This window comes from Aquila chrysaetos, chromosome 17 (assembly GCF_900496995.4).
Source record: "Aquila chrysaetos chrysaetos chromosome 17, bAquChr1.4, whole genome shotgun sequence".
In the NCBI taxonomy this organism is placed as follows: Eukaryota; Metazoa; Chordata; class Aves; order Accipitriformes; family Accipitridae; genus Aquila; species Aquila chrysaetos.
Genome location: NC_044020.1, coordinates 20,101,481 through 20,165,888, shown reverse-complemented (window position 1 = coordinate 20,165,888; position 64,408 = coordinate 20,101,481). Strand labels below are relative to the sequence as shown.

The window sequence follows — 64,408 nt, the reverse complement described above, 5'->3', positions numbered from 1 at the left end:
ATGGATGTGGGTGTCACCACTGGAGAGGAACAGGCTCAAGCCCAACAGCCTCGGGTTTTTCTGCTGGTGCCTGAGGCACGTTAGGTCTCGCTGCCTCCTTGGGTCTGACGTGAGGAGTCGGCGACTCGCTGCGAGGCTTTGACCGTCCTGAGCATCACGTATTTCAGCAGCAGCGAGGTGACATCCCATCCTTGTGCCCCTCAGCGGAGCAGCAGGGCAGTCCCGCCAGGGCCGTCAGCTGGCCGTGCCGGCGAGCACAGAGCGCGTGTGATACGCACACTCGTGTGCGTGCCCACGTAGGGCATCTCTGTCTCCACCAGGAACTGGCCTTTCAAGACAGAGCTGCTGGTGGTGCTTGGGAGCCTCTCGCTGCCCATCATATGTTCCTGGTGCCAGCCGAAGACTTTAATTTTGGAAATCCAGCCCCCAAATGATACAAATGCAGAGGTTAAAGGCTTGATGTGACTTCTCTTACTAGGGTGCAGGCTTTTGTGTGTGTGAGTTTTTTGGTGCTTTTTTTTTTTTTTTTCTTCATGTTTTCAGTGTAGCTCCTTCGAGTAGCATATTGAGAGAGAGAGACCAGGGGTTTTCCCCTCTCTTCTAGGTGAAAGGATTGAGGAAGACAAACAGCCCAAAACCACTGTCTCAACTGAGACAGCTTGGGCTGAGGAAATCTGTGGTCCTGTGAAAAAAGGAAGCGCCCTACAAACCTGTGGCAGGAGAACTACGACATACAAGTGTTTTGGGTTTTTTTTCCAGCTGTGTTCATTACAGAAAGTCAATATTTATGAGGAAAAGAATGAGGCCTCTTCTTAGTGAGAAAAAGCCTGCTAATTAATTAATAAGAAAAATCCTATTAAACAGAGCATGTTGTTACTCCTGTGCACTTCTTATACCAACCTGCTGAGGCTTTGAGTAGAATTAACTTTATTTTCTATTCTCTGGTATGACTTTAAGGTTAAATAGAAAGGAGCTTGTTTGCTACTAGGTTTCTTAGATTGTTCTGCAAAAAGAATGTCCTAAGAGAAAATGGGGTTTCATACAGTAAACTTTCAAACTAAGATTACAGTCACATTTAAAAACAAAAAGCCCCCAAACCAGAATTAAGCTCCTAAGGCCAAATGGAAGCAGTTTTGCACACAGAACTGAGAACCTAATGCCGAGGCTTCTCTCTTTTAAAATGTTTTCCCCAAAGGTACATTTTAGTTCAAAAGGCCTTTCAGGGAGCAAACATCCCCCTCGGCATCAGCCACGCAGACGTCAGCGGGCTCACGCCGGTGTGGCCTACGAGGGAATTTAGCTCCTCTGTTTCCACCGTCGCTGCCGCTGTGACAAAAGCATCTGCAGGCGAGGATGTTTTCTTTGGAAAGAGCATGCTTGTTTTCTGGGAAGGGCTGCCAAGTTTATTTTTAAGTGGAGAAAACTGAGATTTAGGGCTGCTAACCTCTCTGCTGTCCCAGGATGCCCACAGGAGCGACTGGCAGCATGACTCCTGTTTGCAGGTGGCCGTAGTGGATGTGCCGTATTTGCACAAAATCATCCCAAACGACTCAAAAGAAACTCAAGCTCTAGGGATTTTAAATGTGGAGTAGTGTATTGGTATCATTGGTTCACACTTGCCCACTCTATTTATATGCTGTACTTTTTTAGTCCGAAGCAGGAAGCTGCAAGGCACAAGACAAATAGCCTTTATAACTTTGCTATTTCAACGTCTTTCTCTTGCTGCAAACAGCCAACAGTTACCCTTTTTTTTTTTGTACAGTAGGTTTCTTACTCCGTGACACCCATCGCTCTCCATGTTTCCACCTTCGTCCACTACTGCTCAGGTAAGGTGAGACCTGGGAATGTCCAGAGCGACAGGCCGTTGCCTGAGAAGCCAAACCAATAAGCTAAATCTGTAGGAGCATGGTCAAACTGGCAGTGTCTTCTCCTTCTGACTTCAATAACTCTGTTTAAATGTCATAGATCATTTTGTCAACTAACACATTCAATATCTGACTTGGTACAAGCAGGAGTTTTTGAACAGCTCTTCTTGTGGTAAATTATTGTGCAATCTTCGACCCCTTGGCTGGAGTTTGAAGCCATCTATAGCCTGTTAAACAAACTGCAGAAATGGCAAAGTTGATATGAAGAGATGAACGGCTTCTGTTCCAAATTTTAACCTAATCCGCTGGAAGAGAACCGAACCCCAGTGGTGGGAGCCAGCTGAGATCTCAGCCTGGCTCGGGCAGCGGGGCCCTGGGGTGGCTTGCGGTGGACGAGGGCACCGTCGCAGCCGTGCCGTTGCCGCAGGGAGCGGGGAGCAGGGCCGCTGCTGCGGCCGGCGGCGCGGAGCAGCCACGTGGCCTTTGCCGGAGCAACGCTCACCCCCCTGCACAAGGCTGTGGGGTCAACCGAGGCATTGCTTTATGTGGGCCCTCTCGCACCCCCGTTCAAAACCCTGCAGTTTCATCCAGATGGCAAGAGTGGTGTGGGGATCCAGTTACAGCCCAAAGGCTCCAAATCCCTTTATGAAATATTCCCTTCTGGCCCCCAAAGTCTGCAACGTGCCACGTAAACCGTGGACTCTGGCACATCGTCATCGTTTTGTGTAATGGCCTTCAACTGTGATATGTTAACCTGAATTTCACAATCCTCTCCTAGGAGCATTTGCTTTCTTACCAAAGATATAAGGGTATATTCACTTGCTCTTTCTTTGCTGCCCTGCCAGCATTACACCCAGGAACTGTGTTAACTCGGGCACTGCGGCAGAGACCCACAGTTCTGTTCAGCAGAGCACAGGGCAACTTTGAAACAGGGTTCAAAAAAACCCATTTTCAGTCTTGAGTTGGTGTTGGATGATGGCAGTTGGCTCAGAGTTTGTATTTTTTTTTTTTTTTTAAGTCAACTTTTGCTGGCTTTGAGGTTGGTTCAGGCCCATTTGTAGCCCACCAGGGAGCTGTAACGATGGCTTTATCTGGCAGGAAAGTTTTCACCCTAATTTGATAAAGACAGCAGAATTCTTGGTGCCTTCAAAAAACCCTCCCAACCCTTCATCTTTCTGTTTTAAGCGTTGAGGGTGTGTGTGTTATACACACACAACTCAGTCTGAGGGTATTTGGGAACACTGGCACGCAGAAATAAGGACGGGTTGGCTGCAGACCTAAACAAGCAGAGCAGCTGGTGTTGTGAGCGCTGCCGTCCCGTGGGAAATGCAGATTTTTCTGCCTGTGGCAGGACTTTTCTGCTGAAGGAGAAGAGGAGTCAAGAGAGGAGAGTTTGGTCCCTGGAGCCATTGTGCTCTTCCCATGCAAGCGTAAACATCTGCCCAGGTCCCTGGTTGCTCAGCTGGGATGTGGGAAGATGCTAGCGGGGGTATCGTGCACCTAGCCAGAGACTCTGAGAGTTGTAAATGCGATGCGTTAGAGGTACAATTTTTCATGCAGAAAAAGAAACAGAAGGAAGGAAAGTTCAAGGGGAGGTCTCAAGGGTACAGGAGAATGTTGTCAGAAATGGTGATTTTACTGGTGGGATTTACTAAAAGTTTACTTTTGAGTTACTGTGAAGAGTTAGTGTTATCAGAAGTTGACTGTCCATGTCTTTGTCAGTCTTGGGTGTCTTTTCAGAAGTGAGGACTTAGCCAGAAGCTACCGGTCCAGTGAAAAGCCTGTTGCTCAGGGTCCTTGGTCTATGAAATCTGTTTTTTTGAAAGTTTGTCCACAGCACCTCACTTGGGATGAGTGCTCTTTTACATGGTTAGCACAAATCTAAATAAATACAGAAATATAAACTGAGCTGGAAATTTACTGAGTACAAGCTGTCTTGCAAAATTGCCTGTGTTTCCTGGCTCTGGACGGGATGGAAATACCACAAAACTAGCTTCTCTCATAGTAACGTGATACTTCTGTTTCCGGGCGCAGCTGAAAGCGGGAGGTGGAAGCGTGTACAAGAGAGGAAAGAGAAAAGCAAAAGCAAATGATAATCAAGCTTATTTTTAACATGGCAAAATGGAACTATTAATTAGAAAGATCAAAGTGGCCATTGTGATCATCTACTCAAACGTCTGGTATAGTGCAGGCCATAGAGTTTTATCCAGCTCCTTCTCTGTAAGTTGTGGCATGGAGCTGGAAAAGGTAGCTAACCTGGCTTGGAAGTCTTCATGTGAGTAAGACATGGTGTGTATCTGCTAGCTGTTTCTCGTCTGGCTCAAACTTCAGCCCAAGCGCTACGTCCCGGTCAAACGAACCTGGTTCCCCACGGGCCATGCTGGTTCCCATCTCTCCAGGAGAGGGGAATCCAGTCTAAAGCAATCTCCGGATGCGAAGCTTATTCTGCAGCACAGACATCGTAATAGCAGGTCACATCTCTAAGCACCTGGCCTTGCACGGCGGCTGGGATGTTTGGCGACCGAGCCTGAGAAGGCAGACCCATGCCCACCTCTCCACCAGACCCATCGCCTCCAAGGTGAGAAGGACATGCCTAAAGTTGTCTCATGGGCTGAATGTGGCTCAGCTGCACTGACACTGAATCTAGGCAGGTATTGTGGTGCCAGATCACCTCTTTTTTTCTGGAAATGCCTTTCATTTTGCCTAGTTTTATTGGTGAGAGCTCCCTTTCCAATGGCCTTCCCTCAGCCAGAGGTTCACAGCCAGTTTCCCCAGTCAAGTGATGAATTATCTTATGGGGTCCCTGTAATTTTTCCCACCTGGCCAAATTTTTGGAGACAGAAGTTATGTCAGCTAAGGTGGCAGGGAAGGGAGCAAAGTGCTGTCACTAGTGGTAGGTATCCACAGCAATAACACCCGTGGCGTGAGCAGCCACATCCTTAGGAGAAGACGGTTGCGAAGTCAGAACACCACACGGCTCCTCTCCCCTGATGCGACCTCCAGCACAGCACTTCACCTTCCTCAGGGTGAAACAGAGACATCAATCCAAACTGCCTTTGTCACTGCTCACCAACAACCTTCAGCAACCCCTTAAAAGAGAGGAGCAAAGGTCTGCGTCCTCAGGATTGCCCAAGTCCTGAGCCTGCCTCCTGCCTTCGCCAGCAAATGTCATTTTAACAGCATCTTCTGAGAACTGATTGAGACCACACATGTCCTTTCAGCCAGGCCAGCAAATAACCTTCAGCTAAGTCTGCCCAGGGCTGTTTTGGATCTGGTGATCTGCATTTAGAAATGGTCTTGATATTTTTAAATGTTGCCTGGAGCCATCTGGTCCCCTCTTCATTTTATGTTTTAATTGTCATTTATTACTTATTATACAAGCTATTCAAAAGCCAGACAGATGCTGGAGGGAAGAGAGGGAGTCCTGATCTGAAGCGCACTGCAAGTCTTTCCCCGGCTTTCAAAGGGCTTGGGGCTGGCACCCCCACCAAGGGAGCCTGGACGGTTGCCGCTCTGCGGGGACGCGGCTCCGGGACACCCGGGCCGTGCATGGCGCATTGCCGCTGGGGCCGGGGGCTCGCTCTTGGCCGGAGCCAGGCAAGCCCCTGACTTCTGCAGAGGAGCCGGCTCCTCGTGGCCGGTCTCACAGCCCGAGGCACAAGGAGGTCAACTGATTTGCTCAGGTCACCAGTGCGTGAGCAAATGACTCATCCCAGATTTTCCTGGCTCCTAAACCTTTGCTCAAACCGCAAGGCCGCTTAATGACTTAGCAGGGCTCTGAGGAAGTAAGCTATAAATTGCAAATATGCTATGGCTAAATGACCGGCTAAGGTGTTTTCCACGTGCTGTTTATCAATCTAGAAGAGTTACCCGGTGGCTGGGAATTACTGACGGGTTGGGGAAAGTGATTTGTTTGACGAAGCAATGGCTTCAGAAAAACACTCACTTGCTTTGCCCCCCACTCCTTAGCAAAAATCTTTCCACCTCCAGCTTTTCTGCCTGACTCCATGCAGAGCCCTGCACTGCGACCCTGAAGGTAAGTCGCCTCTTGTTAGAAATAGGACTAGTTTGTACTGCCTCAGCTCAAACCATCCCGGGCCGTAAAGGCATCGCCCAAGTCCCGCTCGCCCGCCGGCAGCGCCGGTGGGGCAGGACGGCCCGCAGGGGGCACGGCGCCCCGATGCCGGAGGGCACCCCGGTGCACCTCAAGGCTGAGTGACATCCCGCAGGAGGACAGACGTCCCGCATCAGGCTCAGACACACCTGCACACCCCTCGTATTAACCAGCTCGGTCCTGGGGGATGGCTTAAACCCCAGCAAAGGTTCCCATCATTTGGGAATGATGGCTAAGCAAGCTAACCTGTGCTGGGAAATGTGCCACTGCTGTTTGGTGATATCTCAGACATCTTACTATGGTGGCACCCTAACCCTGGCAACTCTCTGAAACCCAGAAGTATTTACTTGTAGGAGATGCCTCTTGATTTTCTCCTGCCAGTTGTGCTGGACTCGGAAAGCAGCCATGGGACCAGTAAGTGCGGAGAGGTAAGAGGGCTGCAAATCCCCCAAGCCAGGCTGCTTTGGCTCCTCAGCATCCTCATAGTATGGGGAGTTATTACCACATTATTTTAATAATAATTATTATATTTCAAATATATGAAATAAAACAGGGCACTGAACATCAAGCTGTCTGAATAAGGATTTTTTTTTTTTTAAGGAAATCCGTGGACATCAATGGGCAGACTCAGAGAGTCAGATGCCGCACAGAGAAAACGAGAGGGGGGCCGGATCCAGACCCCCTCTCGGCCCTGCAACAAGCAGTCCAGCACAGCTGGCACTAATTGGCACTTTCCTTGGCAGCAGATGAAGTGCGGAGGAGACAATGGGGCCTGGGCTGGTTTCTCGTGCCTGGAGGTGATACCCAGCGCTGAGACCAAAGCCCATTGAGAGCACAGTAAGGAGAAACTGCAGCAGTCACTGCTGCTGCTGCTTCACTCAGAGAAGAAAAGACTTTTGGAGCGTAAGCCCACATCCACAGGACGTGTGCCCAGCACCAGGGGACATCACTGATACCCACTGGCACACACGAAGAGAAAGTAGAGCATGGAGCATGCTGTGCTGCTGGCCACCAAGCTCCAGCAGTGGTGTGGCGGTGGCATGGTGAAGCTTGTGGGCACATTGGCTGGTCATGGGCAGCTGCTCAAATCCATGACTCCCACTGAAACCCTTAGTATCGGGCTTTCTGCAGCGTCCCATGCTGGAATCTCAAAGCAGGAGGGTATAGGGCTTATGAAAAGCTGTCGCTTTGTGCAACCATGGCATTGCCTCATGCAGAGCTGGAAAGAAATATAAGCGTGAGGCTGTGACACCCGGAACACGAATGGGCAGCTAGAAAGGAAAGACGGGGCAAGAAACTACTTCATAACAGAATATAACTTGGCAAGGAGGGATAAAGGAAAGATACCTTTTTTTAAGAAAGAAAATTATCATGTAATTTCTCAATAGCATTATAACGGGGATTTTTGTGTGTCTGAGCAGTAATCCCATCAGTACCAGTTTTTTTGGTGAAAAGTGTATTCATTATCTTAGACTTCTCTATTGGCAGCTTAGAGGCACAGTTTTCTTTTGAACTTCACAAACAAATTCGAATGGGTAAAAAGCCCATCCCCACTTTCTAACAAGAAGCGCACCATGGTCCAAAGCGCCCTGAGCTTACGCTGCACTGAGGCTTTGAGCCGGTTGCGGTCACTGCACCATCCCAGCAGCGTACCATCTGAACGCCCGTGTTTAGGATTACCACCCAGCTTCTCCAAAACTTAAGATATTTTTTTAATTATTTCATTAAATACAAGCCAAATAAATGTGATGATACTCCTCTTCTTTGTTCCCTGGAGTGAGAACACACAGTTTAGGCTTTGGTCCCTTTTCTCTTCCTTCAGTACAAACAGGAGGAGCAGCTGAAGGACTTGGAAGCCGCGAGGATGAAGCGAAGCTCTCGGGCAGTAACTAGAGATGAGCCGAGGGAAAACAGCTGCGAGCTGGACACCAGCAGACGTGTCCGACCCTGTCCTGGGGGAGCGATGGGGAGGGGTGGTCCTTCACCCCGGGAGGCCCTCAGCCCTGCCGGTGCCGAGGATCGGCCTCCCACCGCCCCGCCAGCACCGACCAGCACGGCTCTGTGTTTCTGCTGCAGCTGGAGAAACCGTCCTCCCCGGGGGGGGAGAAGAGGTGCTCGGCAACCCATCAGGCTAGTAAGTTAATAGCATGCAAACGCACGTTTGTGCTGGAGTTTCCACCCGCAGCTACAGCTGCCCGGCAGCGCCCAGCCATGCTCCGGCACGGCAAAGGGCGGCCGGGTAAGGGCACGACCCAGAGATGTAGCGGGGAGCAGTGCCTGCTCCAGCCCCAGAAGCTCATGTCCAGCTTGCATTGATTTTCTCAGGGCTAACGCCCACTTGCATGCATCTTTGCACCTCCTTTTGCAGGGAGAAGACATGATTTTTTGGCAGTTGAATGACTGATGCTTGATGCGTGCCTTGAGGGGTGCAGCCCAGGACCAGCACGACCTGGCCTGGGCTGCGTTCACGGTTATAGTACAGCCATAAAAGCCCACGCTGAACTCTCCCTTCCACCTCTCTGTACCAGTCTTGGCATCCCTGGGGATTTTCCTGTAATAATCCTGTCTGTGCCATCGACTTATACAATAGTAATTGAGCTTCAAATTTAATTACAGTATGGGAACGAGCTGTCACTTGATTGAAGATACTTCCTTGACTATTTATTGAAATAAATAGTCTCACTGACTTTGCAATTTGAAATGAAGGGACTAGACATTGGGATCTCTTTTATGGCTGTGTTTATATCTTTCCTGTCAGGCGCAGCACTTCAATGAAATACCAAGCCTTGGCTTCCAAAATGCTCCCAGAGACTCTTCTTTCTTTAAATCTCCATTGGTGGTGGCTCATGGAGAGTTTCCCATCCATTGCCTCATACCCACAGCCATGAAATACAGACATGCTCAGGACCTATAAAGACGCAAGTGCGTTAGGCAGGTTTGTATCATATGGGACTGTCAAGACAAGGGATACAGGTTGGAAAAACACCCATGGTTGTTTTATCCCATGGTTGAATGGAGCCGAGACAGGTGGAGGAGCGTGTGCTCTTGGACATCACCTTTCTCAGGGGCTGTCCGGGCGCGCTGGCCCCCGTGAGCCCGAGGGGACGTGCAGCACCCCCGGCCCCGTGTGTCCCAGAGCTGGGAGTGGGACCTGCGTCCCAGAGGTGCTGGGGCTCCTGGCAGGCATCAGGGTCCGTGGGAACAAGGTGCCTCCGTGTCTTGGAGGGAAGGACCAACAAGAGCAACACGGCTCTGGTGAAGTGTTTCTGTGAAGCATGATTTTTATGTAGGCACTTTCCTTCAGCGATAATAAGGCAGTCAAATTACCCTCTGTTGTTGGTTATTTGGAAACAACACAGAGGCAATGCTTCCAGTTGTGAGAGTGTATGCAAATGTCAGTGCTGGCAGCAGCTCGCTGCCCCTTGCTGCCTGCCCACTGCTGTGGAAACATCAATGTTCACACTCGCTGGCTAAGGGAGAGAAAACAAACCCCTCAGCACCACTTTGGTCCGAATTCCCTTTTCTCACAACCGGTTTTATGTCCAAATGAAAGCAAGGATTCTACAGACTAACAGTTGCTCTGCACTTCGCAGACTCCCCCTGACCCCTCATTTCAAGCCCTTCCTAATTCCCACCCAGCTCAACCCGCTGCCAGGCTGCCCGCTCCCACCCAGGCCAGGGGACACTGGGCACCCTGGCAGGAAGGGTTTGCCCTGTCTACAGAGTCGTGCTCTGGGCAAGAAATGTCTCGAATTACCAAGGATTGGTAGGACGAGGCAGGGAGTTTAACTGTTGCTTTTACAGGGAAATTTTGGGTTTTCCAAACAGGCATCATGTCCACAAGCGCCATCCCAGGAAGCCCGACTGCCTGACACTGAGGCTGAAGACGCTCTGAGGGTCAGCTCATAGTTAAGGAAACTTGGCTGCTTCTCCAAAAAGTGCTGAACAGCATCATTTATACCAGAACCACTCGCCTGGAATTTCCCCGTGTGACTATATCATATCTAATAAGCGATTCATTCCCTTCAGTCTTTACAGTTACCCTCCGTAATGATCAATGTCTTGGGCATTTAGTTTTAGAATAATAGTTTTTAGAGAGTAATTCTCCCCTGCTGTGACTTGATGTCTACCTCTGCGACTTCCTACTCTGAAATCCAGCTTTTGCCAGGCCTGCCGCGAACCCAAAAAGTGTGTGAGCCAAAGGCCAATGATACCTAAAGGCACCCAGACCCACAGAAAGTTGAGCTCCGGGTTCAACTGCCAGGGGGTTGAGCTACCTGGTCCAGCCCACCTCATACTTTGGAGAAACTTGACCTTCTGTCAAAATTCATAACTGAGGCCCATTTTTACATTGCTCTGGTTGTTTCCAACCAGAAATTCTTGGTTTATGAGTAGAGACACCAATTTTAAAGCTGATGCTTATTTTATAATCCCAGTCTAGTAATTTTTTTGTACCCACTTTGTTATGGGTAAATCATACACCTTTCCTGACACCATCTCACGCCATCTTTCTTATAGGTATGTCAGATGTAGGTGCGTCAGAGAGAGAGAAAGCTTTTTCTTGCTGATACCCGAGCCTAAAGCGCAGTATGTTTCAGTTCTCTTTCTTATATTTCAGTGAATTTCATTGTCCAAATGGAAATGTGGGAGTCCTGGTACCTGACTGACCCATTAAAATGTGCAGAAAAATTACACGTATGTGTGATGTATGGCCTGGAAGTGCCGCAGTGACCATCAATCCTCACACCGCTCCTGTCTACCAAAGCAAGCGAGCATATGGGCAAAGCCATACCCATGGAGGGGTGACCATGTGGCGCAGCCATCTCCTCTTCCTATGAATTCAAACATGATCTGTGGCCCCAGCTTTTCTCCTGCTGTCCTCTTCTATATTTTCTTTTTGGCCTGGGTAAGTGTTTGAAGAACATCCTCTCATGTCCTTTCAAGGGGTCAAACATTTTTAAGCCTTATGCAGGTGAAGTTTTCCTGCCAGATAAATAAACCGAGGTAAAGAGACAAACCTCATGAACAAGAGCCAGGATGGTTTCTGTCCCATTAAGGGAATTTATGAGAACTCAATACAGTTTTAGAAAAAAAAGTGTTTACTTAGATGATGGACGTCTGTTGAATATTAATCTTGTCTGGGTATATCGCAGGCTTTCTTAAAGCCTAAATTATTCAGGAGTATTTGCATGCTGAGATACAGCAAATTTACAGGCAGTACAAATCAGACTTTTGCATCCTAATATTAAAGGAAACCAAGTGCCAAATTTGGCTTCTTAATACTTTATTGGCCATCTCCTGCTAAGTAAAACAATTAAGCTGCTCATTAAGATACAACATACATCATTCTGAACCAACAGCTACCTTAATCCTTATACACAGCATCGGCAGAATAACCATGAGATGCCACAAATTCATATTTTAGACTGGTTATTCTTTTTACCCATTTGCTGTATTACAGGACGGCAGTGACAGGGAGCGCCGCTGGTGATGAACGGCACGGATGCAGCAATCTCTGTCCTGGGGAGGTGATGGTCTGTGATGGATGGCATGATGTGGAGGGCAGGTTGGTGGTGACAGAGGCTGCCCTGAGGGTTGTCCCCCCCTTCGTCACCCTCTGTCCGGGGCTGGGATGTCGTCCCCCCGGGCTGTGCTGGCCCGGCTCTCTGCTGCGCCGGCCTTATTTATATAACAGCTGCTGTTTTTAGGTGCTGTCACTCACACGTACGCTGGAAAACATGGTACTTAAAGAGCTGCTACGCTAGTACAGCATATGCCGGAGGCAAAACTATATATATATTTGAAAAAAAAAAAAAATCCTTGTAAAAAAAGAATTAGAGCAGGATTATCACAGCGTGTCAGCCTCCCGTCCACAGCCCAGCTGGTGCAGCGCCTCACTGGGGCCACCTTTCAGAAACACTTCCTCGGTTAAAAGCCTTTGCTGCTGGAATTGATTTTATTTTAGTTTTCCAGTCAGGAACCTAAGAGACATTCTGAGGTGAACCAAATTCCTGCTTTTATTAGCAGCTATAGGCTGGGCAGGGCATGAGCTGGTGTCCGTGCTGTGGTGTGGAGGAAGGAGCCGGGACTGACTGGTCAGGCAAGAGCAGCCCCCGTCAGGCTGGTGCTGCGGGCATCGCGCCTTCCTCTGCCGTCTTCTGCCTTCTGCGGCGTCGCCGGTCTCCCTTCGTGTTTAGCTCGGGGAAAAAATACTCTTAGGTGTACACGTGCAAGTTTTAAATGTATGCGATGCAGACTGAAAACCAACGGTGCATTCTGAATGGAGATGTCTACAATGATTTCCATTGAAAGTCCTGTTCACGCAATTACAGACCGTGATACAAAAATGGAGCTGCTGCTGTGAAGAGTCCCCTTGGACAGGGCAGCGCCTATGACCTCCACGGATCTGAAGTCTTTCAGTAGCGCTGGCTCATCGTCAGCTCTCATCCGTTAGATTTCCATTGCTTTTTCTCAAAAGCAGATCTCTGCTGTATTTTAAGGTTTTTTTAAAGCCTATATATATGTATTCCTCCATCCCCCAGTTTATAGAGGTGAATGTGTGTGGAGACCTTGTGCTTGCCGGAGTCAGCAGAAACCTGCCTAATGGCTCCAATGGACTTTGTGTTTGGCTCTCAAAGCAAACTGTCCTACATGTCCAAAGAGGCACCTCATGTTCCCTGCCATTGCTTTTCCCTTGTGCCCGCCATCATGCACGTTTAATACAGGTCTGTGAGCAGGTGAGTGTGGAAGAAGGGGGAAGCCTGAGAGAGATTAGGCAAAACGCTTAGAACAGAATAGACTATTTCAGTTGGAAGGGACCTACAACGATGACCTAGTCCAACTGCCTGACCACTTCAGGGCTGACCAAAAGTTAAAGCATGTTGTTAAGGGCATTGTCCAAATGCCTCTTGAACACTGACAGGTTTGGGGCATCGATCACCTCTCTAGGAAGCCTGTTCCAGGGTTTGACCACCCTCTCGGTAAAAAAATGCTTCCTAATGTCCAGTCTAAACCTCCCCTGGCACAGCTTTGAAACATTCCTACGTGTCCTATCACTGGATACCAGAGAGAAGAGATCAGCACGATCTCTTGCAGGGGAGAAGATGACAGATGGATGCTTGGTAGTGTCCTGTGTACCTGGGTAATAGCCACATTTTCTCTCCTTCCAGCTTTGCCAGTTGCAGGCCTCTGTGTGCACAGATGTGGGAGGAGGAGAAGAGAAAGGGCACAGTGGATGGATAAGGTGTCAAGAATTTGCCATGTGTCCCGCTACCTGCCTGGACCAGAGGAGCTAGGAGGGAATCCAGGGCTGGTCCTACCTAACAAACCACTTCAGCTATTGCATGGAGCAACGGAGAAGCCACCAGTCCATCCCCGAACCTCTCCTGTGTGCTTCAGTCCCTCCTCAACTTGTCTGGCCAGGTCCTCAGCTGGTGTAAATCAGAGCCGCCTCTTTGAAACCAGTGCAATGACCTGACAGCAGCTGTGAATTTGACACGGCGTGCTGTCTTGCAGCTCACCCAGCTGTGTTTGATTTACATCTGGATCTACTTGGAAGTTCACGTCAAAGGCGTTGCCGCAGAAGGAAGGGGTAGAAGTGGTGCAGGAGGGACGGGTTGCAAAATGCCCTCTGCTGGAAGGAGCCAAGCCCCACAGAAGGCATATTGCTGGGAGATGAGTTGGGCACTGATTTTCTCCCCCTCCCCTTGCCCTCACGATGCCAAGCTTCCTGCGATTACTGATTATGATGATTATAATGTTTCTGGTGTGTATGTGTTTGTGCACACGTGTGCAGTGGTTTCTTGCTAAACCCGATTTGGTTGGACATTGCCAGATGGTACAAAAGCTTACCGGAATTTCATTTTCAAATAAACCACAGACTTGGATGAGCTAATGTTGTTCCACATAAAAAGCCACAAAATTCAACAAAGTGATGTTGTTTCAAGAAGAGAACATGTCAAGCGAGAGAACCATCCGGTCGGCTCTGAAAGAGCTACACACTCCCCCTCATGCTTTTAGAAGCTGTTTACGTACAAATGCCGGGCATACAGCACTGCAGCTCAGTTTAAACATTTCTCCGCAGCTGATGTCTGCGGAGCAGAGCCTTGGCAGAAACAGCGCAGGAACCACATCTGCTCGTAAGCCTTCCTGCGTTGTTTTAACCGCTCCTGAAAGGCTGACGGCCCCAGAGGAGCCGCAGCCTCTTTCTCCGTAAGGACAGGTACACCACCACCGCTGGGGGGACGTGGCTCCCAGTGGATGGCCTCACCGTTGTCACCAGGGCAGGGGAGGTGACCTCCTGCGATGCTCCAGAGCTCGGGTCCTCACAGCCCAGAAGCTTGGGGGCATCCTGGGAACCAAACCGGGACCACTTGCTCATTTTATATAGAGCCCTCCGCTGTCGCAGCTTTGTCGGAGGTGGTTGCTCTAGGTGGGGAGAGGATGAGCGGTTTGGACACCGGGGGGTAAAGCAAGGACTTCAGCATTGCAGCGGTTCCTGAGCTGCTAGATCCAGAAGGTCTTCTCTCCCTCCGGTACACGGAGGGTGGGAGCCGTCAAGCTGGCAGCAGCAGAGGCTGAGCGGGGCGAGGATGCAAGTCTGCGAGAAGAGAGCCCTGCCCGAAGACCCACCTCTCCCTGCACCACCACCCCGCGCTGTCTGGCAGAACCCAGGTACGTAACTTCTTTAGCCCCAAACAGCCTAACGCTGGCACAAAGAGCGCTGTGATTTAATAGCAAATTGGCAAACGCCGCCTCTCCCCAGCAAGCTCCACCGCCAGTCTGTGGCCAGCAAATTAGGTCTTGGCCCAGCTGAGGATGTGCGGAGCTGCTAGAGAAAGTGAGCCCGGTGCTCGGGGCCAGCAGCCGCAGCGCAGCCTCCCACGGGCTCTGGCAGAGCCGCAAGGGCTACGCCTGCAAAAGGGCTTCAGCGTTGCAGGGGTGAGACTCGTAGCGCTTAAGCTGTAGGACCCGAAAGCACGGCTCTAAGAGCGGCCAAGTCTCCAGCCAGGGAGAGGCAAGCGGGACCAGTGCCGCTGCCCGGAGGAGACTCACCCGTGGTGGTGGCATTTCGCCATGTCCCAGCACTGCAAGAAGTACCAACAGCCACATTTGCGACAGTAAGGGTTTGGTTTCCATTTTAAAATGCATCTTACTATTGACGTCCCGCTGCGGACGGTTGAGCAAGCACTGACTCGGGCCGATGGACGTTGCACCAGACCTCTCTGCCCTGGGCTGAGGGTCTCTTTCTCTGGCTGCTTTTCACACCTATTTTCAGCCGTTGCCATGCTGGCTATTTATTTCGGCCTAGAGCAGGCCCAAGAGATGTTGTTTATAAAGCATCCATGGCTCTATAGCCCAATCAGACCTCCCCTTTAAAGGGCTGCTCCTGTGGCTTTCCGGCTGTGCACAGTCACGTCCCCCGCTGCACCGTCCCCCGTCTGTGCCCCGTGCCAGGATGGCAGGGACGTGGAGTAATCATCCCTCCTGCTTAGGAGTCGGGAGGAGAAAAAGAGGCTCGCTGGAAGTGTAGTCCCAGGTTTCACCAGAAAGCAGTTAACAAAAAATGGAGGCGAAATTAAATCAGGATCAAAATAAATCAACCTTGCGCTTCAGAAGAAGAGTAATAAACGACCTCAGCTCCAAGAGGATGATCTGCTTTTGCATTGGAAATAGGATGCGGGGGCCAGCTTTGACCGCCCAGGCCCCTTCCAGCCCCTGTCCTCGTACCCGTGCAAGGACGTGGCACCCGTTGTTTTCAGGGAGGTGGCCTTCCCGCTCCTGAGAAAGCATCTGAACACCAGCAGAAGCAGCAGACATACCAGCAAAGGCATTTTTTTCCCCTTAAACTCTCAAGCCTGCAGGATAGATTTTGTTTCAATTACATCTTTATAAATAACTTTCTATTTCACACTCACCTGTTCATTTTCTGCCCTAGTTAGAATCAATATCACCCATAATTATCTGTCAGAGCATTTATACATCACTGGAAGGCGACTAACAAGGAAAAGTCTTTTTCTTTACATATATTTTTTTCAGACCACTTTAAGTGAATTAACCAACAACGAGAGATGGCAGATTGATGGTGGCTGGAGACTAGATACTAATTTTTACCCACGAATAAATGTGTTCTCGCAAGGAGAGGCAATCAAAGTCTTCCCGACAGCTCTGGCAACCCCAGCAGGAGGGTCACCCCACAGGGCTGCACCCTCTCTTCCTTGACCCATCCTGCCCGGTGGACATCTGGGATGCACCAAGGTGGGTGCCCCAGCCCTGGCTGCCCCTCGGACACCTGCTTGTGCCTCCAGCACCAGCCCTCCCCACAGCAACCTGCTTCCCCCAGGGTGTTCTTCTTCCCTCCTCATTCTCCACCCAGCATGAGTTTTTTCCTGTCTGACATTCATATGTGACCCCTAATCTATGTTTGGAAAGTTTTCTTTCTCAAAGGGACTGTCGCTGGACCTGCTGCTAGAAGGATGAATGGATACCTCGGGTCAAAATGTATATTTCACTGGTGAGCTGTCTTCTGTCCCCTTTTATTTCTTCTACTTTCCTCTTGCACTGGTGTAAAACCACCTTGTGAAGCTGCTTCTTAGCTAGAAGCAACCAACTTACTTCTCATTCCTTCAGCACCATGTGCTCTGGAGCCACAATCCACTGTAGGGATGCCCTCTTTTTTGGCACGTGAGCTATAGACACCTCAAATATGAGCATGTGCAAAACCCTAGATAAGTCTTTTTGCTGAAGCTTCTCCAAGCAGCTCCACGTGGCTGCCCGAGAAAGAGAGCCAAGATGCCCAGCTTGCTTTGGAGGCTGAAGAGCAGCAGCTGATGGACTGCACCACACAGCAGCCCTCTCCCTGGTTGCCTGGAGGACAGGGTAGTGCTTCTGGCCACCACCTGCCCTGCTCTCCCACATGGCCTCTCTCCAGGATGCTCAGGACGAGCCTTTCGTCCAGCCCGGCCCTGCTGGTGCCAGCCTGCGGGGATCCCGGAGCAGGAGGTGGGCCTCCGTTTGTGCCGTGCCTGGTTTGCTGCATGGCTCTGGTGACGGGCGCTTGCACCAAAAGGGCTGCAGGTCACTCATGTCCTCTGTCGTCCTTTGTGTGAAGCACAAACCTTGCGTAAGTGAAGTGGTTGCATGATAGCTGGCAGTAACTAAATCGTAAGTCCATCTACAAAGAACTTCTCCCACTCCCTTTGCAGAGTTACTAGGACCCCATCCAACATAATAACCACATTAAGCAGAGGCAATAATTTACACTGGTGTAAATCAGAAATGCTGCTCTGACCCCAGCGGGTTTACCCCACATAATTCACATCCTTGTTTGCAAACATGAAACCAGAATCCCCGGCCAAAGGGTTTGTAGCTTAGGCAGGGAAGTGGCTGGAAGCAGGAGCACGGAGATGGGATGGCTCGCTGGGGCTGTACGGCAGGTTGGTAGTGGAGCCAAGTTTGTGTCTCCCACGCTCGTGCTCCGCTATTGGCACACATGGCATTGCGCTGCTGGCTTCTAAACAACCCAAATGACGGCTGGTGGTCCCGAGCTGTGACAGCCTGCTCAGGGTCTGGATCCTAGCGTGGACATTTGTCAGGTCTGAGAGCTTGGTCCACGATGGGCAAAGTCATCCCCCCTCTTTTCTCTCCTCTCTCACAGTGTCTTGAGGCTGGTTTTCCCATGCGAGTTTTGCCTCCCATGGTGCTCAGGGCCACACAGGTCATTTGCTCTACATGTGGGAGCAAATAATCATCATGGGAGCAAAGATCCATCAGCAGCGAATCTCCTAATCCCTGAGGAGCAGCTGCAGGTTCATGCCCCAGAGAGGGTGGTTCTCCCGTTGGCGTCCACTGGCGTGGCCGAGTGCTGGCCTCCCCTGTCAGTGGTGCTGCTGGCAGGGGCACGGCGGGGGGATTTTGGATGTAGGCTGTAGCGTGTCTTAGAGAAGAAGAGGAAGAAGAAGAAAAAAAGCGTTTCCACTTTTTTTCACTTTTCTTGTAGATTTTTCTTTTTTTACTTGCTCTGGTTTCTTACAAGAGAATCACAACGTGTGTGGCCTGCTAAATCTGGAAAAACCCCACCCGTTTCAAGCAGGTATGTATGGGGGAAAGGCCAGGAGACTGGGGCCATCCCGCTCCTTGCAGATGGCGTGGCCATGCTTAGTCATTCACTGGTGCAGAAGGTTGAGCTGCTTGTTGCACCCAGGTTCCTGATGCACCAAGGCACAGGACAGGTACGCTCAGGTGCTTGTAGAGGCAGGGAGTGAAATTCGGAGCAGGGCTGGATTTCATACCCTGGAGTGATGGCTTGGGGTTGTTCTGCCACAGCCTGCTCCAGAGCAGACAGGTTTGCCTGTGTGATGCACTGCACTGCTGCAAACTCTGGTGTGCCCAGAAGCCGCCCATTGCCCCCCCTGCTTGCACAATATCTTGGCAATGTGTTTGCCCGGCGAGGCTTCGGCTCCCAGTGCTTTGCACAAGCACTCGTACCCTTGTGCGGAGGAGCCCGAAGCAGGGTGCCCCGGGCCCCGTGGTGTCTCCGGGGCTGAGGAACGGGCGGCTCCTGAGTGCCACGCACACAAAAAGTCACTCCGGTCACCCAGAGGATGATCTCATGATTTAAGGCAGGAGGGGCTGATTCACTATTTTCGGCCACGCTTCTGCATCCAGCACAGTGTGGGCGGTTTGGTTTGTTTCTTAACTCCCCCTGCCCGGTGGGGCTGGCTGGGCATTGCCAGCAAGGGCATCCCTGGGAGGACAAGATGCTGCTGACAGTGAGGGGGCTTGCAGGAGGACGAATGCTCCTGGGAAGGCAGGGGAAGCCCTGCGGCCAGCTCCACCTCCAGCTGGGATGCCCAGTTGCAAGGGCAACTGCCGGGGTGCAGCCCCGGCAGGGTACAGAGGGAAGACCTCCGCCAGCTGCCCCCGCCACCTCCCACGGCCTTTGGACATCTCCGATAAAAATAGCCACTCGCCTCCGTGCCGTGCACGCAAGCAGGCGGCTGCCTGCACCAGCTGGGCAGCGAGGCTTTCTTTTTCGGTTTATCGTGTGGCGTCTATTTTAGCAAGTAGCTGCTCTCAAGAGGTTTTGCTCGTGGAAACACCTGCCCGCTGCTCTGCTTGCCCCAGCCAGCCCTCGGGCTCAGCGGGCAGCCGGTGCTCCCACCCCGTGCCCCCGTCCGGCGGGGCTCGTGCCTACGCCAGAAGCCCGCAGCCGCTAAACTTGTCCTGCCTCGAAACTGGGTCTTCCTCTGTCGCTGCAGGGAGTCAGCTGGGAACTCTGCCGTTTTTATGGGCATTTCAACTGAAACTCGGAAAAGTAGGTTTAGGAAAAGGGATTCACGTCCCCCCATCATCCTGTAAAATGAAGGGGGTTTAAACTGCAAGTCCCAGGGTGGGCTCATGCCTTGCTTGAACTGTGTTAGAGCTGTTGTAAAGTAGGTCCAGATACTTCACGAAGAGGCCTTCAAGATGGAGCTGTGTTGTAAAAAGAAATAACAACACACCCTCACAGCCCACTTCTTGGCTGCGAAAGCAGCAAACACGCTATGGGGAAACTTGTTCTGGCTTGGGAAAAGTTCATGTCCAGCCTCCGTTGTCCATTGCGCATTTTAGCTCCAGCCCGCTGCCCCACAGAGCATCCCTTTTTCTGGAAAAAAAGTACTGATTGTGTGAATGAAGGAGCAGGCCCTTCAGTGGCGTTCTGCATCGCACTGCACGCTGCAAGCCCTCGATCAGCCCTCAGCATAGGTAAGAAATGAGATCCGGGAGTTAAGGGTCTCTGATGCTTTCATTTTCAAAATTGATCAGCAAATCTGGCTGTCTTCGTTTGAGGGTGTTCACCTCAGGACAGCTTCAGCAGAGCTGGCTTGCAAGGGCTGGAGAGCCCTCCTTTTCTGAAAGTCAAGGCTTTTCAGGAGGGAAAAGCGAAAGAGTGTGTTGCTTTGCTGTTGCTGAAAAATGCAGTCCAGGAACGCAGCCGTGCGTGATCCCCAGAGGTGCTCCCTGCTGCAGCTGCCCTTATCCTCCCACTGCCAGGGCAGCAGCATCCCCCCGAAACCGAGGGCTGCCATGCTCCGTCAGCGGCAGTTGGACACAGCTTTCGTGCGCCGCAGCGGTCCCCGTCCTCTGCGGGATGCGTTCGGGCCAGGGTTGGGACGGGCGGCTGCAGCACGAAACCTGGTCTGGGGAGGGCAGGGAGCCAGCTGTACGGCGGCCGCTTCCCTTTCCTACAGCCGTGCGCTGCAGCAAACACTCCGCAAAGAGACTTTGGTGTCTGACAAAAATAATCAAGTTTCTCCTGCTCCCGCTCTCTTCGGGTGTGGAGTCTGTTTGGTGGGAAGAGTGAAAGCGGAGAGCAGATGAATGCCCCGGTACTTCCACAGTCAGTCATTTTCTCACTCCCTCTTTAAGAAACCCTCCCAAATCCTCCCTCCTTCGACTGTATGATCAGCACCCAGACAGAGGCTGGAGGACATTAGCCATCCCTTTCATGGAGACAGCAGCCTCCCCGTGGACGGCAGGTCCTACCTCTCATGTAACTGCACGAGCATCGCTTTCCTCCTGGCAGCCTGCCCCGGCCACCACCGTAGCTCAGGGACGGCCCTGAGTCCCAAGGGTCTCAGTGCAGAGACACCCCCCCCCCCGAGTGCACCCCCAGGTTTCTGGCATCCACCAGCCCCGCCGTAACCCTGTGCCACCCGTGCATTGCCACCCAACGTGCCGCTTGCCCGAGCCATGCTTGCAGTAACTGGTCTGCGCCCTTACGCGTCTGAAAACAGTGCCGTAGGTGATGATGAAAAGCAGTAAAACGGCGGGAAGGAGCGCAGGACTTCTTCAACTTGCCTCTCACCGTCTTTCTTGCTGCTGGGCCAAGCTGTTTGCTTACGCCGCTGCAGCCAGCCCCTGGGATGGTGCAAACCAGCCGGCTGCCAATTGACGTCAAAGGAGAGCTGGTGGTTTGCGCGAGCTGAGGGACTGCTTCTACTCAAGGTGGGTTTCCAACACCACAGAGAAATGTTTAAATCCCCCCCCTTCCCCTCCCTCTGCTCCAGGAAACAAGTGCCTTATTTCATTCATTGGCTGGTTTGGTTATGGCAAGAATCCTGCCCATATTTTGGCTACTTGGATGTTTGCTGAGGACCGAGCAACCCAGATAATGCTGGCAAAGAGCAGGGGAGCGAAAAGAGCGGGGGGAAAGGTGGGGTGAAGCCAAGTTTAATCTCTTCTGCCCCAGTTTGTGCCACGTGTTTCCAGACAAGACTAAAGCCATGTATTTTTTCTTCTCACATTGCCTGCAATATTTTTGAGGCCTGTGAAAAAGTGAGATGCTGACTTCCTGCCATCCTTCTTCTCTTCTTCAAATCACTGCATGCGCTGTGAAATTTATCCGGGCCAAGGGAGTTCGTTTGAACTGGGTGCATTTCCCCTCGACTGCTCAAGTTGTCCTTCAGCCACTTTATTTTTATCTTGTTTTATACCTATTAGCTATAACCCCCATATTTTCGCTTGTCTCCATGCGGATTTGATAGTGACAATGTCAGTACATTTTCCCTAAGCAAGTACTGTAAGAGCTAATTTATATCTAGCCCAGACCAACGTATTTAATGGCAACACAACTTTCCAAACACAGAGTGATTCCTGTGGGGTGTACTCGGGGAAGTCAATGCGTTGGCTTCCATCGGCTTTGAGTCAGGCCTGAGCTCTTGAATTGGTCCATATATATTGCTGCCAATACACGAGGCTGTACTATTTAAGATTGTCCAAAACAAACATGCTTTGGGTGAGACCAGTGTGCAGACCATCACGTGAAAAGCTTTGTGATAACAACTGACTGCATGTTTGCTTTCATATGGCATTGACTCTTATTTCCCTAATTACTTTTAGTCTTCAAGGCTGTCCCTTAACCAACCCACTTTCTTTAATAGCTAGTGTTGCCTCTGGTGTGATGCAGCAGGTCTAATGATGCTTTCTGTTAGGCATGGGAAATATTAGTTAGCCCATAGCTAGAAGCAAGTGGGGATGAATTTCCTACATGGGCTGATCCAAGGCCACTGAACTGAGCACAAATTGTTTCATCCGTTTCAGTGGCCTTGAATCAGGTCCTTACAGCCACCAAAAGAAAAAAACTCATCAAACTCCAAACCAGCCCCAATCAACACATTCCTTTCAGTGGGAAAAACCTTACAGTAAGATGTGCCATGCTCAAAGACAAATCAAACAAGTCTTTATTCCTCTTCTACTGTACCTGCTTTTTTCCTCCCGGGGTGAGGATTTGCGGCCCCGAAGGTGGTGAGGAGTGCGCGGAGGTGAGGAGTGGAGCAAGCCTGGCACCGAGCCCTGGCCGGAGTGGAGGATGTTCCCATGCTCGAGAGGGGAGGCAAAGGAGGGGATGCACCCCCAGCAGGCTGCTTTGAAGAGTAGACAAGGCTTCAAAGCTCTTTGGAAATGTGGGATATTGCAATAAATTTGGGAGGAGGTAAGTCTTAAATGGAGCGTGCCAGGGGGCTTGGTATTTTGAACCACAGCTGCGCAGGTCAAGCCATGCCGTGATTCAGGCCTCTTTTGCACTCACACATGGTCACGCACCTACATAAAGCTGGGCCTTTCCCATCCACGGTAGTTTTTGGTGTAGTTTTACGTCTGTTTGTGCATAGACCTACGTAGTGCCTCCCCACCTCCCTTTCTGCAAGGGCACATGTGTATATGTGCAACATGGGCACATGTACAGCCATGCTAACAGAGCCTTGCCATCCATGCCCAAATGGCACAGGTTCACTCACAGGTCGGTATGGCACGTCGTTGTCTGCAGACTCCTTCCGAATGGGTCGGTTTCCCTTGGGGACGCGGGTCAGCCTCAACACCCAGCGATCCCACGTGCTCCCCCATGCCCCCCTTGCTCAGTGTAACACCTCCTGAGCACAGCCGGCTCCCTGGCGGCTGCCCGCAGGTCCTGAATTTTTCCTTATTCAGGTGAAATTTCCAGGGACTTTGGTGCTGGCAGGGCCCGCGTGGGAAGCAGAGGGCCAGGGCCTGCCTGTTCCCACCACGCAATAGCCGCACATGCTGCTTCGGCTAATGAAATCCACTTGTCGCCTATTATCAGGCAATTAGCCTGTGTGATTTTCAAGTACTGGATCTCTGTAATTTTTTGACAATTTGCTACAAACAATAGCGTAATTAGTGACTGGAGCACGTCTGGAGGAGAACTCAGGAGAAGTCTCTCGAGCCAGTTTCCAAATTGTGCCTCCCCTGCCCTGGCTAAGCAGGGGCTGCTCGCGCGCAGCTGGCAGACCTAGTGCCTTTTTCAGGGCTGGTGGAGGATATGCAAGGAAAAGTCCTGCCACTTCGGAAAATGGAGAAGCAAGAGAAACACCGAAACCCGGGTGGAGCGAGTGAGAAAAGTTTTATTAGAAACAAATTGGAAATGCAACTCCTGTTAATTCAGAAGCGCAGACTTTTGCAAGCTGAGATTCTAGCATTTCCTTTTGTATGCAAGAAAAAATGCTGAATCTGGAAACTGTAGACTTAACAGAATATATGGACATACGAGTACAGCCCGTAAACTGCCCGCCTCCACCCCCCAGCCCAGTCAGGTTACAAAATTTAATTTCTGTGGTGACAGCAAAATCTATCAGAAAAAAGCCTGGTGCCTGGGTCCCCATCTGATGCAACGCTCTGGTGTTTGGGAGACTCAGACCAGCAGGGTGGAGACCATACAAATACACTTTTTTTCACGTTCCTGACCTAAGGACACCTTGGATCCTGAAAACTCAAAGCGTTTACAGTGCCTGATTTATGGTGGTTTATTTTCTGTACTGTTTCACTCTCAGTGCATTGGCAGGCTTGGGCAGTGAAATGGGACGGGAGGCTTTCGCTTTTCCATCAGCTCCCCTCGCATGTGTGCTGCTCGCCTGCTTGGATTCGCAAGGTGGAAGGGAAAGTGTAAAAGTCTGTTTTCTATTACTTTCATCGCAATTGTTCCCTAAACTATCCCACCAAATCCCTGGTGACCAGTATTGTCAGTATAAATGGGGATAGCTGCAGGGCTTGGTTGGCTGGGGCACATTACAGATCTGGGGCACTGGCTGCCCCTGCCCTCCGTGTGCCAGCACTGGCAGCTGTGGTGCTGGAAGAAAATGTCCCCAAAAAGACATTAGGGTGGCTTCCACACCCCTCTGCATGTGTGCGGCTCCGGCTCCAGCAGTGATGCTCCCGGCCAGCCCGATGGAGGACAGATCAGGCAAACGCTTCCTCTTGTCATAGTTTCGGTGAAAGAGAAATCCCAAACTGAAGTAAGAAGCAATCCCTCTTCGGTCAGCTTTGGGCTATTTAAAAACAGGGGTCTCTTTACACAGCCACAGAGAGTGAAATGGGGTTAAAAACCTGTCTTGCTCAAATATCTAATTCCCAGGACAGCCAGGGCTCTTAACGCCGAGGGCTGCCTTAATCGGTGTCACTCTCTATATCTCCCATAACTTGAGGTCAGTCCAGCGCTTGTCATTCATAATACATCTGACTGAAGGAGAGGTGTATAGTCAAATCACCCTCTGCAGATTATTCTCTCGGCTCAGGCTGGGCTCCCACTTGCGTCCGGCAGCTGACTCTCAGATGCCCGTGCCAGGCAGGAATACCTGGGAGCACCCAGGTGAAGTGGGGAGTCATTTGTGAGCTTTGGTGGGTGCCTGCTCCATGCTCTCTCTGCAGTCAGTCGCTGTGAGCAGGCATTAATGGCTATGTTTTAATGCGAAGATGGCTTTGTGGGTTGGGAAAGCTTTATGGTAACAAATGACATATGCATTGCCCATATCTTCTTAAAAAAAATAGAAAAAAGAAATTCCCAGCCCCCCCCAAACAAGTTTGAGGTTTAGATGAGTCTTTCAACCGTTTTGCTTGGACAAAGGCATGGAAATCAGGTACCAAACCCAAAAGGTCTTTGTAGATGTAATCATCATTTATAGTATTTGACTACGGAGCCAATTTAGGAGAGGATAAATGCTACTGATTAGTGATTGCAGGAGGCAGCAGCAAAGCAGAAAGCAAAAATCCCTGGGGAGGGGGGAAGTGCAGAGACCTGGGACAAGCTAGCACCAAAACGCATCTTCTTGGAGCCCTGGCTACAGGTGCTACAGCCCGTGCACGGCCACTTAAAATGAGCTCAGGAAGACATCGTCAGCTGAGGGTACAGCGCGGCCTGACGTGACGTGGCAGAGGACTTCCATACATCTCAGAAAAACTTGGCCTTGCCTCGGGATTTAAGTTACTGGCCGACAACGGGAGAGACCCTCGATTTCGGCCGCCTGAGCCCACCGGGAGCGGTGGGTCCCCACCGAGTGCCATGCCGCCCAGTGCCTTAAGGAGGCTTCCAGCTTCACGCTCAGGACTGAGCTGCTGTTGTTCCTCTGCACCTCCCTTGAATCCCCCTAAGCCAACACCCTTTGCTAAGACCGAAAAACATTTTCCAGACGCAAGCATGTGTACGTGTGTGGGTGGGTGGGGTGCAGGGGACTATGAAAATTTCAAGGGGAGGTATGACATCCTGGCTTTCTAAATATAGAGGACCTGAACTGTGGCTTCTCTCACACGCCAGCAGCGTGCTTTCTGTTTCGAAAGGCCCCCAAAGCAAATATTGCACTGGCTGGTAGCGTGAAAAAAAAAAAAAAAAAAAAAAAGTCCTGCGAGTTGATTACAGTTTCCAGCGCTCTTGCGCAGAGCTGTTTTTTAGGCAATGCTCCAAGTGGTGCCCACGCAGAGCCGGCCGGGCCGGCAAGGCGCAGATGGCCGTCACGTGAAGGCGGTGGCGGGAGGAGTGGGCTGGTGGCAGCCCCGGCACGGGGCCAGCACCCAGCGGTGCTTCCCCTTCGCCCACCGGCCCCTGCCCTTCCAGCGGCAGCGGGGAAGGGAGAGGGGCGCAAAGCGCAGCCCCCCCCCGTGCGGAGCAGGTGCCACCTCGGTGCCCGGTGGGGTTGAGAATGTGACATTTTGGCTCCGTGTAAGGCGCCATGTCTCGGTTCCCTTTTCGTTGCCGTTATTGTCGCTCCGGTATTTGCATAGCATCACATCAAAATGCCTCAGAGCCAGAAGAAAGTGGTAGCTGCTGCTTCTCCTTTTAAAAAACAAGCAGTTATCCATGCAACACCATCACTGTTTGCGTGTGCTCGGGGGTGGAGGAGCAGGCATGTCACCAGAGGGGTTACGGCCTTTGGAAAAGTTTTGCAGAACTGAATTTAATCAAGACCGATGATCTTTAAGCCAAGCTATAAAATCCTGCAGAGAGTTATATCCCAGTAATAGACCCTATTAGAGGGTCTAGTGCAGTCTATAGAAAGGATCTCCTCTCTATTAAATCCTCTAGGGCTTGAGTACTCATTTACACAAAGGGCCCTTTTAGCTGTGTAAAATGGCCATAAAGTAGGTGTAAAAATGATTGATGCCGTCTTTACAACCCCTTTACACTGGGAAAACAGTGTAAAGTGGCCAGGGTGCAAATGAGAATCACACCTGGGTTTGTGAGAGTAAATTACACTGAGCCCTTCGCAAATTCTGTGTGTCCATAGTGGTTTAATCCTACCCCTTTCTGCGGAATTCACCCAGAGAATAAATTTCCAGGACTTAAAAAAACCTGTTTTTTTCTTCAACACCTCTGTCCTTTCCAAGCCTTTTAGTCCCAGTCTTTCTCCTGGTACAGTCTGTGTGGACTCTGACGCCGGGAAAAGGCTGGGAGCTGCCTGAGTATGCTGTGGTAGGTGAAAATCCTTTAAACAGTACTTTCCAAAATTCTTGATCTGAGCAAAACGCATGTTGTAAAACCATACCCGGGGGAAACCGGTTCCAAATGCTACCGTGTCCATTTCCCCATCTCTCCTGTTCTGATTTTATGCTCTTGAGATATATAAAGAGGAAACACAGAAGTTAGTCTTTGCTAGATCAAAATGCCCCATATTTATTCATTAAGCATTAAAATACCGACAGAATATATGATGAATATTGCTTTCTTCCAGAGCAAAGGTTAAGCTGCAAGGCTCTGATTAGTGAACTGAACTCAGCGGCGGTGGCTCGAAGCGGAGGGTGCGCTGGTACGGAGGTGCACAGCTTGCTAAGCGGAGCAGGCTCTCTTATCCAGACCTTCCTTCTCTTCCCCGTCGCCACGCTGGAGGCATTTTCAGTGACTCTGTGACCATCACCGCCGCGTCTTTCGAGCTCTAGAGGAGTCCCAGCAAATTTAAGCCCGGGGGTGAGTAGGCAGAGGCCAGGCAACGCGAGCCCAGCCCCGTCTAACGGGGGCTGGCCTCTGGGAGCCCAGTGCCTGGGAGGTGATGGGAGACAGGGAGTGAAAACATGTGGGTGAGACCGAGGTCAAAGGATTAAGGGGACAAAAGCCCGGCTCTGGTGGAAATGCCGCTCGGCCGAGGCCACCCAGCCGTCTCCCACAACAGCTCGCTGCTGCCAGCCTGCACGCAGCACAGCCTAAGCTAGAGCTCTGCAGACCAAGTTATCTTCTGAACAACAAGGAAAAGGCAGGGTGGGACAACATGCCCTGCTCTGCCAGCAGAGCCTTCCTCTTGTTTTGCCAGCTGTCGGGGCGCAGCGCCTGGCGGCGAGGGCGGGAGGAAGCCCCAAAGCCGAGCTGTCCTTCAGCCTCCCCTCGATCCCTTTCCCGCTTCTCGTTATCTTCTTTGCGGAGACGAGAGCCCGCAGTTTTGGCCGTAGGGAGGAGCCGGCGCGGCAAGGGTCGTGTAGGTGGGCGGAAGGTATGTCCTCCGCCCTACGCTCCCGCAGAGAGCACAGCGGGAGTCGCGCGAGGGATGGGGGACAAACCAATATCTAAGTGCGAGCGGCAAGCGAGAGGCACCGCTATGGACCCATCTCCTACGGGAGGCTGGCCCGGGCACAGGTCCGCCAGCACTGCTCGCGGCACGCTCCGCCGGGGTCGGGGGACCCGGGCTGGTTCCCGCCACCGCGCGGATGGCACCGCCGATGCCGGCAGCCGGGTCTTACATGGCCAACCTGCCCGCACGCTCCGCTGCTGTCTCAGCTTGCTCCGAGCATGCCTGGGAGCCAGGCTTAGGACTTTGGACGGGTGGCCACGTGTAGGCAAGCGAACGGGCACCCTTGCAAATGTGCCCCGCGGCCACGCTTACTAGTGACTGTTATTTGTAGGTGCATAAAAAAGGCCATTTGGAAGCTGGTCTCAAAAACCTTCATTTTCCAAAGCTCCTCACTTTGCGGCTTGGCAGAGAGCACCTTGGTGACGCTGTCTACTCTAGAAGCACTTTCCATGACAAAAACTTGAGCGTGTACACCAAGCAGCGCTCTAGGCGGACCACAGGAGACTTAACTACGCTGTGATCTTCTGACCCTGGAGGTATGCTGGTCTAGCCCTGGGGTGATGTGTGATCACCATATGGAAGACAGTTTTGGGGTAGGATTAGAGCTACTTAAGACAACTAGCTTTTTGCCAGACTGGGTTTTTGACTTCCTGGTGGCTATTTTTGCTGCAGAAACAGAAAGTTTTTGTTTCTTTGAAGCCTTATAGAAATTTTATTTGCTTCCTCCTTGCTAATGATTATGGCGCAGTTTTTCTGGCATGTGATTGCTCCACCCCACCTCAGAAACACCCTTGCTCTGGCCGGGATCGGGAAATCCCTAGTCATGGCAGGGTGTGAGCACCAACTGCCTTGCCCTTGCACAGATATATATTGGCAGGCAGTGCAAAACGCTGCCGATTCAGAATTGCTCCTACATTTACAAGTCCATGCTGTGCAAGTGGAAATGACAGCTCGAGGGACAAACCAACACACTTGTCTCAGTATAAGGCTAATAAGACTTAAAGCACTTCTAGAGCCACACTTTCAGGGTGAAAAAGCACTGTTTGAATGTGTTTTGTTATTCTATGCTGCTTATTAAGAAATCATTATGGTTTTGACCTCATCATAATAAATGATGTCTTTGGGAGACTGGCAGTCTCTTCTTGCTTCCCTCCCTCCACCCCATTTTAAAAACATTCATTGTTGCGGGGATATATCTTTCAGGGCTGTTGGCCCAACTCCACTGCTGGTGTGTAAGGCTGATTGTCTTCAGAGCAGTTACACCAAAAATGCATTTGGCCTTTTGTGCTTGGAGTATAATTGGTGGAACTGGCTAGACGCCGGCTTTGGGAGCCTGCAATTACAGCAATGTCAACATAGTTTTTAACGTGACTAGTGATTTAGGGTCCTCCACTTTAGGAGAGTAGCTCAAGGTTTCTTAAACTGATCTTTTCTTACAAAGTGCCGAGTGTTCATACTTCAGAAATCTGCCTGGGGTCTCAAGCAGGGCCCACCAAATCACCATCAGTCAACCCACTTATATTGTTGTTTATTAGTAATTGGATTAGGTAACCTATATCATTAGTCACTCTGAAAATTCTTATGTCTATTTTATATGGCAGTTGTCAAGATATTCACTTTGCTGTTGGTCTCAACCTGTATTTGAAGAGGTCTTGACCTTCCTAATTACTTTTCCATATGGAGAATCCCCATCAGGTTAGCATGGATTATATCCAGAGCATCCGAGAGACAATATATTCCCTAAGCACGATCAGCATGATTATAATTAAGCAGTTTGGACCAGATCTTTATCTGGTAGAAATTGGTATAGCTTCTCCGAAGGCAAGAACAGATATCTACCAGCGAGGGAAATGCACCCTATTTCTTAGCGGCTGTAGCCCTGCAGATGAGTTCCCAATGATTTTCTAAGCTCTCATTTTGTCTATGGCTATTAAAGATCCTCTTTGGTGAGTATTGTACAGCTGCATCTTTAGGACTTTGTGACGTCTATATAATCTCACAAGAGACCTTTTGCAAGAGCAGTCATATAAAATGCTCTTAAAATAATTGAAAAATATATTCATTGAAACTGTGCAAATGTTTTTCCCTTGTCAAAAACCTTATAAACACTCATCCATCCGTGGTGTCTATGGTGGCAGTATGCTGACATTTTCCATTCCCTGGCTACAGCCCCCCGCCAGCCCAGACCCTATACTTTCTGTTGCTGGCCTTCAGTAGCAGTTAAAGGGTAGAACCGAACGCCCACGTAAAAGACCTGGTATCTGTGTTTCCACATCACGAAGCATGCCGACAGACACACCAGGGCTGCGATCAGATTGAGAACCATCTGCAGAAGTAAGTACAGGTTAAGCATGCTGGTGAGGCTGCCACAGTCACCTGCGTCCTGGTAGACGAAGGTCCTACCAAGGGGGTCTGCAGTGTCCAGTTTGCACTGGCAGGACTCGAGGATGGTATCGCAGGTAAATTTTGTCATCTGCAAATAATGGTGTGCAGCAAAAGCCACTGCCAAAACACAGGCAACCAGACCCAGGGCACTCAGGAGAAAATACATCAGCTGAAAGAAAGCAAAAAAAAAAAAAAAAAGAAAAAAACCACTCTTTTTCCAGCTACACAGAGAATGAGGAACACAGAACGAATGCATGCACATGTACTTCACAGAAAATGCATGCATTCAATGTACTATCTGGACACTGTATGCTTCAAAAATTGCAAGGCAGCTATAACCTCCTGGTGATGCAAAGGTCAGCAGGTCATCGCAAGATTCTAGCCTTGCATATTTTATATGAGTATTACCTTGCAATTTTGAGACCTGATGAGACCACCAAGAAATCTGCCTCTATACAGCCAGAAGCTTTATAGAGAGGGAGGGAGCATCTTCCTCTACCATTGTACCTGCATTGGCTAGACTCCTAGTAATCAGCTGAGATAAATTAGTGCAGCTGCCTTGAAGCAGAGCTGAGCAGACTGAGGCTTGGGCTGACATCTTATCCCAGGCTGCACTGAGAAGTAGGTGTTTTTGAAACTTTGTGCATGTGTTATTCCCGGCTCTTGGTTTGCATGCCCAAACAAATTTGATTTATACTTGCAAATCAGTCAGTGAGGTGGCTGATCTCCCGCTTGTGGGCCTGCAAATGCAGCCAGCCTGCTTGCTTCCCAGGTCCTACTGTGGAGCAGGAATGCAAATCTCCACAAGAAAGTGCATGCTGTGCTCAATCTCCTTCCAAAACTTGCCCCATAAACACGGAAAAACCTTTCAAAGGTGTGAAAGAGCAGCGAGCTACTTTCATTTCCCAGTGCCATGGCATTAGGACAAGGGTCTGCTTGTCACCCCACTACTCCTTACACCAGTGGCAGCTTTAAAATAGGGTGGCTTTTATCAAGGGTAGCTATGCAGAGTCCACCCGCACAAATGCACAGAAAGCGGCAGCAACTCAGAGCCTTTGTCACTCCAGGTTGCACCTGAGACCTTTGGATACCAGAGCATATGGGCTTCCCTTGCTTTTGATAGCTGGAACTGGCAGTTGCTGTGCTGCATACAAAATATGTGTGAATGTATATTAAAATCATATTCTGTGTTTAGCCAAAATAGCATTTTTGGTTCTGTTCAGCACTGCAAAAACATTTATTTTTCTTGGCATCTTATCTGTCAGACACATGGCATGGTTGGGAATCTGTTATTTTAAACAGCAGCTTCTCTCTTTCTGTCTCTTAACCTCAATAACGCAAGCAAACTAGCAATATAAAAGCATTTTTTATGACCTTGAAACTCCAACTATGTATGTCTTGATAAAATTCACGCTCCTGGTGTATTTGTCTTATATCTACAGCGTGAATCAATCTTCCTATTCAGTTGCCAACTTGAAAAAAAAATATTTGGGCTTGTTGCAGATCTTAAAGCACTATATATATTTTCTCCCCCCTGCACCACCGAATTCTTACAGCAAGATCTTCATTTCCAAGACTTGGCTACTATTAAATTTAATGACTTCCCCTGCAGCCTTAAACCAAGGGCAGCTTCAGAATGAGGATGGCTCTTATTAAATGCAATTACTTTATCCCTGCAGCTTTCAAGGTAAAGGTCCATGGGAAAGGTGAAGTTGGAAAATGGGGACACCTCCTCATAAAAAGCGCACAGAAAATGGAGCGCTACTGACTGATGGACCCCCTCCAAACAAAGATGTGGTAATTCATAAGCTGATGGCATTACTTTAAAAGATGGTGCAAATGTGTTTGATGGGGAAAATGGACAAACATTGATGACCATTCCTCTTCTCTGAGGGATGAAAGTTGTTCTGCGATGTGGAAATCCTAGTGGACTGGCTGGAATTCCCTGGATTCAGACCAGCAGAAGACAGAATCAGGCCTCCCTAATAAATGAGATATTAAGCCAAGACTACACGATGTGCCTGATTCTCCCTTGGCAAGTATTTTATTTAGCTGCCAACTTCTATCCAAAGTCAGGACAAAATAGCATGAAATCCACAGCCTAAGCTACACTCCAGGTACAGTAAGCAAGAATTTGCCTGTTCTGTACCTAAAGGGAAGGAAATCTCAGAATCTGAATACACAGGCAGCTCTTACAGCAGTCCTCAGAGGCAAACAGAGATGCGTGGGGACATAGGGCAATTTCCAGATACCTTATTATTCTCACAAGATGTTTGCAGAGGAATCTCTCTGCGAGCTGCTGAAAATGAAGACATTTTCAAATATCAAAGGTGAGGCAAATGCAAATACTGCCTGTGAGGGAGCACAAGACAGTGAGTGCTGAGATCCCATCAGCAGATTAATCACATGCCAGACCTGAAGGCAACTTCAACATGGCAAATACAACCCCATAGTGAGATCTGCCCAGGAACCAGAGCTTGCCACTGGAAAACTGTTTTTTAACAGCCTCAGAGGGGTAGACACTGTGATTGCTGTTTAAATAGAAGGAGAAAAGGGAAGCGGGGAGAATCAGCATATGATGAGGTCAGAGCATGGCAGCTCATCCTCCTTTGGGTTCCTCATATGAGGAGGAAACATTTTAGCAATGTTTACTGGCAATAGTTTTGCTCTATGCCAAAAAGAAAATAAATAACCTAAGATGGATTGAGTTCCTCGTGGAAAAGGCTTCTCATAGTTATCAGAGGTGAATCCAGAAGGGTTTGCAGACGTGGATCCAGGGGACCCCTTCTGAAGGTGGTGGTGGCTCTGGCGCAAGCCCATGCAGGGAACAGGAACCGTGGTGTGTGTCATGGTGTGGGCTGGGTGGGCAGGAGTAGAGGGTGTCATGCTACCGTGGGAGATGCTGTGATGAGGAAGGACCACAGTGAGCAATCTGTCAAACATTAGCAAATAGCTCAGGAAGTCCACGGGACTCCTCGAGATTTTCCTATGTGGTCGGTTTTGGTTTTTTTTGCCAAGGGAAGAGGATCTCCCCTTTTAAATACATACATAACAGCGGGGCATGCTGCTTTGCCGTGCTGCAGAGCACGCTGCCTGCAGACACAGAGATGGGGCAGGGGCAGAAATTCAGCCTGGCACTCGCCGCTGTCCCCCCGATGGGCAAAGCCGCCCTCCCTTTGGGTGGTGGTCTCCCTTTCTCACGGATGCATGGGGTGCAGCGGATACCCGCAGTAGTCTCAGGAAGGGACTTCTGCAGAAAGCAGTTCTAACACCTCCTTCTTTAACAGGATCCAGGGCTCAGGCAAGTGTGAAATGAAAGAAGCAGCTGTCGAGGGGGAGGAAGGCAGAGAGGACTGCACAGGTCTCCTCCCATTTCCCACCCTGAGGGAGTCACTCACAGTGCTCATAGGGTCACCTCGGGGGTTGACTAAGATCCCCCGGGCCTGTGTGTGTGGTCCTCCTCCCAAAGTGACCCTTGGGCTCTGCAAGGGGTCCTGGGGTGCTTACTCTACTCCAGGGAAGCCTGGCCAAGGTTTTCTTGTAGGATGATGCTCGGCAGCCATGCGCAGCCTCGGTGGGCACCAGCCACCAGCGTGAGGGCAGGGACTGGGCTGGGGAGCAAGTCCTCAGGACGACAGTCGGGGCAGATAGGGCTGAACCCAGCCGTGGCGCTGGATGAAGCGTCAGGTCCCCAAGGAGGAGAGAACCACCCGAGTTGCTTGGCTTTGTCTCATGATCGTAATTTTGCATCCTCGGCCTTGTCGCCGAATAGCTAATGTTCATTTTTTTTGTTCAGAGACAGAGTCTAACTGTCATTTGAAGATCTGGGAAGTGATACTGGAGATTTAGATGACTCCTGTGTGATCAAAGGCCTGGAGGAGACTCTTAACTCCTACTTTATTTAAAATAGGTACGTGCCCTGCAGCCAGAAGCCGTTCGCCAGGAGAGGCAGGGAGGAGGGAGGCACTGTGGGATAACAGCTCCTGGTGGGGATGTGGGACAGGAGAGGTGAACAGCCTGGGAATGGTTGAGTTTTGTGGCATGCTGCAATAGGAAACGTCGCAAAGGTGGATTCTGGGGAGGAGGGTGCTTTGGGTAGGCAACAGTCCGTCGGCCATTGACTGAACCAGAAGCCTTTCAAGGGAGACTTTAGCCCTAGCTCTGCCAGGTGATGAGGAATAACCCATTTTACATCTCCTGGGGAGCACTTTAAAAGCATTTATTTTCTTGCGGGAGCGATGGCTCGCGTTCCTCACTGCCGGGGCGGGTGGTGTTGCTAAGGGTGGCAGAGACATCTGAGCTGCCCAGCCCCACATGCCGTTCCCACCACGAGGGATGACTCCCTTCCTGCTTGGATGCCAAGTTCAATTTAATGCTGCAGGGCAAGCAATAAAAAGCCTGGTGTGGCGGCTCCCGCCCAGCCCAGCAGTTCCCTGGGCAGCTGTAAGGCTTACTGGCGGGTGTAAAGGTGACAGGGTAAGAATGTAAAGGCAATCAAAGGGCAGAAACAATTGTTCTTCTCCCTTTCTCTGTCTAACTATGGGAGAAGCTTGAGAGAGGCACAAAAGACACACCGGGGTCTAATTTCTAAGGGAGGATGAATGCCAGGTTTCAGAAAGCCGCTCCTTGCATTTGATTTCCTTCTGCCTTTCTCAGTTAATAATCACTGTTATTTTGTGTTGCTTGCGTCGGTATTTTTCTTGGTTATTATGTGTCTGCAAAATATTAAGAGCCCTGAAAATTACAATAAGGAAAAACAGCCCAGAAAAATGGTGTTAAAAATACCCCATCTGGAACAAGGGTTCTCAGCCTCTCTTTTCTAGTTGCTTAGCAGTGTCAACAAAGCACAGTTTTGGGGACCGAGGTGGGGCATGGCGCACGGTTTCTGCTCCCCTCTTGCAATGCTCGGATGGGAATTTGCTTCATGGAAGAATGCTTGCCTCTATGGTTTGCTAACGCTTTCCCATGTTCACTAACGCCGGACCCTAACACAAGGCACCGTGCGCTGGGACACGGCTACCAGTGCTCAGGTACAGCCTCTCTCTCCCCAGCCATGGAGGTGGGCAGGTAGAGATTTCCAGCCACACTTTTTAATTTGCCTGTGCCCATGCAGTTTCTTACTTCATGGTGAGGAGCAAAACTGCTGGGAAGATGCCGAGATGCTTCTTAGATCGCATTAAAAATTAAAACTTGATTTAAGTGGTCCCATTTTATGCCACCCTACTTCTTACCCAGCTCTCTATTAATATCTCTACTTAATCAGGAACCCTCAATCTTTCACTGAACACTTCCCAAATTATTCCAGCTTTGTTGATATGAATCTCTTTGATATTCTTAAAACATGGCAAATAAAACAGTATCTTGTTCTTATTTGAAATATTTGTTATTAGCGTTTCCCCTTTATAGGCTACAGTTTCTTCCTTAGCTGCATGGAAGATACCAGAAAAACATTCTTGCATTTCAGGTGCATTTTCACTTCTTTCCATGTGGTCTTAAAAATACCCCCAGTATCAACTTTTTTGATTATATTTAACAACATGAGAAGAAAAAGAAATTAAAGAAAAGTCAAGGTACCTTTACTGTGAACTGCACACACGTCTTCTCATCAGGTTGGTACGAAATACAAAGCATAACAAATCCCACTAAGGACACCACACAGACCTGCAAGGGAAGAGATGTAGAATGTATCAGAGTTAAAAAAAGAAACCACAAAAATACAATTTTTTCAAGCCAAAACACCTTCTCTGTTAGCAGGACCATAACTCAAGGAGCAGTGTGTAAGTGAAGTCATTTGAGTAGGGACTACAGCCATGCGTGTAAGAGCCTCATATGTTTGGATGCACTTGTGAGGAGGAAAGAGCTTTAACCTTCAATTTACAGATACTGAGGCACAAAAAACTTACTCAGAGGGACTTTTTGAATCAGACCTACAAAGACACAGCACAGCAATAGCCTCTAGGATGTGTTTTGAATTTTCATCCATGTAACTAACTATCAAAAAGGAGCAGAAGGCTTATGAAATTGGGCTTGCACGCCCAAAGAGCACCATCCTATGTACCACTGGGTGCTGACAGGGTTTTTATGTCACCAGTGCAGGTTGTAAATCAGTAACCACAGCTGTCGCTGGATAAGAAGCAGCACAGTTTATAGCAGGGACTTTCAACCTCTCCTAGAGCGGACACCTTCCCTTGGGGCTGCCGGGGCTGGATCAGGGAACGAGAGGAGTCCTGACTGCGCCCGCAGAGGGAGAGGGCATTGCTGGCGGCTGGAGCTACGCTTGGAGAAATCTATGTGTGTTTGGACTGCCTTGGAAAAACAGGTGAGTCGTTGGCATGCACGCGTTTTTAAATGCCACTTCATATCACACCTTTAAAAAAGGTCCAGGTGTGACGAGCCTTAGCGGGGACCTTAGCCGAGCTCAGCCAGCATGCTTTCAAAAGCGCTAAGGCTTGTCTTCACACGGGGCCGCGAGCGAGCCTTGGCCTCCTTGCTAGGAGCATCTTGATTATAAATGATGGCTATTAAATTCTCAGTGACTACAGCGAGAATCTGCATTTTCCCCCCTTCGTTTTACTTTGGGCCTTTTGAAGACTTGTCATTAATTTGAGGCTTTCTGCTTTCCCAGAGCAGAGGGATTTGCCCTCTCGGGCCAGACCCAGGTGCCAGTTGCCTTTGCTCGGGGGTAGGACTACGCCACGGAGCTGCCTGCAGGAGCGTGGGGGTCCTTCACAGCCCCGTCCCCCCGCTCGCTGCATGCTCTGGCAGTGCTGCTCACATCCAGATTTCCAGTTCCACAGGGGACTGCTTGACCTGCAGTGAAAAAACGCATAACTGCCCTTTTAGACAGCAACGGTTAAACTCATTTTTTTTACGATGTGATGCGTAAAATACCAAACTTTTCTTTGTATCTGCATTGTTGGTGTAAGGCAGCAGACAGCAGCCCCGTAAAGGAGGAGTGCCTCTCAACACACAGATAGTCGTGTCCCTCAAGAACCTGTGTGATTAATAACACTTTTTCCCATAAAGTTTTATTTCATGTCATTTCAGTAGGACATGAATAGGAAGTATTGCCCGAGAACATTTCTAAAGAAAGCGTCAGTATTATTTACTCCTTTCCGTGTCATGTGTATTTATATTCTGGTCCTATGACTTACACACGGCCTCCAATTTATTTGTTTTCTTCTTTTTATTGTTGACAGCCATAGCTGACAGGGTTGTCGGGGGAAAAAAACAACCTTTCTTGTCAAAGGTCCTTCAGTGCTGGGGTTTTTTTTGCCCTATAGTGCTTCTATGTGACTCAAGCATGTTTTATTTCTCAGGATTAATTGCCTATGTCCTTGGTCCCTTGCACTGTATATTAATCTTTTAATTCAATTAACATGCCCATAAAACTTAAATCTTAAGGAGATCATATCTCTAGTAATATCCAAATGATAAACTCCCCCAGTGGCAGTAGTGGTTGAAGGAAAGAACCTGCAGCGAGAGCTAAAAAAAAATACTTAAATACACTCGCTTAACATTACATCCTCAAATCCATGTGAAACCAAAGGGTCTGCCCATGTCAAAGCTAGACCTAAGTTTTTTCAGGATCTGGTGCTGAAGGATCTTGTTATGAGCAATAAATCAAATTTGCTTTGCTTCAGCTACACTAGTGGGCATTTACACTTGCATGAACCGAGGGCCAGATTTGCCTCCAGGTTACTCCCGTGAGACATCATGGGACTGTGCCTCCTCTCCTATTCCCGCTCCCGTTTTCCCACAGAAAGCCAACACAGCTGCATTCATTTCCGAGGACAGAGTCAGATACCAATGGTGGAATTTACCATCAAGTGCCTCGTGCAACTCCTGCAAAAACCCTGCCGGATTTCAATGCGGCAGGATCAGACCTCCCTCTTCAGAAAGCTTCCCATACAAAAGACTATCGTTTAAAAGGATTTCCATTCCTGCACGCGCTTTCTAAAGTTCCTCTGGGATTTAAATAATATACTCAGGGATACTTGAAGAGGCACATTTGTAGAGAGGTATTTATAAAAGATTACACTGGGTCAGGATTCCAGCAAGTCTTGGCCAGGATATTTCAGAAGGCTTAAGTATTTCTTTTATAACAATATACCAACTTTTTTTTTTTAACCAGAGATGTGTATTTTTGTAAGTGACGGTAAAAAATAATGTTGCTGAGAATTATGACCCATATATGTTTTACATTTGGGTTCTTTAAAGGTAAATTCACTCATTGGAACAAACCGAAGTGTGGAACATTTATACAGAAAACAGCTTTATGCTTCTATTTTATACATTATTAATAGATCAGTTTTGAATTATACCTGTGAAGTGTAATAGAATAACTATAAAAATCCCCTGGTAAATATTTGTTAGGACCTGCTAAGTGACTAAGACAGCTGCATTACAGCAGGCACGTTATGGATGCTGTTGGTGCTGATTGCTAAGTAGCATTAGGTAATCCTGCATCCTAGTGCTTCAATAGCCACTGCACTATCCCAGCGTGAAGCATACATTTCCTATGCCTTATTGACTACGCACACAACATAAAATGCAATTGAACTTGCTTTAGCACTTGCTTGCCACCAATCGATATGCATTTGTTATACAAATAAAATAGATTCTCTAAGAGCTGCAGAATAGCAGTTAATTAGATCAGCTCTTGTAACTGTTATCTGGAAATCTAGAAATATGCATCTCTATGCTGAGTAAATTTCAACTCAAGTTTATTTCAAGATCCTATTTCAAAATTTTCCAGACGGACTAACACACCCTGTGCTGAATAGATAGTGACATGAAAGGTTATCCAAGGAAAGAATTTAAATTTAGAAAAGTACTGTATAGAAAAAGATCCGAATGTGATACAGAGGTATTTGGGAAGGGTACAGGTTTAATTTTGGTTAAGGCATACCCTTTGAAATCCCTTAGTTCACAATCCAGGGCAAACAGCTATTTACTAGGGCTGGCTGAAAAACTTAAAAGTTTATGCTGTAGAAAAGTTTCAATACTGTTTCTTTTTAGTGGGAAGCAGTAGACGTTCCTTCCATTGGGCAGGAACATCTCAGGGCTGAAAAGTGACTTCAGAATTAGATTTTTTTAAACCACAATCAAAATAAGAGTAGACATTTTCTGGGTTGCCCCCACCCCTGCTAGTTGCTAAAGCCTGTTGTCTTGAGAACTGAATTAAGATCCTATAGATTTCAGCAGGAAACAGGACCTGATTCCAACCGCATTTAGGAGTGGGTCCCAGCTGAATTGCCTGGGAGAATCCCTGCACCCATGGAGATCTAGCGTGCGGTCCTTGGCTGTTCAGGGCTTTGGCAAACCGACTCTCCGTGTATGCGCACACTGGCTAGCACAACTGGGTGTTTCTCACAGCCCGGAGCCTCACACCCTGCTGCAAAATAGATGGTTCAACAGTGAGACTGCAATCGTACCGCAACGCACATTCGGCACTTGCAAGGAGCATGCCTTTACGTATCTTGATCATCTTAAAACCAGAACTCAAGCAGTAAAGAAGATTGATCTCAAGCTTTATGTACCCCAAATCCCTCACCATCAGCTTTACTTTAGTCTATCTCGCCCTGCTGAAGAGCTCCAGCTGCCACTGAAGCACAGCGGGCTGGTGCTTTGCCCAGCATGGTGCCAGCATCCTTCTGCACCATCCAACCCTGTCCCTCCCACTAAACTCATTACACTTCTTAAAAGCGTCACGGGTGAGAAAAACAGGCTCGTCATCTCCAACAGGAACAAACACAGGTGACAATGCAGAACGGTGTTTGGACAAAGCCCACAGACATTGCCACCCAGTGAGGACCACGAGGCTCAGGGCAAAGGAGCTGCTTTCCCCCTCCTCACCTCCCCGTGGCTCATTCCCTTCTGGTCCTGCAAGGACTAAGCACGAGGTGTACGAGTGGCGCGAGGACACCACATGGTAGTGATGAAGATGGTTATGTAATGTACATAATTGGGAGAAATACGAATACATAGGGCACAAATTTCCGCTGTGGTTTGCATTCATTCTCTTCGCACACTGACATATTAATGTGGTTTGCTTTATTTTGACAGATTTCAAAACCACAGATTGCTCTAATCTGTCTGCATCTCTCCCTTGTATATTGGTGAAACTGGTTTTTCTTTTGTTACTGCTACAATTTCAGCTCAAGTGTTGCTATAGAACAAAGCAAATCCAGCAAAGTGCTTCTTACCCAGAGCATCTTGGAAACCCTGGCACATGAGGCTGGTAAAGCAGGATAGTTGAAAACAGCCACCAAGAAATGAAGGAAGGAGGCAAAAACCTGGTTCAAAGGAGCATCTTGGGTCTACACCACATCACAAGACAAATGCTGCAAACACTCACAAAGACTCATCTGCTCTTTATATGGGGGCTTGTTAACAAGAACCGCCTGCAACAACCTTTACGGGCAGAAAGAAAACACACTGGAGGACAATATCTCTCAAATATACGCAGTGTAATGCTACACAGCATTGCTGAGATCCACAGGTGGACTATGCCCCTTCTAATAAGAATGTAAACTCTCAAACTTCAGGGGGAAAACCACTATTAACAGAATTAGGAAAAAATTTCCATTATGGACAAGTTATTTTATAGTTGCTGACTTCAAGACACTATGGATCTTTCTGTTTGTAGGGACAAGGATAAAGAAATTATCTCTTGTAGCTATCTCTGAAGTCTCTGGCTTACCCTCAGAGGTGATATTTGGCTTGATGTCTCACCTGCCTTATTAGATATGGCAAGGCTTAGCTCCTGTCCACACCTTTGGAGAAGCCAAATTTAACATTCTCACTGGACGCAAACACTGATACAAGAAAGAACATGTTCCTGTTGGCTTTGCCATTATGAACCAGGATCATGTCTGATGCCAGGCATCTGTACAGGCTGTTGCAGACAGCAACACTGATGTTCATTTGCTTTATGAGGTTTGAGGAAACTGCAGTGAAAGTGGGTGCTACAGGCAATTTTCACTGCCAGCTTTCATCACCTTCAGGTCAGCCTGGGTCTCACTACCACATGTAAAAGAAGCCAGTCTGCCACTCAGATGTATTGTACCTTAATGGTTTTTCCCCTTATAGATTTCTTGTTAGATTTAAGGACAGTCTAGTTGCATATAAATTACTTCAAGAAATAATAGCTGTAATAATAATGATAAACATGTATATTGTGGTTGCAGGCAAAGGCCATCATCATCTAGGAAATCATTCTTTTAACTGCCATAAAACCTATAATAACTGACCATCCCTGCCCCACCTACAGAATAAAATAATGATGTCTTTACTATAGTCCCTTCAAGCTATGAAATTACACACCGTGGCAGATGCACAACTTTCTTTTAAATTCTGTAAAGTCATCAAAACCCTGCAAGAACATTCATAATCAAATGAAATCATATTTTTCCGTAATGATCTTTGCTGTTTAGGTCAGCTGCTCAGCGGTGAAAATGGTCACTTGTGCTGTGGTAAGATTTAATTCCCGTGGCAAAGCGCTGCAAAGGCTACCATCACTTACAAAGCCAGGAGCTGCAGCAGCAGTCCATTATGGCTGTTAAGTCAGAAATACGGTGCTGGGTGATCAAACGCTTGAGGGAACAAAAAAAAAAAAAATAATTCAAAGTTCCCAGAGCCAGCAGTGATTTGGAGCGTGAGAAGTGTAGCATGGCTAAGAGTGCTACATGAACACGATTTGCGGTTTGAGATGTGTCCATGATTATGAAGCTATGGAAGGCCATCATCTCTATATAGTCAAAAGGTTATCTAGGCTGAGGAAACCTGTTTGAACAATATCCCTCTACAAATCTTACCTAGGCTTTTTGCACAAACATAATCTAGCCAGAAACTCTGATTTCCTCCCTCTTTCCCCTTGAGGCTGTAGCTAGACCAGGGGGCTAAACCACAGAGGTGTCCAGGATTAGATCAGCACTTGCCCAGGTATCACACAGACCTCTGGTGTGCAGCTACCTTCTCAAACCATTCTGAAAGGTGACATTTCGATGTTTTTTCCCATCAAAATTTTCCATTCTATACTTGATCAAAATAAAAGTATGGATTTCAGTTAATCAGGCATCAATGCATAGTTACTCTTAGAAAATGATGAGATTTAATGGCAGAGGGTTCTGAGGAAAACCGCTCTGGTCCTAGATACATATATGGCTATAAACAACCACGGGAAACCTCACCAGAGCATATTTCATGCAGCGTACCTCATTGCATACCATCCAGAGTTTCACATACTTTGGAGAAGGTTCAATTAAATACCTAAACTTGGAGGGTCTTCTTGAAGGCAATCCTCCCTCAAACCTTTTGATGTTTGCCCATGGCTAATTGAAGCTAGCTTGTATAAAAAATGGATGCCTGCATGACTATAATTTCCATTAGCTGCTTTGATGGCACCAGTTTTTAAGTGTCACCTTTTATTAAAAATTGAAATCGGTTTCCCTAATAACAAGTAAAAGTTAAAAACCCAGCAAGGCTGTATAGGAGGTAAAGCCTGACTGAAAGCCACGTTCACAATTGCTGCAGGAAAAGGTGTCAAAAGCAACAACAAAAAAACCCAGCAAGGGGCCAGGGCTAACAAGAAAGTGTCTCTCTCCTTTCAGGCTTTAAAAGAGAACACGTTTCAGGGGTTTTTAAATAGTCAATCATCCCCCATATCAATATGGAATGGGATCGGTTGCCTCTCGCTCTAGCTGGGGATGCTTCCCAATTATTGACCCTCTCTAGGAAGATAAAAAGGTTGCCTCATGCATAAAGCGGTTGTCTGATGTTTGGCAGGGCCACCACCGTGCAGCCAGAGCGTCCGGCCTTGCGGAAAAACGTTACGTGCAGCAGGTGGCAGGATCTGGAAAGAGAAAGGCAAGGAGGCTGACAGGGGTTTACCCATACAGGTTTGCCTCATTTTATCGTGTGAGAGACCCTCTGCAGAAAGGCTTTTAGGTGGAAACATCTACAGAGCCTCATCTGTGGGGAAAATGTCAGAGACAACATGGCCCTTGAATCGCTTTGTTACACTGAGCCAGCGAAACTATCTACATTATAGGAACGGCTACATGTACAGCAAATCCCTTCTGGTCCAGAGGAGCAACCGTCTAACCAACCCCAGCTAATCGTTAGGACACGTTTAACCCCAATTTCTAATTTATATCACTTTATAGCATGGTACCATCCTTTTTTCCCCAGACGCCTATATACAATGCTTCATCCTTTCAGCATCTATCTCACAACGTTCTCAAAGCTTCTCCTTAACAGTTATACACATCACCAGCGCTGTACCCATTTTCAGGATGAAAGTCCTAACCCCTGGCCTCTCCCTGTTGCCACCTCCTACCATTTCAAACGTTCAGCTTAATTTTAGGGGCCTTGCTGCTTCTTTGGGAACAGGGGATGCTGCAGCAACTTTGCCGAGAGCTGTACAAGCCAGAGAGGGTGCTGGGTGCAGGGAGCTCGTCACACCGCCTTCCTGCCCTTCCAGCCCCAAAATGACACAAACCCGGACAACCTAAAGAGGCAGAGGCTGGGTCAGCACTGCCTGTTACAGGCAGCACGATTGATTTTGGCACTGAGGTTTACCAGCCCACGAGCACGTGCTGAGTCAGTGGCAGGACCCACCATCTGAGTCAGACTGTCACGCGGAAGTACATCAATTAAACAAACATCTCGATTATCAGCATCTGATAGGGATACGCAGCGTCTGGGGATAGTCCTGGCTGTTTGCTACCCATGTTGTACTAAGCATCGAAAGGTCTTTGAAGCATGAAAGCCAGCCAAACTCCTCTGCCAGCCCAGGTTGTCTCGTACCGTGCTCTGATGCTGCCACGCAATGCTCTCTCTCTCGCCCCTCATCTCCCGCAAACTGTCCCTCACAGCTGGGTTTTCCAGCCGTCGTGGGAACTTCATCTGTCTCACCTATCCTTGTCTGTGAGATGTGCAAAGCAAAGAATTTGTTTCCTTTGGTGAAGGTTTTGGCTTAAATTTTTTAAAGGTTCTTTAAAAAAAAGTATAAACAAGAGACTCCAGGTAAATGAAGAATATTTAAGTTGCTTTTTCAGTTGAAAGTCTGGCTGCCTTTTGCACCACAAAGCCCCACATCAGCCTCACTCCACCAGGGCAGAGAAGCCAATGCTTGAACGCTGATGCCAAAAAGCAACAAGCCATGGTTACCCCTTGGGTAAGGCTCCGGGACCCTCTGGTTGGGGGTTTACCTGGGGAGATGTGGCCCTGAAGGGCCTGAGCAGGGAGGAGCATCAGCGCTCCCGGGCTGGAGGTTCGGCCTGTGGAAGATCTTTTGAGACACTTTTTGCAATAAAATAAATGACAGCTGGAGCCACGGTTGCTGCCTCGAGCTGCCTGAGAAAGATTTTTTTGAAAATGTTTTTAAAAGTCCCGATTTTATGTACATCCATACATATATATGGATTTAAAATAACTTTCTGACAGAAATAATAAACAGCCTGGATAATCATTTCTGATGAGCATTTCTGTAACTTTCCTAACTGCCTGAGTCTGCAAAATGGGGCTGAAAGGGAGCTCGCCTGTGAAAACTCTGATACTCTCTACTTTTGATCACAGTGGAAATAATCTAAGAGCAGATATTTCAAGGAGAAATACATCGTTTCTTCTTCTGGGTGTCAAAAGGCCACAGGCTAATGAAAAAGAATGAAAAGGATACCATTAATATCTACTGCTTCTGCAACACTTTTCATCCAAGGATCTCAAAGCAAGGGGTGATGGATAGCCATTATTAACCCCACTTTACAGGGGAAATAACAAAGTCTCGGCAAGGTTAAGTAACTTGCCCAAAGCTACGCAGCAAGTCAGTGGCAAGACACAGAAAAAAGAATAAAAAGTCCTGCACTCCTGGGTGAATTTGTGAAGAGTTTGTCCAAGCTCCTTCAAAACAGCAGGAAGGAAGAGACTGCCGGGGTGGTCCAGCCTGCAGTTTCGGGTGCTCGGGACAGGTCTCACAGAGGAGCCACGCAACTGCTTCAGACCTGGACACCTTTGCTGTAAATGGCTACAGGTAGGTGAAACAAATGCCACCCTCGCTGTTTTTAATTGCGTGTATTGCCTGTCCCTAGCAAGGCGGCAGAGGCGTTTTACAGGGAATAGGTTGTTGAAGCTGAAGCAGAAGTGGTAAATCACGTAGGCTCCATGGTTTCTGTCCGTAAACCTTTCTTTTGGTTTCTGACTAACGCCCCCGGATTTCAGAAGAAATGCATTTTGAACCAGTAGGTTTTAACCAGGTTTCATGGTGAAACGCTTCTGATGCAATGCAAGCTGTATTGTTGCCTTCTGCGGGAGCCGCAGGAGGGAAGGGCCAGTGCTGGGCACCCCCTGGGGGGGACCCCTTCGGTGTCAGGGGCGTCCTCCGCTCCCCGTCAGCCGGCTGCTGGCCACCTTCATTCCACGGGATGGGGAACCCAGTCCCTGGCCTGCACTATCCTCACAAGCCTAGGCGGTCAGGTTTTGAACCGGTTTCATTCGGACTGCCTTGCATGGTTTCCCTCGGTAGCATTTTACTCCAGCTGCTTCTCTAAATGAGTTCCTTTTCATTCATGGTAATGCACTAAAGCACTCGCTTTTCAGCCAGGAACGGTGTCACCATTTTGCCGCTAATAAAGAAGAAAGAAAAAATCTTTCAATCAATCAGGGTCTATTTAACACATTAGCAATTTTCCTTCATTTTTCTGTCATCCTGCATTAACAGCCATGGGGTCAAATCCAGCCCTGGTGTAATTCCAAAGGAGTAACACTAGGAATGAGCTTCGCCCATTATCTCTAATGTTGCTAAAAAGGTCTCGATAATAGATTTTTTAAGTTCTTGATTTTGAATACTAATCAAGTCCTTTAAAAAGAGCACTTGAGTGGGATGCTACTAAAACAAATATGCTCCGGTATTTTACACCACATCTTTCTGTTCTGTTGCTCATTTCTGTGCGAATAAATGAGTTTTGGGAAGTCACTTTCTGGCATGAGGTTTGCTCTTGAGCAGCATGTGGGTCACCCATCCCCTACCTACATGCCCTCCATGCAGCTTCCCACAGCAGCCCAAGAGCCAGCCCATAGGACTTCCAGTCACACGTAGGATGTCCCAGCCAGGGGTCCTCTTTCACAGACCAATTTCCCCCAGCTTTCCGGAGGCCGATCCTCAGCACACGCACTGCCACAGCTCACCAGCAGCACCCTGTGACCCACACACCCAGTAACTCCAGCTCAGCAGCTCCTGGCCATCTCTGTCCGATGTCCCAGTGGGCACCAAATACCTCCACGGAGACATCACAGCACAGGAACAAAGTGAATGCAGCACCACGTCGTACGTCCTGCATTTTGCCCTCAGATATAAGCTTTGCATTATTGCCACGGTGCATTGGCCACGGCCAGCGCTCCATATGCGCTTTCTTGCTGGGAGGCTCTGGGGCTGCACCAGCACTTCAACCTCTCCTCTCTAGCACCGGTTTCCCTTTTCCCACCCTCTCTGCTGGCGTCAGACCCCTCTTTCCCTTCTGCTTTGGGCTGAGGGTGCAGGAGAGCCGTGTGGTTCCCCAGGAGCCTGCCTGGCCGCGTGCCCCCAGCACAGGGTCCCTGCCATCACCCTGAGGGCAAGCAGGGGAGCACCACAAGCCACTCCGAGCCAGGGAGGAATCAAACGTGCTCAACATCGCACCAGAGTCCCCAGGGAGAAAGTCACCGTCTGACTCAAACCGTAGGTACAGTAAACCCTCCCCACGGGTCCCTGCCCGCAGCCCACAGCCTGCACTGGTCTTCCCGATAGCTGGGGCACCCCGTAACATGAAGCAAAATGAAGCCCTGACCGCCACAGCCAGCACAGTCCCAGGAGACGTGTTCCCCCAGGGGTTATCCTGGCTGGCTGGTGAGTGCAAAACATCACCACCACGGCTGAGAGCTGAGTTTTGCTTTGAGTCGTGGGTTAGCTCAGGAATGCAAATGGCAAATTTTGCCTGTTTCTCAGGGGGGAACTCTGAAAGTGACTGAGCTTTGCCTCATGTGGACATCTGAATGTCACCACTGCCGGCAGCTGCTGCTAAAAACGAGAGGGGCTAGAGCTCTGTTTTCAGAAAGCAGTGATTTTGGTGGGGTTTCAGGCCTCACCGAGGGAGATCAGGCATATGCGGATGTCTTGGATGCTGTTTGGATGCTGATGACGTTCACATGGGCCGGGGGCTGCTTCCATGGCTTTTCCCACCTCCCCAGCTGTATGCTAGTTCAGTCCAGCTCACTCTTTCCCCAGTCTTTGTGAGTCAACTTTTTCTAGTGAAAAAGCTATTTCAAACCAGGGATACTACAAGTGCTGTCTGGAGAAGAAATAATCTGACCTCCAGAATCCCCAAATAAACAGCAGTAGTGAAAATGTCACATGCTGTTATTTTATCATCTGCACTCCCCCCTGGCTTGTAACAGCAAAAACCCCAGGAGGAAGTTGTCCTCCTGAACAAGGGCAGGCTCTTGCCCTGAAAAACATTGCTCAACTCTTAGATACCTCTTCGGCTGGAAGAGAAACAAGAAGGGCGAGGTGAGTAAGAGGAGCATTTCATTTGGGAACTCAGGTCCTGTTCTTTCCACTCTTTGGAGGGTCGCCCAGCAGGATTAATACAGCAAACCCCAAACAGTTCAGGTGTTCAGATAATCCTTCAACTGGCAAGGAATTACATTTGTGGGATATGCTCCCATAGGTGTTTAGCACATCGAGAAATCTTTTCTTTAAGTACCTAAACACGAATTTATATGCTGGGAGTTCTTACAGTCTAACAACACCCAAAGCAGTGCTAACACATCAGTATATATTTTCCTGAAGCCTGCTGCCTAGGGAGAAAACCCCTGCATACTAAATTGCACCCGTGGCACATCCCAGGCTCATCATCACCGACCCCGTCTCTCCACAGGCAAACCGCGCGTCCCTGAGCGCATGGCCAAGCGGGGCCACACCACGCACAGCACCGAGAGCCCGCGCCTCCTCCCCACCTCTGCGGGGCAGCCGGCCCTGGGGACCAGCCCGGGCTTCCCCACCAGCAGCGTCTCCTATTTACGCCTGGGACGACCCTGCCCTTTATCCCGTCCCTGCCAGCCCGCGCGGCGAGGCTGGCGTGTCACTGGGAAACCGCGCGTGACTTGGCGGGAGCCACCGGCGGGCCCTGGGACGGGCTCCCTTTCCCTGCCGCGTTACCCACCCACCAGTGCCGCCCCCTCCCCACGGCCACGTGCGGTCTCTCCCTCCGGTGGGGGAGAAGTCGGGGAGCGGCGGGCAGGAAGGGGGTTAAATCGCAGCGGTTCTTCAAGGCAGCACAGCGAGGAAGCTCAAAAGAAGTCGGCCATTTCTCTCCTCTTGCTATTACCAACGCGCCCCGGTAAAAGTTGCGAGTTACAGAGTTATGCTGTCACTTCTAAAACCTGATTGTTATGGTTTGGTGGGGAAAGAGGGAAGGCAGCATAAATAATCAACATTTTTTTCAGCATCACCAGGCAGGAGTTCACTGCAAAGCACAAGCTAGTACATACATCTAGTGAACAGCAACCCTGCATTTTATTTAAGGTCTGTTGGGTATTTCAGGGAAGAATACGAAAGACTGTGTTATTCTGCAGGAGCAGTTTCCTTGGGAAAGTATACCCAGACATTTAATCCCAGGAATATTTATAGTTAGCATAACTCACATGGTGTTGTGCATGCAGTTGGTTAGTCTAAAGTGGAGCGTCATGCAGCTTGCATTAATGTTGGCAAAGGCACTTTATGGAGAAACAGACTTTATGCTTACAATTATCCCAGCCCAATATGGAGTGTCTCTGACTAGCAGAGAAGAACTGATGCCTGCCATAAGGAAGCCCAGCACTGTTACAGAGATGCCTAATGCCAGCTGCAACAAAGCAAACAGCAGCGGGAAACGGCAGCCACAACAAGTGTGGGATTCCTCCTCCTGGCCAGTTTTGGGATCCCCCTTGGTTTTCTTCTGCTTCTTCTTCTTCTTCATCGCGGACTCCTGCGTCTTGCTCGAGTCGGTGCTTTTCTCCCCTTCGGGTGCCTTCCCTGTCTGGCTCTGGTTATTCAGGGACGTGCTGTGCTGGGGTTTCTTCTCCTCCTCCTTTCCCATGCCGATGAACTTTAGGTTCTCACGTGCGTGTGTGTGTGCGCGCGCTGATGGGGGTGTGAGTTTTTTTGCCCCCCAAAGCTTCGCTTTGTGCTGGCTGAGTTGTTCCTGGTATTTGAATCAAGGAGGCTGAACAAATATGGAAAACATTTGGAGCAGATTGTCAGAGCTTCGAAATGCCACATATAGCCCAGAGAAGAGGGGGATTCAAGGGGGGTAGCGAACTGCCAACGTGCAGGCGCCGGCTCTGCACGGGGGCTGGCTGTGCACGCACGGCTGGGCACGCGCGCCACCGCAGCTACATAGGTGTGAGCACGCACGTGCGTGCATCTTTGTGGAGCAGCTGGACAGGCAAATAGCACGCAGAAAGTCTGCGTTGCCAGCTGATGAACAGGAGGGAAATCTGTCTCGCCAGGGAGCCGGGAGCGATCAAGTGCCTGTGTCTGTGTGCGCACCGAGCAGGCAGGTAGGAGCTCATCACGCCGTGGCTCCCCTGGGCATTACTGGCACGCAGAGCGTAACTCGGTGAACCCACGCAGCACCATGCGCACAATGGGCACGTTTCATGCACCGGCTGAATCAGATGGAATAGGTGCGTTTCAGTGGGAGGGAGTTGACGACGTGTATGGAAAGTATGAAATTAACACAAATAAAAATTCAGATTAATACCCTGGGGAGCCAAAAGGAATCCTCTCTCTTCCCAAAAGTTGCAAAAGCACAGCTAGGCATGTTTTACGAGGAGGCGGACGGACCAGCGACGAGGACTGGTGCTTCTGTGCAGGTACTGGTAGCACTTGGAGCTGAACATCTGCTGAGCGAGTTTCCAGGGCTGCAAGTTACCCACACCAGGAAGATTGTTTACGTTACCTAAAAGAGAGAGAGATGTCTCATTGTGCACATGTGGTCACTGCACTTTGTCCGTACATTGGCTCACGCTGCTGCTCGGGGACAGCACACCAACAGAAGTGTGGGGTTTTTTCCTAGAATACTCTAAAGTTGTTCTGCAGCTGAATCCAGCGCGGGGAGCCCTGGCAGAGCCTCTCAGACACTGGTGGGGCTCCCCGGGGGCTCGCCCACGGAGGTGCCGGCCGGACTGGGGTCTGCAGAGTTAGACGGCGAATACCAGGTCTGTGAATAGGAGGGAGCAAGAAGAGGTGGGTGGTGAGCAGTCCCACGCCAGAGGCAATGCCGGCAGCCGGGCGTTCGGCCGGGCCGCGGTGCACGCGTCCTCGCACGGGAAGACCGTGGGAAGCGGGAGGCTGCCGCGACACCTGTGCTTAGCTCACGCCAGAGGAATTACTCAAAAGCTTAGGGGTAAGCAGGTGCTTAAATGCTTTGCTGGCCTGAGGCCCGAGTGCGTACAGCCTGATGTATTGCCTGCCTACGAGCCAGGAGCTGCATCGGGACCAGCGGAGCACCGAAACCCCTCCTCTGCGTGTGCAGCTCCGTGGCCGCGCTGCCACGGGGAAGCCATACGGACACGTCGCCTTGTGCTGCTGCCCCACCAACATCAACAGGAGCAGCATAAATGGGCCAGCCAGCTCCGTCCCCACCATTTGGCTATGTATTTTTTTATTTTCCTTCCCATAGAGGAGTCAATTCAAGCAAATGACAGAGGCAAAGCGTCGGGAGGAGCGGGGCAAGTGGGAAGAAGATGTCAGATGTTGGGGAAATCACCAGCAAAGCTGCCTTTGAATGCTGCAGAGCGGTTCAGGGGGGAATAACCAAAATGTTGAAGTACTCTGAGAGGATCTTACGCATGCTGAGATAGCATCAAGGAAATCTTTCCTTTGACATATTGGCAATGCCTTCTGAGAAACTACTCTATTTCCAGCTCTTTATGGCATTTAACAGCAATGAACTGTGTCTTCTGTTTTAATAAATTATGATGTCACTTTGTTTTATGCGTTAAGCAATATCCTCTTTGGTTATTTATATTACCGACTGTATGAAAGAAAACTAGAAACAAAGTGATTTCAGACACTTTCTGCACACATAACTCTCGTGCTACATCCATAGAGCAAGATTAAGATATATTGTTCAAAAAAGGAAAAGGAAAAGAAACTAGAGGTGAAAAAAAAAAAAACCCCTCTTCCCTAGTCATGTTGCTTACTCTACCGTGTTTTCATAGCTTCTCACCAAAACATTTTGTCACCATCACCAATTTTTTTAAATATCCTTATGATAGCTTGCACTCACTGGTGTACCTTGTCTCTTGATCTCAAAGCCACGTACAATTACATTTAACCACAGCTTTGAGAGCGATGGGGTGTTCAAGGATCATCACCAAGGTTAGATAGGGAAACAGTGGCAAAGCTGAGCACACATGTTTTACTGGTGCCCAGTTAAACATCTACCTTAATAATAAGTATTAGAGTTAAATGAAGTTAAATTTTCTTTTCCTTTCTGCCCGTGCACTTCCCTAGTTCTATGCCACAGATCTTTACTGTGGTTTTTCCCCCAGGAAAATCCCTGTTTTTAGCACCTGGATTTGTGCTGGCAGCTAGATTTATGATTGTTGTCTTGTAAAAGGGGCCAAAACCCAACTGCTTTATTCGTGCCGACAGTCATATTGGTTTCAGGGGGAGTAATTGCCTGAGGAGGATGAACAGGATTTAACCCAAAGTCAATAAAATGAACAAGCACTTACTTTACAGCCAATAACAGCCCTTGTTTATCTCCTGGTCCAAGAATCTCTCTTAGAACAGGTGCCTAAATATCTTTCTGCACAGCAAGTATCTCAAAAATGAGGCCATGCTCCATGGGCAGCAGGCTGAATATCTCCTACAGGGTATAGGTGGGAAATTCACTTGGGTCCCAGCCTCCTGCAGCCCCTTTGAAAATCCTGGTTGTATGGCTGGTGTCCAGAGTCCTTAAGGCAGGAGAAGTCTAGGCCAGTTCAGGGAACATCTTCTGTACAGCGGCCGAAAGGTTTGGCTATGAAATTATGAAATGTGGTCAAGGTAGGCTAGAGTTCGCCTTCTTACAGCTGTTGAGTCCAAAATAGCTGCACCACTCGGAGCACTTGCTTTTTCCAGGGAAACCAAAGACATTAGTTGCCACCTGCCCTGGTCACGGTGGGACAGGGAGCCTTTCCTAGGCTGGGTACAATGTGCCTACACAGGGAGGCACCATCCCCACGGTGAAGGGCAGCAGGACCTGGTCCGGCAGGAGCGGCTTTCAACCACCTTCTGCTTTGCTGCTCCTGCTGTTGGCATGGTTATTTGAGTAACATAGCGATCGGATGACGGGTCACCTGCTTTAACTGGGACAACTTCAGGATTTCAATGGATGCTAACCAGTTGCCAATAAAGACAGTCACTTGTAATTTTAAAAAAAAAGACATATTGCATACTTAAAATCATATATACCATATCTAATCTCTGCAGCAATACACAGTTATATAGAGAAAAAATGAGGGGTCAAATACATTGAAAAAATTGGTGATGGGGATGTTGTTGTTTTGAAATGATTAAACAGTGTGTACAAGAGGGAAAAACGTTCTTTTAGTGTGGCTAGCTTTCCCTGCAAAGTCAAACATGCATATCTTACATGCTGGGAAGTTTAATGGGGACAGAGAAAAGAGGCGGATGCAGGATTGATCTTCCATAATTATTATCTGAACCAGATTGTATTTGCTGATTCCACTTGGCATTAACAATCGAGTGTAAAACAGCTGTGAAAGAATTCACAGCACTGGCGAGCAATGAGAAATTAAAAGAATTACTTTTTTAGAAATTGAAAGATTAAACGATGACACTGAAATAACACTAAATTTTCTCGAGTAATACATCTTCCGGATGTCAGTTGGATTTTCTCGGCAACACAAGAATAATCATTACCCTTTTACGCCCAAAGGCCCTGATTAAGTATGTTCTTAAATTAAGCACATGCTTGAATACCCTTCCTGGATGAGGATGTTTTTTGATTCGAGCCCAGCTACCATTTCTCATGTGGCATGCAGTTGTAATTTTGTGTCCTTTACACAAAATGAGTCACGTTGCACAGCTTTTCCATAGCCAGATACTGTCCTCTGTAAAACATTGCCTGCTCTTGTTCCTCCTTTTGCCAAAAGGCAGCGCAAACCGGGTGACGATGACAACAAGTCAAACAGCACACACAACGTCAGACATAGAAATGGCAAGATCTGGGCTGCAGCTTTGCGATGACACAGTCTTTCCTATTTCTTCTCCTACCCGCAAGGACACACAGCGTTGCATGGGACTCCAGAAACCTTGGATTTTTCTCTGCTGTGATTTTTACACTGGAAATAAGTGGGTTTGGCGTGGTTGAATCCACACAGACACACAGACGCACACTCCCACATAATCGCATTTATACAGATATTTCTTCAAGGCATCAGCAGTCCGGCCAAGTGCCAATCGCAGGGTTGCAGCACACAAATCCAGAGCAGCAGAATTAGCAAGGAACAAAGGCTTGGACAGGGCTCGCCGTGTCACCCCAAGGACTGTGGGGCATTTGGCTCCCTTTCTCCCAAGAGCAGCTCCACAAAAGGCTGCTGACCCAGGGAACCCCTCGGAGATGCCATCCCCAGCGCGACGGCTGGGACCAGGAGGGAGCCGAATGTGCCGCAGCCGGCCAAAGGCTCAGCCACCCGCCAAGTCAGTCTGGGCTATGGAGAAGCTCAGACCCTTGCCTCATCCTCGCTCCTTTTTCCCCTGCTCCCCTCACCCTGCAGCAAGCCATGGGCTGCAGAGCTGGACCGAGCAGCGCCGACGCACCGTCGAGTAGCCAAAGTTCAGCACGCTGGCAATCTGCTAAATAACAGAGGGTTCCCTGTTAAAATAAATGATGAAAGAATCTCCCTGAAAGCAGAGGTTTGAAGTCAGCCACTGTGATTTCTGAAGACTGATGCCCATTGACAGCAGATAATAATAATAATAATATCTAGCTCTTGAAAGTGCAATTACAGAAAAGACAAGGCCAATTAGAAATGGGTCTGACACACGCAATTCAGGCTGGCTTCTGACAGGGCCATTTTTAAAGTTCAGGTCATCTGGAGGTGAGGCTTGTTTTCGACACACTCTTTTGAGGCCAGTTCATATTGTTTTGTGTGTCTGTAGGCTCTGCTGTGAGTGCTGGGTTGGGCCAGATGACCTCCAGAGGAACTGTCCAACCCACATTATTCTTTGTGTGTGCTCCATCTGCCCTTTTGGCATTACTAGGGATAAGACCAAGGTGTGAAGCACTTCAGTTTAGCTGGATGGGGTGACAGATGTGGAAAGCAGTAGAACAGGAGTTGTTTTATGTTAGGTTACTCCACACTCGGAGGCTGTGCATTTAACAACACACCTTACTCCCTCCAGCCATCGCATTTGACCATGAGGTAAATCTGTGCATACAAAAGAAATCAGGTCATCTTTCAGATTACAAAAAAAATTGTGTCTTGCAGCCTCCACAATGAGTGTGCTACACCAGCTTAAATTCCTAAATCTTTGCTTTTGCTAAAGCTCCCTTAGGTGCCCTGTGCCTGGAGCTCTTCACCTCCAGCTGTGGTTCCCTGAATCCAGATGGTGGCCCAGGCATTTATGGGGGTCCTCTGTAGAAAACTTACCAGTAGTTAAGCTGTCCATAATGATCTGACTGTTTCTGTCTTGCCTTCTACTCTTATGGCAGGTTCTTTGGGGTAGAAGTCATATTTTATTACGTTCCTGCATGAGGCCTGGAGAGGGTCCTTAGGTGCTACTACTGACAGTCCCTCAAAATTGGGGTGGAGCAGTAAGAGGCAAGAAGCTGTGATACTACAAGAAAGTAAAGCTAACTGCTGCAGCTTGGTGTACACATTACCATGCTCTGGCAAGTATTTTATACCAGACTGGAGTCCTTTGCATCTCACTGAGCAGAGTTGAGGAGTTTGAAAATGAGGGTTGACTAGTTTACAAACACTCTGTGTCCATTCCAAGCCGGTCCTCTTTCTTCAAAGTATATTTGAAGAGGATATTGTCCATCAAAATATGTTAATGATGAGATGCTATGGCCGTTAGACCTTCTCACCAGGTGTTAATTATTACTTGGTTAAACAGAGGCAAATCCTCTTACTCATGTTCTTGCCGAGGATAATGATTAGGTCTGTTCCGTGTATGAGCTCACGGGCATGCATACGTACACACAAATGCACACGCACACGCACATGCAGGGCTCAAGCTGCCACCTTAGACAATACGCAGAAGTGCCAGGAAACCTGCCCGTGGCTTTACGCCAGGACACGGGCACCGTGGGCAGCAGAGGGAAGGGCAAGGCGTCCTGCTCTCGCTTTTCATTAATGAGAACGATAAAATGAAGGAGCTTGCCCCCAAAAGGGGAAGAACGAAGCTTCTGCAGCAGCACCGCTGCAGCCACGTCCATCACTCATCCCCCGATATGAATCAATCTCATTAATAATTATTTTACTGGTCCCGTAACACAAATTGTTTTCATTTAAAGGCACAGGTCTCACCATTTCCAAGTGAAAGCAGTGCTCGGGGGTCCCAACGGCACGTGCCCGTGTCCCTGTCTCAGCAGGCAATGAGGCTGAATTAGCCCCAAACTCTCCCTCTAGAAAAAAACCCACCAGCCCGTCTGGGGTTTTTCTCCTGGAGCGGGGACCCATGCCATGGCAGTACGGTGGCAGCCCCGCTGGGGGCACAGCCAACACAGCTGGTGGCATCATTGCCGTCATGGGCTGCCCATCTCCATTTTAGCTTGGAGAAACTCTAGTTGCCTCCTCTAGTACCCTCACTGGTACTTGCAACCCATAGAGAGTAAGCAAGCAGAGGGGAAGCCCAGCTAAGGGCTTTGGGCGTAGGACTCTGACTGTCTCTGTACAGGGTGAGGATGGTTTGAAAAAGAAAAGCAAGGCATGGCTCCCACTGTTGAGCTCTCCATTTCTTTCACACACCCCCAAACACAGAGCTACGAGCCCACAGAAGGTGGCAGGATGGACTGCAAGAAATCCTGCCAGGTGGAGAGATGATATTTAAAATCCGGCTAAGCTCTGGCTTCGCTCAGCTCTGACTCCCAAGTTCTGACTGCACGGGTGGGACTCACAGCCAGGATGGAGGGATCAGTCGGTGCAGGAGCCGAGGAGCTCTCCTTCATAGCAGCAGGTGCCGAACGTGCTCAGCTCGTCCCGTGCAGTCAATGCTTTGTAATGAAACTAGAAAGGCCTTTTTTTAAAGAGGCACATGAAAAAAAGTCTTCTAAGTTGGTGTAACACTACCAGCAACTCTAATAAGGTGCTCTCTCCAAAGATCCAGGACAAACTTTGAGGTGCATATGCATATGTATCTCATTTTTCAGACTTTCTGGCATTTACAGACACTTGGGGCTTTGTTTCTGCAGCTGGCTCAAGGTCTCACGCTGGCACTTGGGTAGTCTCACTGCGTTATTCACCACTCCAGCCGTACTTCAAGGTCTGATGTACTCACAGGCACTGCAGTTGCCTGAAAATACACATTTGGGTCCTCTGGAAGGCACCAGCTGGAATCTGCTGAAGAGCTCTCAGTCTTTCAAAAGCAAGCGGTTGCGACTTTCCTCTGACCAGGCCCCACCGTAAGCGGTGGCTTTCCTCAGAGTCGCCTTTGGAGCCCTGCAGCACCTGAGCGCTGGAGCTGACATCTTCAGCCCACTCGAAGTTTGTTGCTGACCTCGGTGTGGCCAAGATTTGCCCCGACCTCTTGGCTGGTTCTAAAATGGAGCCCATGCTCTTCCCTAGAGACACGAGACCTGAGTATATCGGGGTTCCTTTCTTCCAGTCTCCTCCTGAGTTTGTCTTAGCAACTATAGGGTTGACTAGATGGTGGGCCATAATCTTCTGCCTCACAAAGAGCTGGCTACTCCCAGAAGTCAGTATTCCTTTTCTTCCTGCATTGCTGCACTGATGTAAACCATCTATAAATCATCTCCGTAAAAGACCAAAGCTGCCTGCTCTTTATCTGAGGCAAAACACAGGCCTGACGCTCAGGCCAGAGCTGCGTGACAGCACATTTGGGACTCTTGACGTCTGCCCACCTCTCCCCTGAAACAGCCACCTGGCTTTTGTCTCTGCACTCCACCTCTCCTTGGACTCGGTTTCCCTCTGATCAGCAATAACAACATGGCTTCGTGTCCTCCATTTTCTCAGACCCGTGACCTTTTATGTGAAAGGGTTCTTGAGGACACGGGGCTTTGTGTGCTGCCAGAATTACTGCATGTGCTCCACCAGATGTTGAAGAATATTCCCTCCCATCCAAAGTTACCCTGAGTATTATATTTTCTTGGCTTAGCATTGTTATGAAATGTCAGTGCTTCGCAACTTCTCTGACTCTCTTTTGCAATGTCCCCAAGGGAACGCAACCACTTTTAAAGCACTGGATGGGTCCGGCAAGCCCTATGGACTTGCATCATCTTTCCTTCTGGAAGAACCTCAAGCATCCCTGCAAGATAGGTGAGACATAGCAGGATGGGAGATGAAAGCAAGATGTGCTGAAAGTGGATCTGGAAGGCAGTTGCTAGTGGAATTGTCTGAGGGCTGCTTGGGGACTGCTTTTACTTAATATTTGCCTGTCACACAAAAGAGGGAGGAGTGCATCGTGAAATTTCCTGATGACACAGACATGCAAGTGCTTGTCAATACACAAGAGGCCCCAGCCTATCAAACAGGAAGAACTGCGTGACCTTGAGGATGGGAACAATGGGAATAGGATGAAATTCAATTGTGCCAAATGTAAGGTTTGGCACGTAAGGCCCAAGTGTCAGAGTTCCTCTGGGAAAATAAAAAGCCTCAAGCGCCTTGGCTGGTCACAGGATTACTATGAAATGGCAGCATAGCACGGCCATGGAAAAAGGTAAATGTGATCTAGGCTGTCTGCAGTATTTCCAACATGGGCCTGAAAAGTATTAATGATGGAGAACAAGTACTGGTGGACCATGTGAGGAGGCTGCATGCAGCTTTATTCACCTCTATTCGAGAAAGATGAATTGTGACTGGAGCAAGCGTAACTAAGTGTTGGTAGGGTGCTTGGTGGGGGGCTGGAGACCCTGCTTAACAACAGGAAACTGAAAGGCATTGCCTTGTTCAGCCTAACAACATTAAAGGTTAGAGAGGACACGATTGGTCTATAAATATCTTGTGTTAAACTTAAAACAATGTTGGCACAAGGACAAATGGATACAAATGGCCATGAGTGCATTTAGCCGGGAAACCAGAGGAAGGTTTCTAACCATTGGAGCAGTGAGGCTGGGGAACAGCAAGAAACATAGCTTGCTGTAAGACACTGCACTATCAGTTTTTGAATTGCACCATTTGACATGGTTGCTTGAGACAATTCGGCGATGCAGGAAGTGCCTTCCCTTCCAAACCCCTGTTGTGGGCATGCTTTCTGCTCCTTCTTGCTCATACAGGCACCCTACCTCTGCCACAGGAGGAGGCAAGGCTCTCGGTCCCCTGCCTAGCTGTTTTAGGGCTTGGCATAATCTAACTCTTAATTTGTTAGTGGCAATTATTTTGTTTTCCTGCATTTCTTACAGAATAAACTGGAGACTTACATCAGTAACCAGGTTTGTTGGGTTTTTTTGGTAGTTAATACTTTGTACTTATATAGCATCTTTCATCTTTCAAAGTGTTTTACATACATTAATTATTTAATCTCCCCGTACCCCCTTTGATCTAGGCAAGTATTATGATGCTCAGTTTACAAGTGGGGAAAGCAAACGCAGAAGAACAAATCCTTGCTGCTAGGCTCATCCCACCAGGACTGATGTGGCTTCGTGGCTCTAAAAGGCAAGGTAAGGTTAAACAACGCGCGCAGGGTCGACAAGCAATCCAGTGGTGGAGGCAGGGTGGTAAGTCTTCTGGCTGCCCTCTTGTTGTGAAGAGGGAGAGAGAGGGGGGCTGCCAGGGAGGGCTGTGTGCAGAGCCAGGTATAGGATGCTGGATATACAATAGAGGACCAGAAAATGATGTGTCCTGTGCTCCCGAGAAAGACCTAGAATTTAGTTTCATCAAAGCATGTAGAACAAAGCTGTCACAATGGCTAGGTGACTAAGACCCAAGTAACAGGAATAAATGCAAATAGTTAAAAGTAGCAAATGAATACGAGCTGACATTGATCTGTGTAGACATGCGTTCTGTGAAAGGATGCGAGTCTTCCCTTTCAGTTAAAAAAAAAAGTAACTGATGTATTTTTGATTGTTCTTGTGTTGAATGTTTACGTCATTTTTCAGAGTGACTGTCGGAGGCTGGTTTGGAGATTTTATTGCTAAATAACTGAGCAATTTTTCTTGCAAATTCACATAGCGATGTTATTTGTGTGTTTGGATTGCTGTGAGGTTGCTGCAAATGCACTCTGCCTTATTCCAAACAGAAGTCTCACATTCCCCCCCTCTCTTTTTCATACTTTTAAAAAGACATTTCTGTCTTACAGAGGCAAGCAGTGCAGTCTGTTAAGCAGAGCCTGGGAAACTTGGGGTCTAGCACTCATTCTGCCGGTGGTTTGGTGTCTGATGTTGCACAGGGGTAGTAGCTTCATTTCAGCGGCCAATGCCCAGAGTAGGAGTTAAAAGATCAGGCTACCGTTTTTGACAGATACTGACTCATTTTGAGGCCAAGAGAATGCTATTTAGCACTAGCTCACTGCCCAGCTTTATGGGACAACAGTGTTGTTTGTAAGGGAAACACGGCTCTGTGCATCCTCCTCCTGGCAGAGCAAATGCAGCTTGCGCGCAGAGCAGCTTCTGTGCTCCTCTGGGTCAGTCAGCGCTAGAGCGTAATTGCCTTTTGGGGAGACAAAAAGGGGAAAGGGCCTGAATTTGGTCATATTTTTCCTGCAGCAAAATCTTTTCCTGTTACTGCTAGCATTAGTTCCTAGAGAAGTAAAATGACTAAGGTTTTTTAATTTCATGGTCATTTTGATATGCTAAATGGTGCCAAGAGAGTCAGTGGGAAATTAACAGAGTTCAAATCCCCATGGAACATGGAAATTGCAGTTAAAATAGTGCTGTTAAATATTAGTAATTAGCAAAAAATATTTTAAAGTGTAGCATTTTAATTAGCTGCAAACGCTGCTCACTTCATATCAGTATTGCCCACAAAATTGGCTACACCTAAGAGAGTTGTTAAGCACCTCACCTGCACAAATCCCTTGGGCATCCGTGGGTAATAACTGTGAGACCCATGAGGCTGTACACTAAATAAAAGGAAAACTGTATTAACGGAAGAAGACTGAAAGCATAATGTTCTAACAAGCATGGTAGAGTCAAAGATGCAGTTGTTGCAACTGTCCTGTTGTGTCACTCCCCCCTGTCTGAGTTCCTCTGTGTTTCTTAGTATTAATTTCTTATTATCCATTCCTTAGGACCTGTGTTCAAACAGGGCCCTCTTCTATCCCATTCTAGCTTATCCCAGCTCACTGCATCCATGAGCTTTCCCAACTGGTAATGGTCCTTAATTCCAGAAGATCTTGTTCTGCAGTTGTGGACTAGTCCCTCGGAAGGCTCCACCTTCTCTCCAGGCCCTTTCTCTTTCTGTAGGAAGTCCCATGGTGTGAGAGAAGCAAAGCAACAGACCTCAGTCCCCAGCCTGACGGGGTATGCAGGGCACCAGCTACGTAGGAAGAGGCAGAGCCCGCCCAGGTGATGAGAGAAAGAAAATGAGAGAAAGCTCACGCTAGGACAGAGCAGTCTCTGCCACACAAAGTAATGGAGGACTAAGATATGGCAAAGCCAAGCCATGCGCAACACGGGATCCGTGGAGTGGCTGAAGGAATAGGCTGGTGCACTCACGTTTGGAAAACCTGCAGACGGGGACCTGCAGGAAGAGGAGCTGGGGCAGAGTGGGGCATAGGAGCACCTTCCCTCCGTCTCCGTGACGTTGCGATGCAGGACGTCAAGGCAAGGTTGTTCAACAGCCTGATAAGTTGCCCCTAGAAAGACCAAGAGCTGCTTGTATTCCCATTTTAAAATGAGGAACTGAGGCACAGAGCAATTGACTTCTGTAAGCTTAGGTTCTCTTGAGGACCCTCAATGTAGCAGATCTACCAGGGCACTCAGATGCTTACCTCCAGGTAATGCCAACAGGACGTGCACCCCTAAATATGTCCGGTGAGCTGAGTCGAGGCCTGTTCAAGGTCATATGGGCAGTCCGCGGCAGAGCTAGGAGCTGTACTCCTGCCATCTGAGCCCAGGCAAGTGCCTTTACAATAAGATCATTCATCCCCTTATGCCTATGTCCTCTGCTTGTAGAGGAATTAATAGCTGTATATTAGAAATATATGCCAAAGGAAATTTAAACTTCACTTGCCTGCTCATTTAGCACTGTTACTATGAAAATCCTTGGACGTATTTCTTTTATAAATAGCAGTTGACAAGGGTGCTGGTACAGGCAACAATCAGACAACAGAGAGAAATGATTATGATGGGGTCAGTCCATGTGGCCAAAACCACACTGACTATCCTGTGCCATCCTGTCATTCAGGGCATCATGGAGCTGAGGCCCATCTGCGTCAGCCCACGGGTTCACAGGCATCCAGATAAAAGTCGGTGGGCTAATGGCAAAAGTTGGGTCTCTGTCCTAAACATCTCTTTCATGTCATTGCTGCACAAGATGCAAGGAAGAGTATTGCTTTTAGGATACACAGCAACAGTAACATTTGTGAAATATCAACTGATTTCAAACACTGCCAGTTCAAGCTATATTGAAAAAAGCAACAAAAGGTTGGGGGCTATCAATACACCATAACTAAAACTACATGAAACTTCAGATGGGAAGGCCAGCTGTGTAGGATGAAGAAAGTAGCATAGATATCTCTTTTAAACCAGCTTTGGAAAGTGAATTGAATTTGCACAGGTCAGTTCAATCCTGGCACTTCTAAACCTCTCAATATTTCACTGTGCGGCTGTAACCATTTTTAACACAACTTTCTGGATGTAGTTTTCCAAGTCACAAAAAGACAGAAATCCCATGGTCTCACACCATACTGACAGCCCTGTGGCTCATTAGCGGGGCTGTAAAACTGAGAGGCACCAGGCAGAGGTCAGACACCTCAGACAACACGGGGACTGGCAGCAGCAGGGAGGTGCCGCAGCCAAGCGGGAGGTGATGGGGACACGGAGGCTTTCCCAGATGGGAGGCGATGGAAAGACCCACAGCAAATCCCTGACACAACATCTGGCCCTCTTGCCAAATTTCAAATCCCTGCTCGAAAGCAGGGGCACGCTCGAGCCGTTCAGTGAAAAGGTCACCAGAAGCGCTTCGTGTGGTGCGAAACAGCTTCTTCTGCCCCTGCCTCTTGCACTTGGTGCCAGGCATTGGCCAAGCCCGTTTGGCTGGATCTTTCCCTCAAAGAAGTCAGAGGCAGCCATACAGCATGGAAAAAATCACCTCAGAATGTTTGGCAAAGCTTTAGTTGACTGAAAATGGGGTTGGATAATGGGATGTCTTGAATAACTCAAAAAGCAAGCATCCCTACCAGCACTGCCTATAGTGCAGCTGACGGTACAAGGTGTATAAATGCCATTTTTTAGTGTTTTTCCAGCTGCGGTGTGCTCACCCAGCCTTAAAATGATGTCAGTGGTATCTCTGACTGTCATCCGCCTCCTGCCAGCGCAGGCCACTTTACATGGGCACAGTCACAGGGAGTCGTGCCCTTGGACATCCACTGCTCTGGGAGTATCAAACCTTGAGCTTAAACTACAAGGCAAAAGGAAAAACAACCTTTTGTCTCATGCATCCATAAGCAGCCTAAATGGGTAACAAGAGGGCCTCCTCCGCAGCGGCAGTGGTGTTTTCTGGCAGCTCCCTGCTAGCTTTGCATGGTGTCTAGGGCCCAGGAGATCTCCTCCGGGCAGCCACAGCCCAAAGCTGAACGGGGGACACGTGAACGATCTGCTTTCACCCTGACAGGCACCTTCAAAGGGATGCTGCCAACCGAACCCTCACTCCCATTGCTCTTGACATGCCATGTCTGGGCTAGATTTTTTTCGGTCTCTCTGATAGCTGTAATTGCTCTTAAAATCCCTCTCCTACTCTGGCTCCTCTTTTTACACCGGTTCCATCAGCCAGCACGGTCGAGAGCAGACTGCCCACTGCCCACACTGTGGTTCACAACCAGGGAGTCTCTCGGGCTACATTTTTCTGCTGCAAAATGAGGTCTCTGGTGCAAGCGAGGCCCCGAGCAGCTGTGTGAGCAGTCCTGGCGTGGCCGGGTCAATGGCCTCAGTGGCACGGGGAGGGTGAGGGCGGAGGTCTGGCCTTACTGGGGTGACATAGAAGCTGCAGGAAGGAGCTGCCAGACCCTGGCTGAGGTCCCTGCTGTAGGTCTTGGCCCAGATCAGGGTAACGAGAGCAAATCTTACTAGTAACTCGGCTTAGACAGCTCCTGATTTCAGCACGGTTGTATCTATAGTGCAGCTCCCTGTGCCCTGACCTCAAAATAATTCATACCACATTTGCAGTCCTGGTGAGCCACCAGTAAAGCTGGGAGAGGGATGCCCAGGAGGGCAGGCGGTTTTGGGCCTCAAGGGGCAAAGAGGCTCCTGCTCCAGATGATGGGAAAGCTGTTGTGTAAAGGTGGACCAGGGGGTGGAAGGGAATATTAATAAAGGTGGTACGTACTGACTGATACAGAGAGCAGAGAGCAAAGCCCAAGGGAGGCTGGTGTAAGAAAGTCCAGGTTATTGTTCAGTAGAAGGGAATGGGAATGTTTGATTTTATTTAAAAAATGAGCAGTGAATGGCCAGAGGAATGGGGATGCGTTTGGCAGTGCATCGCAAGATTGGGATTCGCTGCCACAGGAGATTGCCGAGACGAAGAGTTCAGGAGGTCTGAAAAAAATGCATGGGCATTTATAAAGGTTGTGGATATCTCCAGGGTTACCTCATTTGAGATAATCATGCAGACAGGATATAAACCAGAGCTCTTCAGGGGACATGCCAAGTGATAAATGCCTGGGGTTAGGAAAATATTTTCCTATAGGCAAGTTATGATTGGCCATTCTGGCGTTTCTCTCTGGCTTTACAGCACTTGGCAATTGGGTACCTTCAGAGACAAGACAGGGGAGTGGATGAGCTGGGAGCCCAGTCCAAGGCAGCAATCCCTCTGCTCCCACGTCCTGCTGTGTGAGAAAGCATGTG

The 64,408-nt window shown here is 48.9% G+C and overlaps 1 protein-coding gene across 1 annotated transcript; it reads right to left on the bottom strand.

Moving 5' to 3' along the window:
- Positions 1–23,361: 23,361 nt before the first annotated feature.
- On the bottom strand, positions 23,362–49,484 carry SSPN (sarcospan). The gene is made up of 3 exons (XM_030041233.2): positions 48,971–49,484; positions 35,763–35,849; positions 23,362–30,357 (listed from the first exon to the last, which is right to left on the bottom strand). The coding sequence occupies exons 1-3, from the start codon at positions 49,301–49,303 to the stop codon at positions 29,992–29,994; spliced, it is 786 nt and encodes a 261-aa protein (XP_029897093.1). The 5' UTR covers positions 49,304–49,484; the 3' UTR covers positions 23,362–29,991.
- Positions 49,485–64,408: the final 14,924 nt, after the last annotated feature.

Bases quoted from the DNA above. Each gene is read 5' to 3' on its own strand.
- SSPN (XM_030041233.2), bottom strand. From the start codon at position 49,303: ATGGGAAAGGAGGAGGAGAAGAAACCCCAGCACAGCACGTCCCTGAAT. The intron at 35,850-48,970 runs GTAAGCATAAAG...CTTCCCTTGCAG, and splicing joins CATATTGGGCTGGGATAATT to GTCTGTGTGGTGTCCTTAGT. The intron at 30,358-35,762 runs GTACCTTGACTT...GCTTTCTTTCAG, and splicing joins GTGTGCAGTTCACAGTAAAG to CTGATGTATTTTCTCCTGAG.